This window comes from Uloborus diversus, chromosome 4 (assembly GCF_026930045.1).
Source record: "Uloborus diversus isolate 005 chromosome 4, Udiv.v.3.1, whole genome shotgun sequence".
NCBI lineage: Eukaryota > Metazoa > Arthropoda > Arachnida > Araneae > Uloboridae > Uloborus > Uloborus diversus.
This window is the reverse complement of record NC_072734.1, coordinates 127044258-127105205: the sequence shown is the minus strand read 5'-3', so window position 1 is coordinate 127105205 and position 60948 is coordinate 127044258. Positions and strand designations below refer to the sequence as shown.

Below are 60948 nucleotides of genomic sequence, written 5' to 3'. Positions count from 1 at the left end.
GAAAAATTGCCCCTAAAATCCAAGATGGCAGCATGAGTTCCCCCTACTTCCGGCCATACTTAGATAGGAAACTCAACAGAAACATATTCCTGTAATCGTAGTTATGCTTAAAAATTATGATATGACTAAAAAAAAGATGAGGGCAGAAATCTACTGCGCGACCTTTACTAAAAGGACTGTTGGCGACCTTACTGGTGTCCCTTTTGACAAATACTGATTTTAATGTTTCAAACTAAAGGTTAGGTTCAGCTAAACTTGAACTGCAATATGATTTTCTGTGGTATGACTTGAAAGCTAGTGCATATAATGTTTTCAAGCACAAATGTGCAAAAAATTTGCAGACGCATATTTTTGAATTACAAAAAATCAATTTACTAGTGTAAATGTAAAAAGCGATAAACTTCAGAACACATAGAATTAAAATGAAGTTCTATTAAATCAAGTTTAATAATATGTATCTAAATAAAAATTATGTTATTATATGTGGTTCTAATTAAAAAAGAAAGAGCAAAGCATATGATTTTTATATGAATCTATGAATTAACAAACAAGATATCACCATGGAGAAGAAATAAAAGGTGGAGAGAGTGAAGCCTGCAGTTCTTGAAGCAAGGATCCTAAGTCACGTGGTACATTTGAAAACACATGATACATTGGAAGAAATTGGATTTCTTCCGTTCATTTTATGTAAAAAAGGTCTCCCATTCGTCAAAGTTGAACCATGTGACTTGAGATCTTTGTGTCAGCATTTCCTAAGCCAATGATTGGGCATGCTTCCTCCAGTTACTAATTCCTGCTCTAAGGGTATCACACATAGTATATTAAAAGAAGAATAAAACATAATTTCAATTTTATTCATAATTTTATTTTAAAAATATAGTAAATATACAAAAATTTTGAATGTACAATGTTTAAAAATATAAAACAGGTATTAAAATACTACATGAAGTCTAAGAACTGGTCACATCTTAAGCTCTTCAACAGCCTTTCAAAAGGCTTATACTTAGATAAAGTAACTTTGTTTCCAATGATTATAAGCTTTTTCCGAGCCCTTGAAATGGCAACATTCAGTCTTCTTTCATCATTTAGAATCTGTCCATTCTAAAAGGAACAAGACCAAATATTTTATTTTAGGTTAATATACATTTTCTATGCATGTTAAACAGGGTTTTAAAATACCATGGTTTTTTTTTTTTTTTTTTTTTTGGAAAGAGCCCACCTACCTTGGTTTTGATCGAATTCCCGGGTTCTTTTAGCTCTTTTTAAAAAAAAACCTGGAGTTTTCCAAGAATTACTTGATTCACGATCTCTATTTATACATTGTACCAAATTACTGCCTTGGTTCTTTTACTTTTCATAGACAGAACTATGTATCTTAAATCATACATCAAATTTTACTTAAATATTATGTAAAAAAAGTTAAAATTAAAAAACAAAATAGAGCCTAAAAACACCAGTAGTAGGCCATTTAAGAGCTTGTCTGTGGACTTCAGTACAAGTATGAATTTCAGCTATTAGTACAAGGAACAACATTTAAAAAAAAAAAAAAGACTGAATTCCATACTTTCCTGATTATATTTCAATTAACTGTTTCAGAAAAATCTTTTTTAATTTAAAAAAAAAAATCAAGCTATTTTTGACACTAGCATTCCAGCATATGCTTCAGCAGTTGGCCATAGCAGCCTAGTTTTGTGTTATTTTATTTGTCTTTCATGGGACACATGTGAATGAATTTTAACAAAACTTAAAGCAAAACAGTTACACATCATGACACTTACAAAATAATTATTGCAGTGTTAACAAAAGAATTCTGCATCCTTGAAATTTTCATAACTTTTATCTTTACTCAATAACTCAATGAATTAAATATTTGGCTAGCGGCAGTAATAAGTAGTAGCAATATTTGAAATTAAATTTCCCTGTTGCAATATCAGCCCCTTGAATCTTTGATAAAGCATAAAAATTGAGCAGGATGAGTAATAGAAAGAATAACCACAAATTTGATACTCTTGGAATAATTTGAGCTAACCTAATTGTAGAATTAATTCTACTTAATTCTTTATTTTTAATATGTTTAATAATTTTCGAATATGGATCATAGGAAATCAAACATTAAACTTGTTAACATCAGATTTGTTAAGAATAGCGATTAAGCCAAGTTTGTCAGCTTTGGTACTAAAAAGGTCAGTATTAAAACAAATTATTGTCACATCAGCTGGCTGATATTGCAAAACTTGTTTCAGAAATCCTGATTTAAAATCAACATTAGAAAAAATAAATTTTCAAAATGTATCCTTTCGAAAGGCAAGTTTAGGCACAAAATTTAAACTTATTCTTTAAAAGAAATAAAGTTGGAAATGAAATTTGTACTTAACACACCTAAACTGTCATTTTATCTCAATACTAAAATTTACTTATTTGATGAGCATTAGAAAAGCTATTTTAATAATAGTTGACTGTGAGGTAGTTAACCAAGCAGCCAGGGGAGCCCCTAACTTAAATTTTTTGGAGAGCAAAAACTCTCACTTTACAAAATGAAACTTCAAATATTGCTGAATGATGATAACCTTGCTGAATTGTCAGACAAAATTTGCTGAATAAGGAATTTTTTTGGAGGTTACAGTGACCCCACATTGGGACGCCCCTGCACAGTATTAAAAGTAAGCCTACCCTAGCCGACTAAACAACTTCAGTTATTTTGTTTCAAGACCAGTTCATTTTTATCAATCCGAGATAGGAAATTTGCACATTAGATGGCAAAAGAATGCTGATAACAAGAGCAATACCATCACTGATTGAAAATAAAATCTTGGTAAAAAATTATTTGTTTGAAAAACACACACACACACAAGGTTTCTTTTCGGTCCTTCTAATAATTTGTTTTAAAAATGTTTAGGAAATTTCAAATTTGAACATTAAAATGTACTTTACATGTTCCTCAATAAGAAAATCAATTTAATACTTAAAAATATTCAAATTTAGTTTATGGGCCTTACTGCAAGTGGTATGATGGTACATATTTCAAATCATTATAAATACATTTGTATTATATTTCATTTGTTTATTTTGTTTTCCAAGTACATGAGGATTCATTGGTAAAAGTAAAGAGGGGTTTTGGAGTTAGAACCTGCCCAGAACACTTGATTTTAAGTCATACTGCCATTCCAAGTACAGTAATACCATAACATGTAAGGACTGTTATGATTACGCTTCTTTAGCAGCACTAGTGGGCAGGTTATATACTTCAGTTGGATTTTGGTAATTCCATTTGAAAATAATTATTTTTTTCATTTTTAATAATTTTTTGATAATGTTGTGATAGAAAAAAAACCTAAGTTAATTACAACACTATGTGGCTCTCCAAGCAATCTAACCTCTCTATATAACGTTAGCTGGAACTTTCTATGACTGTGTATGTGTGTGTATATATGTTGTAGGTGGATTTTTTTTTTTTTTTTTTTTGGTGGAGGGAAGGAGAGAGATAAAAGCTCGAATATTATCAGCTAAATTAAACTTTTTTCAGAATTTTGGGAGAAGCCAGGCCCTCCTCCCCCCATATATATAAGCCCTTGATGCAAGGAGTATTGAAATCCTGATGAATCCTGAATTTTGCAGCATTCTGACTGGTTGGGGGTAATATGGTAATATACAGTCAAACCTTGATATCTGGAACCTCCTTATCTCGAAACCGTTGATGTCTCGAAACAAAAATTTTCCCCAGCATTTTCTATAAAAACCCCTATGTATTTTCCATGGTTATCAAAATTTATTTTTCGAAACCCTTGATATGTCGAAATTTTTGCACAGAAGCAAGTTTCAATTGTAATTTTGCTTTGGCAATTTTTAAAGTAAACCAGTTCCAGGGACGATGGCTTAACGTTTTTCATCCCTTTTCTTGGAAAATTTTGTGAATAGGGGATTTTGGCAAGATAATAGGGGAGTGTTGGTATGAAGGAGGTGCTGTGTTTTCCCCAGAGTTTAGAATCTTTGCGTATTTTTCTCGAACATATTGTCCATTTTGAGGAAAGGGGCTCGATTTTTTGTCCGTCAGTTTTCAAGCGAAAACGGAAAATGCATTCTTCATTTTCATCATTCAGATTTTTTAACTCCTGCAAAAGGCTGCTGAGAACTTTTTGAATGTGAGGTTACTGGTAAAAGATAAAATTAGAATTTTTAAATTTTTAGGTGAAAAAACCAAGCTGAAATGTTTATTTCAAAGTCTCATCCTGTGCACTTTCGACAATTAGAAAATTTCAAATCTAGTGATATATTGAAGACTACTTTATTGATTGTAATTCGAAATGGTCTCATAGTACATATATAAATGCATATAGCGTACGTGTGTGTAAATGTGAGAGTTACTAGTGTAATTTAAAAAAAAAACCTAGATAACTCAAAAACTCAATATCTCGAAAAAATTTCCCATCCCGAGAGATTCCGAGATATTGAGGTTGTACTGTAGTTGATTTGAAAATAATGATCATAATTTTGCAGTGAAAAGGTAAACAAATCAATGACCTGAAACCTGCAAAGTTACAAAATCTGGCAATTGTTTAGTTCCAAAGCTGTGCAGAATTAAGACTATATAATGCAAAATAAACAAAAAAAAAATTGTTGGAAACATTTCTTCATTATTTTAAGAAACTACATCATAACTTTATATTTTTCTAAGATGGACATCTGGAAAAAAATTATGAAAATCAACTTACATTTTCAGACACTTGATCAGGTTCTTTATTTTTGACACATGAAATTAAAATTACATCTTTGTCTCTTCCTTGATACTGATCTACAGTATTCACTTCCACATCTTTCAATGATAGACTTTTGAGTTTGTTTCTGATTAAATCCACTTGCTTTCGGAAAGGTGCAATAACTCCGATATTTGATTCATGCACACCAAACTAAATAAACATTGGAAGGAGCACATTAGGCAAAATAAATACTTTTTATAAAAAAGACCAAAATCAGTTAATATTTACTACATTGCTACAAACCTTCAACAAACTCCTCAATATATCTACTACAATTTCTGCTTCAAAATCATTTTTCTGACAATTGTGCTTTTCTTCTTCTTTCACAGTTGCTGTTTCTGTATTTAGAAACTTAAACGAATTCTTCAAATCTGAATCCAACAACTTCATTAACCAAGTTTTATCAGAATCAAAAGCAGCAACATTTTGATAATCCAGTACAGCACTGGCGACGTTTTCTGAACCACACTGTAAGGCACCTCCATAGCTTAACTCATTACAGAGTCTCATTATTTCTCTGTAAAAGAAAAGAAAAACATACAAGGAGTGAGAAAACTAGTGAAAAAAAAGTTTTAAAAAAAATAAATAAATAAATAAATTAGAAAATTATTGGCTTTTGATGCTGTGATGTCATTTTGCATGGAGTTTCATTTGTGTAAATATAAACTATAATTGGCTAATATTACAAGAGGAAAAGAAAGAAACTATCTATTTAATTTAAACCTTAAGAAAATGCTACATTCTAAACATTTTTCCAGTTACCCCCCCACCCCCTTGAGACAAATTTTTTTCAGACAAACTGATGAAAAATGATCTTTTTTCTTCTTTTTGTTTGACAGAAAATGAATATAAAAAGGTATAGTGTAAGTTTTTGTAATTTCAGTTGTGTATGGGGGTGGAGGGTGACTAAGGAGCGAGGGTGAGGTAATAGTTATTTTTGAGAGAAAAATGGTATACAAACGAAGTGAATAACAAGCTTATGGCTAATCATCAAAATGCAAGAATATGGTTACACCAGAAAAATGCATAAGTAGTATCATTTGTTGTAAACAAGGTTAATTTTAATCTATTCTACCTATTTTTACTAGCACAAATCTTACAGGGGTAGACAGGCATGTTGCATTGTGTGTTATTTTATTTTTAAAGCTTAATTTGCAAGGGCATGTGCAAATTTGGCTGTAACTTTCGCTCGTGTTAGGCACTGGCAAATCCTTAAGTGATTAAACAAAGATGTTCATACCTTCACTTAAAGCAAATGTACTTAGCTTAAATTGGGTTAGACAATGAAAAAAATCTTTTCACACAATGGTGCAATGTGCTTGTAACAAAACATTATTTGAAACTAAAGAATTGTTTGAATAATAAATATATACTTTTTTTCAGAGTCAAACTTAATGCAAATAACAATATTTTTTAATATTTTTTTCATATTTATCAACACTAACCTGTTCATTCTATACTGTATGTTCAATTCCATGCAGTTAGTTGAATTCTGCAGCCTCTGAAATAAGCTCTCCTGCATTCCATTCAACCTAAGCAAAGATTTAATTGCAAAGAACAATATTCTGATCTATATATGTATCAATAATCTGAAAACGACTTCCATAACATCCCATCTCTCACACACAGTTTTATTTATTTATTTATTGCAAAATAAAAGCAAATTTTTTCACAGAGTTAAATAATACAATATTATGATTAACTAAAATTTAACTAAAATGAATGATATAAAAATACCTAAAATATTTGATAGAACTAATATATACTACTTTATAGCGAGCCAATTATAGAATATTGTCTTACAACCAAGGAAAAAATATTTCTGATATTTTTAAACAATTTTAGGTGTGCCCTTCATTCTTATAAAACCTTTTCTTGTTCTATTTTTTCAAACTCATTTCTGATTTCCTTCACTGGTTTCTAAATTCAGCATCCAACAATAGCCAGCTAACCTATCCACAACTCATTTTTCTTGGTATCGTCTCTTTAGATATCATAGATATCCTGATGAAATCTTTCACTCTGTTCTGCACTGTACGCTTCCAAGTTTTCGTTAAGTAGTCAATACGGTGGTGTAAGAAATGAACCTTTGAGCTCATCTTGCATCCTTAAGCCTCATAAGCCACAACAATGTTATAAAAATTTTTGTAGTCAGGGTCTTTATGATTTTCAAAAACTTGTAGCCTGTATTCTTAAAAGAATCTCATGCTTCTGTTTTTTAAACATTGTTTCCAATGAGAAGGCATTATATAAAAGTTTTCTTACGTTGGTGCCAATAAAAACTTCCTGTTTTGACTTGGCTTCATGCAGATTCGGGTACTTAGAACAAAGAGATCTGAAACACCACCCCACTTGTTTGTTTGTTGGCAATGATTTAAAAAACTGCTTTATGAGCCTCAATTTAATGTGAAGAAGTATTAATGATACCTTTTCCGGAGGAATCAAGGTAGGTCAAATTGATGACGTTTTTCTTGCCAGGGATTGAACTGTCTCCTACCCAATAACATGTTGAAACATTCTCAACCTCATCGGTAGTGTATTTTATTATCAGTTTTCAACTTGTTTTGACATGATCACTCAAGTTTTCTCCCAATACTAATTTACATCCTGCTGTTACCATAATCATCAATCATTAACATTTTTTAAAATTTATTATACAAAGTCTAGCTACATAATTGGAAAAATTAATGTGAGAAGTTTTTGTCTTATAGCCATGCTTTTAAATAAAAGAAAGATTACTAAATTTTAAATTAACTTAAAAAATTAAGCTAAATACAACAAAAACTTGAGTGTAGAAAAAAATGGATGTAGTAGAACTTTTTAAAGCATTTTTTTTTCACCACGTTTAAATCTAGGTAAGTAATCTGTATAAGTCCTCAGGTTTGAAAACATCGAAAATATCCGACATTTATATATATATATCGGATATTTTGATATATATCCGATATTTTCAATCAGCACAAACTAAAGTCCTATAAATAGTAAATGCATCTTCAAATTACTCTTATTTTCTTATATTATAATAATATGTAGACTTAAAAATTAAGGTTTCTTTTATTAATTTCATTTTACATTTTTATCAATTTTAATGGAGTTAATTTAGCATTTGCTGTTTTACTCATAATTCTTCGGTTAGCTACTTTTACAGTTATATGAGTCAGAAATAAATAATATGCATTAATCGGAGCACAGTCATAAGACATTTTCTTTTCATGTGAGATACATTTGATATTTAACTAGGCATTTTTAATATCAATTAAAATTGTTACGTTACTAATAATTTTACAAATATAAAATGCAAAAAAGGAACATTATATTACTTTGTTATATTAATGATGTATTAATGCATCATAAAAATATAGTACATAACCTTTTGGTTCTTTTCAATAATAAATGAACAATATTACTATGATTAATATACTTTTTGTATTGAAAATACCGTAGTTGAAAAATAAATATCGAAAATATCAAAATATCATATTTTCAAAATAAATATTGGATATATATCGGCGAACCCAGGCCTGTGTTATTTAAAAATAGTACAGTAAAACCTGTCTACAACAATACTGTTGGGACCTAAAAATTTGTTATAGACAGGTTTTCGTTATAGAGAGTTTGATTATTCATGCTGCCATTTTGCTGGGGCCAAGGAAAATGTCATTATAGACAGCTTTATTGTTATAGACAGTATTTTTATAGACAGGTTTTAGTGTATAACACTATAAAAATAAATATTAAGCTTTTGAATAATAAAATACAGTTCAGGTCTTTTCTGCAGACAATAACAATATTCTTAAGCATTATGACTAATGTTATACATGCTAAAACTGCAGTAGCACAATAACGTATCAACTAAAGAAATATATTTACCTAGCTTGTTCATTCACAACAAGGGGAGGAAGTTGTTTTTCATCACCTACAAGTATAAATTTTTTGGCAAAAAATAAAGGTCCAAGGCAAGCAACCTGACTTATTTGTGAAGCTTCATCAATAATGCAAACATCAAACTGCCGTTTGTCAAATATGGGATGTTTTATTCCAAGACAGGTTGTTGCAAAAACCATCTAAAAATAAAATATCTATTAAATAATTTTCTAATAATATAAAACCATTAAAAACATTTATTGACTAAGTATTAATCAGGAAAATATTTGCTCTAATTCAATACCTACCATCTCTGAAATAAAAATAAATAGAACAAATTTCCCAGTGAGTAAAAATGCTACTCTTGAGAATAAGACCTCTTGCACCACATGCAAGCTAATAGTGACATTAAAGACAATTTAATAGATACAGTGAAAGCTTGTCACAACAAATGTGAATACAAACAAATATCCATTTTAATGAAATAAATGTTTAATCCCGATTCACTTTCTAATACATTGATCGAATTTCATTGCAACGAAATTTTTGTCACACCAAACGAACTTTGTGGTCCCTTGAAGTTTGTTGTGACGGTACTTCACTATATATGTATTTATTTTTTAAAAATTCAGAGAATTTTCAGTTTTATGTTGGGTTTTCTGGGGGGGGGGGGGGTAAATGAGGAAAAAAGTGCACCAACCCAGCAAATGAATACCCCCCCCCCCTAACCAGTAGACTATCACTATTTTCTACTCATTTTCCTTTTTCAAATGTACAGAAAGAAGTTACTGCTGTCAAATCATTTAAAAAATATTTCTGAACTGGACTGCCAGACTCATATGTTGCTTACGCCACTTCTGAGAGAAGCGGATCGAATCTATGTAGCGGTAGATGTGTCAGGTGACTGGTGTTTTTCCTCTTTTTCCCATGGAATTACAGAATGCAATATACGATGCAATAGAAGGAAATTACTGAATGCATCATAATTACCAACAATTATAGCGCAACAGAGTAACTGCGGTTTGCTCCTTTTTATGATCAAATTATAGTGTACATAAGTCTTACTTTTCTAAGTATGGAGTCTCATAACTTAACAAGGATATTTATTCTGTTTGTAACATGAAAAAACCTTATTTTTTAAAAAAATTTCTGGGCTGTTCATTCATTGGTCAGTCTACTGTACAAACATTTGATTTCTTTTTTTTTTTAAATTTTTAGAGCAAAATAAATTAACATACACATGAATCTTTTAGCCAGCAAACAGTAACTCAGTTACCAGTTTAACAGTTTCAGTAGCATATTCACTTTTGGACAGAACATGTATTAAGCTTTAAATACAAGCCCTATTTGTCACTACCATTAAAAAGAAAAAAAAAAAAAACATTTTTGAGGCAGAAATACACTGTGCATCTCAAAGTGGGTGCCGCAGCATTCTGGGGTGCTGCAGTGACAGGGTAGGGGTGCTGCAAAGTGTCTATTGTATCAATATATATATGTACACCGGAAATCTACTACGGTGCCATGAGATAATGCTAATTCTTCCAAGAGGGTGGCCTGAATTAGAAAAGTTTGGGAAATCCTGCAGTAGACAATATGAAGCATGCTGAGCAAAAATACAAAGTTACTTCATAGAAACATTGGTTTTATGTCAATAAAACTCCTATATTTTTTTACTTAAAACTTTAAAAAATGGGAAAATCAATAATCACAAAAGCAGATTTCTGTGAATCTGGAGATTGAAATTTGCAGAATGCTACCAATCACTGAATAAAGCATGTATGATCTCTTTCTTTTGCCACCCCCCCTCCCCTCTCCCCAATACTTTAAAAACAGTAGAATTTTGTTAACTTCCTCAAATTCAATGACTCAATAAAAAAATTTCATGTCTGGAAGTATTATTTATATTGGTAAAACTTGATAACTCAACACAAGTTAAAAGAAATCCACTTAAATTGACTGCTATTAGCACAATCCATTTCTTGTACCATTAGGATTTTTCTATCTACCTCAGAGAATTTTCTATCAGAATTCTCTATCTACCTCAGAGACCATCATTTTCTATCTACCTCAGAGATTTTTCTATCTACTTCATACAACAAGCATATACATAAACTCAGAGATCATACATCAAGTATTTTCTCAGAAAACGTGGAGGGAAAATATATCAAACTAAATACCCCTATGATCATTATAACAACTGAATGTGCACTATAAAGTGAGAATAAGTTGTTGAAGAGAGAAATGTCTTCAACAAAGAATGTCTTTTTCAAGACAGGAATAGATGCAGTCTTCATGAGCAGATGCAGTACTTCGCATTTGTTATTGGATATCATGTCAGCAAAGGCTCAGTGAACCTTCCGTACTTGATCCTTAAAATCAAAACTTGCAAGGGTGAAACTCAAACAATTTTTCCAAAGAATATGGAAGTGTATAAAAAATGATCTTTTGAAACTACCTACTGCTGTATGTATGTTCTCTGCCGTGAGCAGGTAAATGGTAGTATCTACAAAAATGAGTTTTTGACATTTTTAAAGAAACATGTTTTTCATTCCTACTAGACGTTTTTTTCATGCTTTATTTTCAGCAGAAATAGAACAGCAAAACTAAAGTATAATAGATGACGAAAATGTAAAAAAAAAAGAAAAGAAAAAAGAAAATAAATTAAAAATTTACTGATGTTGCTCTTTACCTTCCCAGAGCAGGGTTTAATTTGAAATTTTAAACCTGGGTGAGTCTATATTCCCTTACACCTAGAGAAAATCTGTTTCCTAGTGAAATCAAGCTACCAAGGCTTTACTGTATCTTAAAAAATAATGATTATTATTCACTGGCCTCAAAAAGTTAAGGTACAACCAGTTTTTTGCTTCTAATTTGCAAATTAATGAATGTAGAAACAAAAAAATTTGGAGGATTTGTGCATTAAATGGTATTTATTGAATACGTCATAGAAATTTGTATAGTGTATTGTAAAAACGATTCATAGCAAAAAACGCAATCTTTGCGGAAAAGTCCATTCTTGAAGAAAACAGAACATCACAGTGTTGTGTAGTAAATATTCATAGAAACAATACAAAAATGGGTTCTAATAAGGAATGTGACCTCCCTAACTTGAATTCATTAACGGTATCGATTTTCCATGCTTTTTATTAAACTGTTGGACACCAGAATAGGAAGCGAAGACCAGATACAGAGTAAGCTTTGTTCCAGCTCATGTAACGACCTTGGAGGATGATTTAAAGCATCAACCTGTCTGCCAAGATAGTCCCAAAGATGTTCTATTGGATTCAGGTCCGGAGGATCTGGCCACTCCATTCGTCCCAAACTGTGATCCTCAAGATACTCCTCAAGAATCCAAGTTGGTGACATTGTGCGTTAAAGTCCAACAGAATGAATTCATTACAGGGTTCATAGCAAGTGGAAAAAAATATACAGGAGTTTAAAAGAAAAAATATAGGAGTTTGATAGCAAAATATATAGGATTTCAATAGTAAAATATATAGGAGTTTAAAAGGAAAAATATAGGAGTTAGGTAGAAAAATATATAGGAATTTGAAAAAAATATAGGATCTAGTAGGTATGTTTGAATCACTGTAAAAAAATATAAAAAAAATCACCATTATCAATACAATTCTATATAATGCATGAAGTCATGGCAATGTGAAGAGTCACATATGAGAGCAAATGAATTTTCGTACCTACAGCCGCTTATATGAATCATGTTTGTTTAAGACAAATTTGATTAAATTTCGCAAAATTGTGTGTGCCTGTTTTTCTCTTCTTTTTTTTTTAAGTGCAATTCTACATACAATTTAAGAGATCTTTAATAAATTTTTGGTCAAACGACATATCATTAGAAGTATACCGTGCACTCAAAATATTTATTCTCTGATAATTTAAAGAATTTTATCACAAAACAGTATGAAAAAGTAATTACAAAATTCAGATTTTAACTTACATTCTTTGAAAAATGCATCTCTTATTGATTGCTAAAACTAGGTAATAATTATTTTGGACATTCCTTTTTCTATGTCATAAATCTACTCATAGTCCTCGGTATTGGTACCTCATTGCTTCAATGCTAAAACCAACGATTTAAAGCCCCATCGACTAAATGTCTCTCTCGTCTAACAGGTTTAGTTGGACATATGAGAAAATCATTGCAAAAAGGGTGCAACACTCTGCCTCCCCTTCATTTCACTATAAACAGGGGAAAAAACTAATTTTACTAAACGAACCAAAGAAAAAAAAGACAGTGTTAATGCATCACGTTGGTGGGAAATGATCAGTCTCATATGCTTGATTCATTCAAGCCGCATGTTTGATTCAAAAATTCAGCAATTTCTTAATATTAAAACTGGATTTCGTTTCGTTTTCGAGGAATTGATTCATTAAAGTGGCTGATTCAATTACCCGGTGCTCACTGTAATGGCATTATCCATAATGTGTGTATTATTATATTAGTTAATGTGTGTATATATATTTACACACACCATGAATAAAGAGTGAATTTAACCTAATCTGTCAAATGAAAGGGGGCGTTAGAAGAGCTCAGGTGGAGCAAAGAACTAGCCAGTTTCCTGTCCAATTTGAAACCATAAAAAAATTAAAATAGATAATAAAAATAATAATTAATAAAAATAATAAATAAAATAGATAAAAAAAATGAATCATAATTTAAAAAAAAAACTGAGATGAAAACTGATTTCTGAAATTCTTGAAAAATCTACACAAAATAAGTACATATTTGATTATAAAAAGCGGACAAAATCCAATAAAATGACTTTTTTTTCGTAGAGATAGTTACATTTTTCAGCGAGCTACAATTGAAATACTCAAAGTTAAATTAATACCAAAATCTGTACATGGCATTTTCAAAAATAATCATTTGAGCTACAACTGGTCGTTTGAACTACATGTAAGATTGTATGTGACAAAATTAAAAGCTTTAAAATCTTTACAGCAGTCCACATCAAATTAACATATTATACTATTAAAATTACAAAGTAAACTTATTAGAAGAAAATAATTAATTGAAAACAAGTTAAAAGTTAAAAGGAAAACCATATATATTTTGTATATTTCATAAAAATTATCAAACATAAGTTTAGTACATATGCCAACATTTAAGATGTAAGAGTGCACAGTGCAGGGGAGAAAGAAGGAAATAATGGATCAAAGGTTTTTGTATTTTTGGGTAGCATTTAACATCCGACGAAAAAAATATAGGAGTAAGTGAGAAAATATAGGAAATATAGGAGAATATCTGACAAATTGTGAAAATATAGGACATATAGGAGATATAGGAGGACTATGAGCCCTGTCATTACCAATAGCACCAGCATATGGGTGGGCGTATGTATCAAAGGTCTCATCTTGATATGTCAGACCAATCAGAGTTTCTCCACGGAACACATGCAGGTCAGTGCAACCATCGAGCGAGATCCCTGCCCAGACCATGATTCCACCACCTCTTTAACTGTGGTCTTTCAACAGTGTTGGATTGATGGTATCTATTGCGCTGTTCCCTCCAGATCAGTAGTCATGCTTAATCACTCTCCAATGTAAATCTGAAATCGTCTGTGAACAGCACAGCATAAGCGGATCCTCCGCTGTGGTCCGTTGAGGGGAACACACACAACTGGTCGTCTTGCATAGAGACCTGCATTGCGAAGACCATTTCACACCATAGTAGCAGAGATTCTTCTTCCTGAAGCTACAAAATGGTCTGCAACAAGCTGTGGCACAGTAGTGGTTCTTCTCCTTAGGGCCGAAAAAAACTAAAAAACCGTCTTCTACAGGTGTTGTAGTTTGTGGTCAGCTTGGAACAGGTCTTCTGGACATAAAAATCTTCTGATTGGTATTGATTCCAAAGTCGCTGAACAACAATACGAGACACATTGAGAGGTCTAGCAGCACCAGCCTTAGACAATCCTATTTCCATCCATCCAACTGCCTGCCACCTTTATGAATTGGACAAACGTCTCTCAGATATTGTTCTAAATTCTATTGACAGTTGTCACTGAAACTGCCAACAACAGTTAAAAATCAATGCAACTTACACACAAAAAAAAGAAAGCTTGACATTTGCATATTCTTTTCTCACTCATAAAAATATGTTCTTTTCCATAAAATAAAAGTAGTAGCAACCTTTTTTCTTTATAAATGGTTTTAAAGATTGTTATTATCATTCATGCAAACTATGCATTTCATTGCTACTGCCCATTTTTTTTTTATGGTGAGCTTCGAAAAACATGTTGTACCTTAACTTTTTGAGGTCAGTGTATAAAACAATTGTGAATCAGTAAAAATGAAATCATTTAGACTGTTCACAGATCACTATGAAGGAAACCAAACCTTTTCTTGCATGAAAGAAGAAAACTCTGCCACAGTTGTAAAACCCTTTGTTAGGTTTTGAAAAGAAAATTTTCGAATTTCTTCATGCATACGAAAATGGGGTCCAATGCGAACAAAATCCACATCATTAAGTTTCAACAGAATATTATCAACAGCAGAATGAGTATAACTGGCGAGCAAGACAGAAATTCCCAACTCCACCAAAATTTTCACCAAAGCCACAATAGTTGATGTTTTTCCTAAACAAGCAAAAATCAAGCTTTTAATATTTCTTACAATATCAATTCAATGTTAACAGAACATGCTTCATAAAATCAATGTATAAGAAAAGATTTTTAAAAAAATTATGCTTAATGAGAAATTTTCATTTCAACAAACATAACAAAACAAGCTATATCTCTACATAGTATAAAATGAAGTCTCCAAAAAGCGTCTTTTGTTTGAGCATCGCAAAAACTCGAGAACTACCCGGCCGATTTCGCTGAAATTTTTACAGTATCTATTTTCAGCACCGAAAAGGTTTGCAGACCAGTTCGAAAAAAATTCGACGAGTAGTTCTTTTTAAATTCCAATTTAGGCCCAATTTTCACATAAATTCCCGAATATGTGGGTGGAAAAATTACTTGTACATATTAATATTATATATCGGTGGAAAGGGTAGAATTTTTCCCGTTTTACACAATCTGTTTCAATGCTCTAACTTAGTAACGTGGGAGTTATTTGCGTTTTTAGCTCGAATTTTTTAGACTTAGCTGAAATTTAGGCACTACTTTCTTTCTTAAAATATATCAATAAAAAATGAAGGAATTGTCCCACGGTTTTCTTTTTGACACCACTGGAAAAAGTGAAATTTTCTACTTCAGATCTATCTCAACCTACGGTCGAAAAAACTAAGCTTTTCCCTCCAAAGAAAAAAGTAACAAGACTTTTTTAAATCAAGTTCAAAAAATCTCATTTCCATTCAAGTTGTTAACCATTTCATTTTCATGTTTCCATGGTTACGCTTTTTGAATCCATTGTTCATTTCCATCTTTCTCATTTTATGTTCTTTAACTTATTTTATTTTGCGTTTCCATGTTAAATCCATCTTTCTCATTTTCATTTCTTAGAAGTATTTTATTTGCAACTCCAGAGCTCAAACACGCTACCTTGCGGTGATTAACAATAGTGCCGTAAAAGGTAAAACACACCATTCGTGAAATACACCGCCAGCTCAGTCATTTCCAGCCGAGGACTGCAGCACTCATCAGCCCGGCATAGGAAAGTGACTGAGCTGGAGATGGAAAACCTCTTAAGGAAGCCAAGAATGCCAAACAAACTGGTAGCTAATATAGAATTAGCGCAGACCAGACGAGTGACCGAAGCAATGGTTCGGTTCAACTCGAAGATTGCAGGCAAGACATGGTATATTCAGTAAATTACGCCCTATAGCCAGGGCTAAAGCAAATACATGAAATACACCGCCAGCTCAGTCATTTAAAGCCGAGGACTGCAGTTTTGTGCTTATTAGCACTCATCAGCCCGGCATAGGAAAGCGACTGAGCGGGAGATGGAAAACCTCTTAAGGAAGCCAAGAGTGCGAAACAAACTGGTAGTTAATATAGAGCTGGCGGTGTATTTCATGTATTTGCTTTAGCCCTGGCTATAGGGCGTAATTTACTGAATATACCTTGCCTTGCCTGCAATCTTCGAGTTGAACCGAACCATTGCTTCGGTCACTCGTCTGGTCTGCACTAATTCTATATTAGCTACCAGTTTGTTTGGCACTCTTGGCTTACCTTAAGAGGTTTTCCATCTCCAGCTCAGTCACTTTCTTATGCCGGGCTGATGAGTGCTAATAAGCACGAAACTGCAGTCCTCGGCTGGAAATGACTGAGCTGGCGGTGTATTTCATGTATTTGCTTTAGCCCTGGTTATAGGGCGTAATTTACTGAATATACCATTCGTGTTTCCTTTGGGGTAAAAAAAAAAAACATCCTTCACACACACACATGTATGAAAATTGTAAAGTTTGACTATAGAGAGATTCCTAAATTCTTACCTGCTGCAAGGGATTTCTATTATCACTTATAGATAGAAAAGATTTGTATACCTCTTTGAAAACATTTTTTTCCAACATAAAAAAGTATGTTTTTTTTTTTTTTTAACTTTAGAAAAGGGAAAAGAAATAATCTCATTTTCCAAAATTTGGGTCCTGCCGGATTTTTGAAAGCCAAATTTCAGCGCTTAACATAACAAATCAATATCTATATTCCAACAATTCCTTTTATACCCAAACTTTTGTCGCTAAACTTATTTATGTTAAGTCTCAAGAATTTTATGCATAAGTCTCCCGAATTTTCGCCTTACAATGTTAGCGGCTATTCAATAACATGATGTCTACTGGTCTGCTTATTTCAAATTCTAACATTCCTAAAGTGATATTTCAGAAGTTACCAGTAAAAAAAAATGTATAACAGGTTGAAATTTTAGTGCAAATACAAAATAAAGTTGGGTCTCACCTGTGCCTGGCATTCCTTTGATGAGGAAATAATCATTTGCCATAAGTGCTTTGAGTAATACCCGCTGCTGAACTTTATTCAGAGATTTCAGTATTGGTTTTCCAACCAGAACCACTTTTTTAGGAAGAGAAGAAGAAAAACTAGGGCTCTGCAGATCCACAATCATGTTTCGGAGCTTCTCAGAGCGAGGATCTTCAGACATGAGTTGAATCAAATTGCTGCGCATGCAGGCACTTGCACTGTGGGATGTCTGTTTGTCAATACGAAAAAGCATTTTAATGCCTTCACCAGGCAATTTTAAATTTCTGTGAAAGTAAATTGTACAGTTAGTTATAAACTAATCATAACACAGAAAGTAAAAAGCACTCGAGAATCCAGTGATCAAAAATACTTATACAGTAAAACCTCTTCGAGTGGCCACCTGTCTTAGCCGCCACCCCTCTTTATGGCCGTATTTCTGCGGCACAGGTTTTTAGCTCATAGAATTAATGCTAAAAACACTCCTAACAACAGCCATCCAACCCTTTTGAACAGCCGCCAAGTAGATGCCTCCATCCCAATTTTTCGAGAAAATTTATTCACTTTCTGTTTCTAATCTACAGCCATTCAATTCAAGGAGGCTTACAGCAAATAAGGCCTTTAGTTCAAGGTCTTATTGGCTGGAAACGAATTCCCATAGTTTTGGCATAAAAATGTCCCTAAACCCTTATTTTGTAACTTGGTCAGTGTGTTTGTGCAATCTGGGTTGCAAACAACACTGTCGAGGATCACTTTTATGAATCTCGAACAACATATTGAATTTATGAGCAATATGAGTATGGAAAATCGGCAGAAGAATTAATAGAGTATGATTTCGAGGTCTTAGTCTTTTAAATCTCTGGAAGCGGAATCTAAATATGAAAGTTCTCTTACAATTCTTGAGTTCTTAAGCGATACTTTTTTTATGTTGCTACCTTTATGCTGAGCTTATATAAGTAATTTTCTGTTTTTAGTTAGTTTTGTATTACTAGTTAATTGTTCATATAAGCATCACTATTCCTGAATTAGAAGTTTACAAAAGTTAAGTTTCATCTGTGTTCAAAGTGAAAGTTTTGACTTGGATGCCGAGCAAAATTACAGAAAATTTTCCTGACCAACACTCAACACTACGACACTGTCCAAATTTTATTCTAACTCATATAACAAGACACTGCAAAAATTAAGACTGACAGATTGTGTTATAATTTTATATTGTATGACGATTAAATCAGAGTTTAATTGCAGTAAAAGGTCGAATATGGAAAAAAATTCCAAATTTTCGATTCATGAATTTAGTGTATAATTGATGAAGTAGAAATATGTTCATTTTTAAAAATACATGTTTCAAAAAGCTACAAGAAATTCAAATCCAAGTTTTTTGATATCAAGCCAGATAAAAAGCAACAATTAATGAACAACATAATTGCAGCTATTTTTTTTTTTTTTTTTTTTAAATTGCAATTGTAAAAATGAAAGATTTCATACACAAGTATGAAAATTGTACATTTCAGATCATCTTTTAAGCATGTTCGTTACATTTTCTTCTCCTTCGTTTTGTTTATTTTTCTACAAAATGGTTATAAAACATTACTGATTGGTCTCTGATTTCCCTGAATTTTCATTTGCTAAATTTTTCTTGCTACTTATAAAAAACATGATCTCGAAAACTGTTGAATTTTGAGTCCTGCCGAAGTTTATAAAACTGAATTTGGGGTCCTACACTATCTATAAACACAAGTAAAGGACACAATATTTTACTATTCCCATACACATTACATATGACTGAACATATACACAAATATACATGTTACTGCAATACATACCTGTCAAAAGACATCTGAACATAACTTTCATACACCTGCACAATGTATCCCATCGCCAAAGCAACTTCCTCACAGTTTTCTTGATTACTGACCGAAACATAGTCCCCTTCCTGAATTCCAGTACCACTGAAATTTGTCAATAAAGGACACAAGGGAGATCTTTTAAAGGTGTATGTGAAAAGATCATCTCTATCATCTTGCGTGGTTGGAATGTCTTGATCTAAAACAAGCCAACTTAAGCAAAGCCCTTTCTTCTCCCTAAAAGTTAAAAAAGTTACATGTCAGATAATTGAATGGTTTTTTATTTCTTCAACAGGGTTGCCACAGAAGTTCAAGAATGAAATTCCCTGACATTTCCAGGTTTTCCAGGTGGTTTTGAGAAAAATTCCAGGTTATCGATCTCCATCTTCATTTTGCAACATTAATATATACATCTCAAATTTTGATAAAACTTACCTCATTTTCAAACTTTACAAACAATGATTACCAAATTTAATTTACTCAAGCTGAAATAATCAAAAATATGTACTAAGGGTGGTTCAATTTTTTTTTTTCTCTGAGCTCGAGTCCAAGACACCCCTTATTTTTTTAGACTTACTAATAGTATTGTGCTGTAAAAGTTTTAGCTTCTTACTCAAATTTTAAGAGGGTGCTCAATGACCCCTTAATTTAACATTAGCCCTAGTATTAAAAAACCTACAAATTTAGAAACATTTAATTTCTCCAGCTTTTTTTTTATGTTAGTAATTATTTTATTGCAATGAATATGCATATAACTCGTGTAGATTATAGTATGTAACATTGGTTTTTTCAGTTCAATGTATTTTTTAACCCCCTCCTCATACTTATGAAGTTTGAGGGAGGGGGTCGAGCACCCAATTTCAGTTGGAATAGGAAGTTAAAATTCCTCCAGTATTTTACTATCCACAAGTCTAAAAATATTGAGTGGTGTCCTGTTTTCTAGGAGAAATCTTTTTTTTTAAGTGTACTTTTGAACTACCCTAATGTACTAACACAAGTGAAGCAAATCACTGTAATAAACAATTAATGTAAATGTAGCATATCTAATTTTCAATAGCGAGGAGCCACTGCCTTACATCAAGGGAAAGAACTGCAAAATTAACAATTGTGACATCTGTATCACAAAAATAAAGTTAATTGCTAAAATAATCTGAACTAAAAACTTATGAAACCTAAACTTTTTCAATTATTGCCTTCTACCTCTCCAATCCATTGAACTCAAAGCGCTTTTAGACTTTGGCCTGTAAAAAAATCATGCATCTTTTAGCTTCACATATTTCCCCTGTTTGTTGCTCATAAAACAGGGGTGCTCCTCCCCAAGTTCAATGGCCCCCCCCCCCCCCCCCAATATTTCTGAACGCCTTAGCGCTTTTTTTTATTTTTAACCCTCTTTTTTTATTTTATTTTTTAACCTATTTATTTATTTTTAATTATTATTGTTTTGAAAGAAAAGTGTGCTCGCTCCCCAATAAAATACACACATACAGATGAAAACAATAAAGTAAAATAATATGAGTAAATAATTTGAATAAAAATAAAGTAAAATAAATAATTAAAAAATCCCCCCTCTCCCCCAAAAAAAATTTGATGGCGCAAATTGCGCCATAATCACTCCTGTGGGCACGCAGTCATAAAGTTAAATTTTGAGCATTGATCAGAAACTTCTCTGATGTACAGATTTTTTTTAATGGGATTACTTTTATTTTGAAAGAAAGAAGCGCATAGGAAATCTTTAAAGATCACTACCAAAATACTAAAAGATTAGCGATACTTCTGTAAAAAAGAAACTTTCTAAGTTTAAAATTGTCTAATGAACTAAATTGTTTAGAATAATACGATTTCATTAATTAATTTAAAGAAATAATATAAAATATGAAAAGATTATTGCAGCTCATTAAAAACTTCAGTCGCACTCGCAGACAAAACAATGTGCTGTGCATCATAACAACTTCAGAACTGCTGACGTAAACAAGCAGCGTTTAAACAGAGCCCGCTCAAACGAGGAAGAAAAGAAGTACCTTCTGCGCATGTCCGCCGCCGACTGCTATGGCGCACGCGCCAATGGCAGAGAGTTGATAAAAAGAACTGCAGGGGGAAGAAGAAAGAGGGGAATGACAAAACGACGAATAGGAAGGGAATGGCATGGGAAGGGAATGGCGGCGAAAAAACAAGGCTGAAAGTTTTTTTTTTTTTGACGTCATAGACCGCGGGCCGCGCTAAGAACGATCGGAAATATGCAATTTTTCATTTTCCCTGACATTTCCCTGATTTTCGGCCATTTTCATTTTCCCTGACAATTCCAGGTTTTCCCGGTTTTCCCGGTGCGTGGCAACCCTGTTCAATTTATCATTCATACTAATGAAAAAATATTACACATGAGTAGAGCTCCAGTCAAGTTAAAGACAGTTGTTTGGACATTCAAAGATCAAATGAAGAATTTTGCTTTATAAGTTCTTGGATGTGTATCTGAAATAATTTCGAGAAATTATTTGTACTCTGTATTTGATTGCCATAAGGATTTTTTTTTAAAAATATTCTCGCTGATATTTTATTTTTAAATACAGTTGACTCTCGCTAACAACACGATCCGACTTATCTGAAACAGCTATAATGTGATTTTTTCAACAGTAAAGAATTTTTGAGCTAGCTCGAATTCCTCACCCGCAGCATGAAAATTTTATGAAGGGAACTGCGGTGTGTAAGGTTTTTTTCGAGAACGGACTCTTATCCCTTTAGCATCACTGAGAGCAGAAGTACCCACACCGTACTAGTCTTTTATCTCTTATACAAATAACTACTTCTCATTTTCCATTAATTTTTTTCATTCTAAATGCAAAAGTAATGAAATATAACGACACCTAATAGCGTTGTTTCATCTAAAGTTAGTGAAGATAAAAAGAAAAAGAGAATGTTTCTGACAATTAAAGAAAGGTAATACTTCTTGAAAAGCCTAAGCTGAACCGAAAAATGCTTTGAAGGGGGGCACAACAATTAGGTATGACAGTATAAGTGAATCTTTCATACGTACAATTAAAAGTCAAGAAAAGGAAATCCATGAAAATTCACCAAGTAATAGTATCTAAGAAAAATGCAAAAATTATGAAAATGGAAGCTGCTCTTTATTTTAAATTAAAGAAACCAGGAAGAGGGGTAATGCCATAGATGGAAATTTTATAAAAGAACCAATGAAGCAACTGCATTTAAAAATATATTAGAATAACGGTTTGATTACACAGCCTAAATCATCATCATTTTCACTTTTTTAAAGTTACAAATATCATTACTGAATCAACTGTACAGTACAACTATAGGGAATTTGTTTTCCTTACCACATGCTGTATGTACGGTTACTGGTTTATTTAATGTCTTTCTTTCCCGTTGATCATTGTTTTTGTGCATCATAGCAGTATTTTATGTTGAATAAAACGGTTTAAAAAAATACAAATAAAAATTCAGTTCTTTATGTAAGAAACAGTACTGTATAGTTAAGAAAAAGTTTTTAACTGTTTAAGGTGGTGTTTACAAGTGCCTAAAATGATTGGTTATGTTTATAAAAGTTTTTACACATACCCTTTTCCACAACACGAAATTTCGATTTACGCGAGGGTTCTTAGAACGCATCCCTCGCACAAGTCGGGACTCGATTGTAATGTGGTCTTTAAAGCAATTATATGCTGGGCACCACGGCTGTCAATGAACTGGTGATTGAATAGAATTGATATTCCTCGACTCTTATACTGCCGTGGGCAGATAAAGGGCAGTATAGTTCCTCCCAGGTTGAATCGACCCTATCCTATAACATTGACACCCAGGAGGTGATATCGACAATGCATGATATTCAATTCAAATTATGTTTAAGACACCAAGAAGCTAAACTGACGATATTTTGACATTCCAGTCTGATTGTAGAGTAGAAATACATCGATTTATTCTCGACAGGATTTGCAAAATGGAAATTTGAAGAGAAATTAGTTTTTGTATGAAAGAGAAGTAAAATTATTGTATAAATATGACGATGGGTGCTATTGGATTAGAATAATAAAACAATTTTCTTGCATCAATATTACAGACAATAGAGATACAGAAATTTCATTGCAAACTAAATTCACATTGAATATAATATAAAAAAAGGTAATTGTTGGATTGCTTAATAAAGTATAGGAAAATATGATTATTGAATATTTGATAATATACTTACTGTTCAACAGGATTTTCTAACCAAAAGGCTTTACAGTCAGCAGAAGTTGAAGATTCAAGCAATAAAAGTTCTGTCCAGTGACTGAAATAATCTATATGTGAAGGACTAAGATGTTTAGTGGTTGATGGTATTAACGAATTCATGGCATAAGATGAATTCATATCAGGATTTTCACGAAAAATTCTGTCAAAAAAAATATATTATTTTTAAACTTACGGGGGAACATTTAAATGAGAAGACATAAATTATTATGTGAGCATACACATAAATTACTTGTGCAAAATTATTTTGTATGTATTTCTGTGCTTTCTTTTTGTAAAGTCTTAAAACATAAAACTAGATGCTTTAGAAATTAATATTCTTATTAATTAACTTAAAATACATAATTTTGTTAAATATTTGAAAAACAATGCAAATAAATTAAAATATTGATGAGAAAAATAATTTTACATTTCTATTAATTTTATATTAATTGTAATACAATAGTTTTCTTTCCCTTTTTACATAGTTTAAATATATACAATAATTTTCTTTCCCTCTTACAAAGTTTAAATATACTAAGCAGAACAATGCAGTAATATTTTCATCATCTGAGGGACAGGAGTTATATCGGAGATTAGAAAACTCCAGATGATCTAGGTTGTATCAAAACTGGTGAAAAATATTGGTTTCAAAGACATAGATGCTTTATACAAGGAAATTACTGTTCTTACTTTAGTATCAAAAGAATAAATATATGATTAATAATATTTTTTTTTCTTTAAAAAAGCCATTTTTTAAACATTGATGTTTTTAAGGTTGATGTATTGAAGTTGTTGCTCTTACACTTCTATTCACTTTATGATTTTCAGCAGGAAAAATGAAATAGTAAAATATAAATGTTTTCATTCATTTGCAGTTAAGACTGCTTTAAAATTGATATTAATATTAGATTCGACTTAATTTAACCATTCAAAAACTGTACTCTTAAAATTTTATTAACAATTACTATCACACTAATCTCAACTTAGGTAAGAATATTTATTATAGACATTGATTTAGGCATGTACAAAATTGATATTTCAGAAAACAGATGCTTTTAAATATCCAACAGCATTTTAATATCAAACAATGATGTTTTTCCATCAACGTTGTATCAATAGTTACTAAAAAAACTAGTCACAAAATTGTACATCCATTAATCCGTTCGAGACAGCAGTTATCGAAAGATAGCGCTCTCTCAGGACGGAAGCTAATACAAGCGGACTGTGCGTACAGGTCAGGACAGTTTCTCCTGCTGAGCCGAATATGCAATTAACGGAAAGTATGCATTACATAATAATGGATAAAATGTACACTTAACGTAGAAATGAAACCATTTTTAATTATATGATTAAAGATATCATAATTTCAATCATTAAAAAAAAAAATGAATGATTGATATTTATCAATAAATTTTAAAGGCATTGTATTTTACTATAGCTAAAAGTATACTTTAATTAAACATACAAAGCACTGATCAAAGCAAAGACCAACATTGTACACTTTGCATCCATAGACAGGGTCACGTCTTTTATTTTGCTTTAAGCAAACTACACATCTCCTTCTAAGTTTTTTGACAAGTTTTTCCGGGCACAATTCTAGAAAGCAACCCCAATCAGGGGCGGCAAATAGGGGGGCAAAAGGGGCGGTCGCACCCCCAAATTTTTTGAGCAGAACGCTAAAAAATGGGTAAATTCAATTTTTGTAAATTCCAAGTTGACGTTCATTAAAAAAAATCTCTCTCTTTCTCAGTAATAGTTGATGAAACTCGACACATTTCCAGGCACAAGCAAGTGTTCTCCTTTGAATTCATAGAGCACTTTCTGGCCTTTTCAGCATGGAAAAAACTGATGTAGAACCATGGTGAGCTTTAAAAATTTTCATTGTGTGCCCAGTGTAACAATTAGGCTAAGATCTATAAATTTCGGGCCTCCTCAACAAAATATGTAGGGCCTCTCCCCAAAGGCCAGCAGTGTATATGTGCAACGTTAATAAGCCTTAGTGCTAGTTTTTTTTCTTTTTTTCAATTTCTTGGGTCGTTGGGCCCCTTAAGGATGAGCACCACCCCTCACTGCAGGATGTATGGGAACGCAAATCCGGACCTGGATCTGGAACAATGCTATATACAATATGAGAGGCCCGTGCAAGCAAGTGGTGTGCATGATTTTCAAAAGAGAATTCCTTAGGACTTCACATTGTTACGCTCATATATTAAGTGTATGTTTATTTATTGAGTATGTATTGTTTTCTTCAAGTAGAAACATTCCAGCTACTCAACTCATAGCATTCTTTCACAGAAACTTCTAAAAAATACATGCTATTTTTGAAAAAGAAATATCGCACATCAACAAATTCATTTTCTGGGGTTCTTTAACTATGACTTGGAGTGACACAAGATGGTCTTCAATAGTTAAAACCATAAAGCATTTCTCGATAATTTCAAAGTAGTGATTTGACGCCTGGCAGAATTATTGCAAAACGATTCTTTCAATGGTGAGAATGCTGGTGCCTTCTAACATGAATGGCTTTGTTTAAATTTTATTTACTTTGTTTATATCGTGTTAAGCTTTTGAACCATGCTTTACTCTATCAAAACATCTTCAACCCGTTACCTTTCTTTTTAGACTGTTCAAGCTTCAGTTCAGTCTACAATTTAAACTTTTAATGATTTTAACTTGGATGTTTATTTCAACCAAGCGTGCAAATTTTCAAAAAAAAAAAAAAAAAAAAAAATCTTACTCTGCGCAAATTCAAAAAAAAAAAAAATCAATTTAGAATATGTGACAGATATCTACATGATGATGAAAAGTCAAACATTGATTTAATATTTTGTATGAACTAATAGATTCGCTTTTAATGGAATTAACCCAAGATTTGATGAATTTTTTCTGTATTGTTTGCTCTATATTATCTGGATTGGATGTTAAAAACAAAAAATAAAATATTTCAATGAGTCAGGAAACATTGTTTTGTAGATAGAGAATAGATTATTCAATGATGAAAAACGAAGCCCCTCGCAATTTTTAAAGTTGCCTGGGTGATTTTGCAGAGCAAGATCTGAAAAGTGTATTTTCATGCATAACTTTGTTACCTCAATGAGTTTTTTAACTATTTCAACCAGCTCAGCTAGTTGAGCAAGATCATTTATATGTCTCAGAAGGTTAGAGAATTATTTTTGAAGCACCATGGGTCAAAATTTTTTTATCTTTAGCTGAACTGGCAAAAGGGCACTACCCTGGGCATTGATGGATTAGTGCATGATTTTCTGTTCTTCTGAATTTTGAAAAGCATGCATTAAAAATTTGCCAAAAGGAAAAAATTGTAGTATCAAGGTGTTTTATATAAAGCGAATTAAAATTTTGTCATAAATTTTAATTCATTTTATACGTTATCATGTTTTTAAACATTGTTTTGTTAATATTAGATCAGTTTTATGACCGTCAGTGTGTTAGTCAGTGTGTGTTTTGTACCCTACTGACTACTGAGGTAACTCATATTTAAGAAACTTGATCCCTCAAATGAAATGCTGAAATGCTGCACCTGACCCCAATAATTTATAGTTGTTTCACTGTCATTGTCGGAAAGATCCATAGATGAACCTCATTCATAGCTTTAAATATTTCCTCCTCAGAAAGATAACATGAACTTTTAATCATAGCTACACAAATGGATCTAAAAGTAAAACTCATGCTGGAATATCTTCCATAAAATCCCATCCTAAAACAGAATCTAAACTATAAATAACCATTCAAAATGAGTACATATTTCCCTTCTCAACCACTAGACATTATGTTTACATCCACGAAAATCCAGTAAATCACAGACACTTGATGAACCCCATTCTGACGTCAGAGAAGGAAATACTAATATGCGAGAGTAATCTTTTGAATGTAACATGGATAAGTAACAACATCTGATAGTCAATATTTCGTTTCAAAAGGACGACTCAAATGAGCGTCAGTTGGTTCGTTGAGTAGCATTCGCCGTATCACAAGTAAGCATTGTTACGATCTGTTAGGCATAAATGCCTGTTAACAACAACAGTAAATAATCCTATCTCATCACCTCACAACAACAATAGTAAAAGAGAATGTTTTTCCTTACTTACAATGTATTATCAATCATTCTGCATGACTGGGGGAAAAACGCTTATCTGCACTCATTCGCATTGGTCAAATCGACTGAATGTTTGGTTTCACTTTCGTCCACTTGGCGGAACTCTGTAGTGGATGACATCACATCGAAACTTCTAGAAGGAATGGGATAGCACGTGTGTTCGCGATAGCAGTGATGAGTGTCTGTTCACGTGACTTGGAAAGAAAATAGTCGGTTCCTCCCATTTACTCTCACCACCATTGTATCGAGTGAGTATTTTGTCTCTTTTTCCAGCGTTCCGAGAACTACTCGTGACGCGGGAAAGGAAGCTCTTCAGTCGGACTGGGGTTCTTATTTCCAACGGCAAAAGAGGCTTGCAACTCCGTTTCCCACAGCATTTGCGGTTTCCCGTACTTGTTGAGTTTTTTCATCCACAGCAATGGGGATCCGCAACTTCTAATTCCAAGGCGTTTCGGGATTCGAGGAGTTATCTCATGGCCAAACAAATTGGCAGATACATTTCTTGATATGTCATAACCAACTTTTTTAAACTTTTTTTTCTTTTGTGTTTACGCATTTTATTAATTTTATTTTTGGCTCATTTTTTTCTTTTAAAAATATTCCTTTGAAAGAATACTTTAAAATGCCAAGTGCCTTTTTGATTGCCTTTTGTTTATATACATCAGCTTTCAAAACCTTTTCACGGTAAGTAACCAAATAAAATTTGACAATGGTCTAGTTTTAAGATTATCCCCCCCCCTAAATTGTTGATAATGTAGTCTCATCCTTACGGTTATGTATTGAAAATTAGTAATGCAGATTTGCGTTTGCGAAGCACGGTTGCTTTAGTTTGAAACTAGTGACTGTTAATCTTCGTTTACACCAAAGAATTCTCTTGTGGCATGAACTTTCATGAGCCACATATTTAGGTGGAATCTGTTTAATAATTTAAAAAAAAAAAAAAAAAACTGTAAGCAATTGGTATATTTTTGAAAAAATAAACGATGGACTCACTCTTGATTATCTTTGAAAAGCAAAAAAAAAGGGCTTTTAAGAACCATTTGACAGAATCTTTTTAGTTCATTATTACCCCACTAGAAACCGTAAAAACATTATACCTATTAACGCAAAAACAAATCTATTGTTTAATGGCATTATAACTCTTACGGACCAAGATTGTGGACACCTTACCCAATTTTTTAAAAACCATTAATAATCGAAATTTGTTTAAGAAAAGGCTAAAAAAATTTATACTCAATTCTATTGCAGTCAATTTAGGGTAAAGTAGCATAATTGTAATAGTATACCTGGGTCCGTTATAACATTGGACGTACTTTATTGCATTGCTTGTGTTGATGTGTTCTTTGTATGATTATGCATTTATTTTTTGTTAATTGTATCTTATGTTATAAACTGGCCCTAAATTAAGCTCTTTTCTGAGTGGTGGAAGCTAATCAGGCTACTGTTATAGCATTTACTCCCATCTACTCAATCAGGGATTTTCAAATAGACATAGTGAAATATATTTAAAAGAAAAAAAACTTTTTTTTATTTAATGCAAATTTGAAGAATAATGGATAAATAATAAAGCTGGGGAATTCAAAAACGATCGTTTTGAATTGGCTAGAATGCCCTTTCTCATTACTTCTAATGATAAAACAGTGGTCCAACAAATCAATTTGGCTAGAATAGTGTATAACTTATAACTTAACATGAAAAGTGCTGTAGGTTTTAACCTTTATTTCTTTTAATTAATTACATGAAAAATGTTTCACGTTGATTTTGTACTGAGGTTACAACAAAACAATGCGTAAACATACTGCGGAAAAAAAACTGAATGCAATTGAATTGGAAAAATAAAGCTTGATATTTTATGAAATGTAAAATTAAAAGATATTTGGTTGGCGAAAAATTTCTAAGGAGCTTGAGGTTCTATTAAAATGACCAAATGTCACCCTACTATTTTTTAAGACAAAATTATATGTACAAAAAATAAAGGGGGGGGGACTGTAAAAATATTCTCAGTTATTAGAAAATGTCTACCTGTAGAGCAACGTTGCTTAACGTCGCAAAATTGAATCCAGCAATATGCATGTCAAAACTATCAAAACATGTAATTTAAAGGCAGAAACACCAATATGTAAACCAAGAAATGAGTCATTTCTCGCGATCGAAATTGTTAAAAAGTATCTATTTGCCCTCATCATAATTAATGTTCATTTAAAAACATCCATATTCGGGGAATGAGCCTAAGAAAAATATGTTCGTACCACTTTATAACGAAACACATGTTCATAATATTTTGAAACCGAAATATTTAATTTAAATTACTAACCGATTTAAACAATGCGTCAGTGTTTAATGAAAACCATGTTCCTATAATAATATTACTATTATTAAAAGTAACTTGGCTGCAATATTTCCTAGACTCTTCCTCTTGCAAAATTACGAGAATTAGAAATCCCACAATTGCAAAATTTCCATCGCTACGCAAGTGTAAACAGCCACCGCTTCTCTGGCCACCGCCATCTTGACTAGGAAGCCCTTCTCACCTCCCGAGAAAGCCAACTCCCCACCTGCCACCCGAGTGAAAACGAGAATGGTCCTTCTCGGCAGCTAAAGTCGGCAGCAAGACGTTTAGGATAGCTTCATAGTAGGGAGAAATGGTGCGTCACGGAAAGTGACGTCACGCACAGCGAAAAACTGGTTTTCTGACTGGTTTCTCGTTAACAACTCCCTTCTAGATAGAATCATTGTAAGGCCCATGGTGTGCTATAGATTTTAGTTTAATGTGAGATGGAATTAATTGTTATTTTTTAGTACACTTTATCATTTACAGACTGTTGACTTTAGATTTATATCTTGTTGTTTAATAAACATCCTTCAAGTTTGAAATAGTATATTAGTCTTCTTTCAAAACTCACTCTGCAAATATTCAAGGAAATATCGAGGGGATATTATTATATTAGAAAGTCTCCTCAACAGGATCAAATGAGCATCTCGCGCTGAAGCATATTTGCTTCGTTCGTCCCGAACGAGTTAACAGAGAATTCTTGGTTTATAGAGAGTTGGATAATTGAGGTTTTTAATGCACATGCAGAAAGATTAGCAAATACCAATACACCCTTTTCTATTTTATTTTCGAACATTGTTGATAGCAAAAATAAAAACAAAATAATATTAAATGAAATACATTATACAAAGTACCATAAAAAGGACTCACTTTTGATAAACAGTGCAAGGTAAGATGTAGGGACATTTTTGGCACAAGCGTCTATTGTCAATGGGTTTTGGCAGCAAACAATCTTCCACATCTCTAACCTTTTGGTGAAGAGGTGAAATCCACTTTTTTGCATAAAATGAAAGTTCATTTCTCAGCTGAATCAACCCTCTTAGGGAGCTGTGAGCAGCAGAGACCAATTTCATGTTGGCTCCATCTTTCAAATACAGCAACAAACCATCAGACACTTTTTTTGTTCGCTCCTCCAACATAAGGGTGTACAGATTCACTTGCCCAATGTGTTCAGCAGAGAAAGATGGACGACCCGTTTTCAATTCAAGGGGCATGAGCTAGATAATATTTTCAGTTGTTAACAAATTCTATGCATACATTTTTTAAACACAAAAGTATTAACTTAAAAACAACTTGAACATTTGAGTAATCTTCCTACCTTTACTTTATAATTAAAACAAACTAATGATTTAATAAATACAAAATATAACATATATTATTGACACACATGTTTGACACTTTTGTTATCATAACATAATTAAATATGTACAAATACAAAAATTTAATTTTATGGTTTTTAGTAGCAGGGGCCTAACACAAGTGTCACCCAAGACGGTAAGTTCTGATGTTACCCCCCCCCCTCCATTATTTTTTTTATGTACATATGAAGTTCAAACAACTTCTAGGCCCTAGGAATATATGTACTGCCTTGGGCAGGGAAAGGGCAGAAACTGCAACTTTTTCATTTTTCATTTTCTTGCATTATTGATTTCTTGTAATTGAAGGTATCCTACAAGAGAGGTTTCTAATGCAGTCAGGGAATGAAAAACTATACACCAAAGAGGGACATTTGGGAGGTGTCCATTAATAGGAGCTTTTCTATGTACCATAAAATAATACCTGTGAGATTGATTGCCGAGGAAAAACAGCTTGCACAGTAACATCAATTTTCCCTTTCACACCATACTTTGGGCACCACACATTTTCTTCAATATTTTCAACTTTGGTAACTAGAATATTTTCTTGACTGCTCACTTTATCATATGCACAATATTTTTTCATCCAACTGTGAATGCTTGGTATATATTTAGCAACTTTTTCAGTAATATCCTTTTCAGAAACTCCATCACAACATCTGCATAAAACAAAGCAAAGATATATGATAAAACACAAATTGCTATCAACAATTTTATAGTAACTTTTATGCTAAGTATAAGCTATTGAAAATGACTAATTTACTCTAAAACCCCAAAAATCTTCCCAATGGAGAACACGGGATTTTTTTCTAGAGAGCAGTCAAGCTTTTAGAAAATAAGTTAAATAAGGCAAATTCCTCATTTGGAAGTTGATTATTTATCAACTAATGAATATTTTTAACTTATTGCAACTGTTAGTTTTATACTTAATCATTTGTGTTTTTCCCCGAAACACTCTCTCGATTTTTGTTTCAAGGAATACAATCAGGATGTTCTAGAGAAAGATAGCAGCTACCAAGAGCCAACAAAAGGCCATGTCAGCCTAGTCTGAAAATAGGGGCACAATCCTTTGGAGAGGGCCCGGATCAGATTCAGAGTAGTATAAAATTCATAAGTTTTATAAGGAGAGGAGGCTCGGTGAACAAACTGACAAGGAGCCTGCCTTGACTCTCAGCCACCCTACAGCTATGTCTTGCCCTCTTAGTAAACTGTAATGAGCTTAACCATTTCGGGAAAATAGAAAATATAAGAAAAGTGGGACCAAAAGTTAAGAAAAATAGGCATCTTTTTAGATCTTAAAGAAATGTAGGAGTGCTGTGAAGCCTGAGAGACACAAAAACCAAAAAAATCTCATCCCTGTCCTTTGTAAAATGAAGAGTCAAAAGGACTTAGTCCTTTTCACTCTAGTAAAAGCACTCACTAGTAAAAGCAGTGAAATAGATTACAATGAATATGATAGTGCAGAGGGACATTTGAAGATGATTTCAGGAAAGAAAATTGGATTAAATTGAAAAAGTGAATCTTGTGGTACCATTAAACATGTCAAAAGTTGACCAATTATTTTCCTATAGAGGAATTTATATGCACCAAATATATAGAATCTTACTAGAAGCATTTTTCATGCTTTGCATTTTAAATTAAAATTGCTCATATAAGCCGGTCCTTCCCGTACGTACTAATGAGGTACAAGTTTAAAATATCATGAAGAATGTAGTTTAGAATTTGTTCTTCAGATTTATTCAAACAGCATTTCAGCCATTTTGTCAAGTTAATTTCTTTACATTCTATTTTACTTTGTTTATAAGTTCATAGCTACCAACTTCAAGATTAAACAAATAAGATACTAAAAGAAACAAATAGCAGGACCAAATGGGACAGAATCAGAATCAGAAAAATTAAAACTTAAAATACAACTAGGAAAACACCCTTTAATTTCTATTGTTTGGCATAACTGATAGTAATTTTAGAAAATGATTTCTAAATCACAACAACGGAAACTAACTTTCCTCGAAGAGCATGTTCAATGTGGGCATGTTTAAAAAAAAAAAAGAGGCTTTACTTCTACTTAGTAAACTTTCCTTGTCAAGTGTTTAATAAATTCTATTCAAATTCAATAACAATATTGCCAGGGTAAAATTTCAACCAAAAAAGAAAAAAAAAATCAGTAGCTATAAAAACAGGACTTGCCAATCTTTTATATACTTAACCGTGTAGAAATTAGAGCTCATTGAAAAAATAACGACCGCGATAGGGCTAGAAAATATTGAAAAGCAAAATTTTATGTGTATCAACTCAGAGTAAAATGTGTAAATACCAAAAATCGTGTTTGCAAACATGAGCCATTAACCCAAATTTTTGATCAAAAGATGAAACCAACAATAAGATGGCGGAGGTAAAGCGCATTTTCTATCAGAAATGCTCATTACATTTCCCTTTTCTTTATTACAGCGAGTTATAGGGTTTATTTGCAAGAAAAATGCAACAAAACATTTTTCTTTTCTTTTTTGAAACCATGGCTTGGACTTCTGCGAAGTTCTAATTTTTTTTCTCTGAACATAGAAGGATCAAACTTTTAAGCGAGTACACCAATATTAAAGCATAAAACAAACTTTTCCAGTTCAGCATACAAAAAGCCAATTGGTGGAAAATCACGTGACCATGTTCGTGATAAAAGCAGATACATTGCTTGTCATAATTTCCAGAGTCAATCACAAATTTCTCAGAGTTTTTCCTGTTTTCCAGGGCTATTTTAAGTCTCCCTGAGAATTCCTTGTTTCCAGAGTGAGTGGGCACCCTGAAAAAAACATTGAGTACAAAACCGAAATCGTTTTCACCTTTGGAAACATTAAAGTTACTCCAAAATCTAAATGGAATTGTAAAAACTGAGAGAAATATAAAAGACTTCTGGAGAATATTCAGCAAATGGTAAAATCAAAGAAAATAACCTATACAGTAAAATCTCGTTACAACAAAAACCAACACATCAAAATATCCGTTTCAACAAAACGAATGCTTAGTCCCATTTTAATTACCATTACATTGCTTAAATTCCATAGCAACGAAATCCTGGATACAACAAATAAAATTTGCAGTACTTTGAATTTTGATGTAAAGGGATTTCACTGCATAGACATTAGCTTTAGATAGGTCTCAAACGAAAATTTTTGCCTTCAACAAAAATGACATTTAAAAAAGTGAACTATAAATGAAAGTTTACTTACAAAGATAATAAATTCTTTGGTTTACTCATTATGCTTGTCATTATGCTTTCAAGTTCTTCAATAGAATGAGCATGATTATTCACAGCCTAAAGATTTCATAATAAATGAATTACAGCAATGAAAAAATATTAAATTCTTATGCACTGAATGTTCTTTTGCGATTTTTCAAAACTATATATCTTTGAAAAGTACATATCAGCAGACTCTGAAAAATCCTGGTTAAAAGGTTGTCCAGGCAACTAAAATACATACCTTGGCAACTAGTTCCTTCAGATTGAGAAAAAAAGAACTTGATTCAAATTCTTAATCTGTTTTTTTTTTTTTTTTCTAAAAAATTTATAAATAAAGTAATATTTATACTTCAAAAATTCAGATTTTTTACTCATCAAGATTTTTTTTTCTGAACAATGTATAATTAATGCTCAATGTATGTGAAGATGTAAAAAATTCAGAATTGAAGATTTAGTTACTTAGTAACCCATTAGTTTCATAAAGTTTTCGATTTACCAACAAAAAATTGTCCCTACATTTATTCATTTAGTATATCTGTATCTTTCAAAGCACTATAAGCTGAACAAGGAAATCTTCTTTGAAGTTTTAAATTACTCTTTTATATCAATACTTGAGGTTTTAGAAGAAATGTGTCTTTTAAATAGTTCAAGGAAGGACCTTTTTTCCCAATTTAATTTGTTTAGTGCTTAAAATATTTTAATGACGACTAACATTTTACAATTTTTGCAAAAATTTGCTCATTAGTTTTTTTTTTTTTTTTTTTTTTTTTTTTAAAGATCTAAATAACATATTTTATACTTATAATATTTTTTCCCTTTTAAGTCTTTATCTTCATATAATATTTTAATTAAAGTTCATGTTCAATATCCAAAGGGATGAAAAATCTCTTAAATATTAGCATGCAATTCAAATTTCAGGTTAAGACATACCTGTTGAAACAGATCATGGACAAAATTTCCTACCATCATGTAGGAGTTTCCAGGAGACCAGCTGGGCAAAATGTTGTTTAACAAAGCTTTCCTCATGCAAAAGACAGTAGAAACCACTGCTGTACTTGACAAGAGAAAGTCGGGATTTACAACAAGGAATCCACTAGAATCTTCAATTATGGTTTCATCATTTACAAAGTCTTTCAAAACATTCACAGTATCTCCGCTTCGAAGTAAAGTGTCAGCCCTAGCAATAAAAAAATTGAAGTTAGTTAAAAATTTTACAAAGGTTTTCAAAGCATTTTTTTTAAACCCCAACCCATAAAAAGAAGGGATTTTTTAGTTTGCCGTGTCTCTGTGTATATCTGTCTGTGGCACTATAGTTCTTAAGCAGATGAACTTATTTTGAACATCATTTCTTTGTTCAAAAGGCGAAGGTGACTTGAATTAGGACTTTTATTATCAAAGCTTGTAATTAATTTGTACTTTTCACAATTTTGATAGTGAAAATTTGCACATTAAAAATGTTAGTATCAATCAAAAGCAAAGTTGCTATTTTGTTCACTTTTTTGTAAAAAGACTGGGGCAGCGATAAGTATGAATAAAATAGAGGAACTTGAACAGAATGAAAATCTACTAATTTTTATATGTTTGATACAAACAGTTATTACTATGCTGTAATAGAATTATTACATAATTTGATTAGTGTTTATTAAAAAATAAATTCTTTTAATCATTTAGTAGAAACAAAATGATTGTATTTTAATCAATCTTAATTAATCTGCAAAAAAAAAAAAAAAAAAAACCTTTGTGTAACATTTTTTAGGAAATTTTTTATTTAAAAGTTATTACATTAAACAAAGTGAAATAGCTGTTGAACATAATTCATATTACTGTATAGCTATTAATTTGATAAGAAATGATCATTTTTATCATGATAAAAAAAATTTAGAAATAAATAAATAAATGTAATAACATTAATAAATTAATTTAAAAACATTATGCACCATTAGTTAGTAGGAATGGATATCAACAGGTTAAGAAGGTAAACTTAATGGATATTATAAAACAACATCTTGCATTAAAAGAACAGCAAATAGAAAAAATAAGCTAAGTGTGCTCCATCTCTGAACCCTAATGTTGCAATTGAATAAACAATTATAAAAAGTCTTTCTGTTGATTTAAGGTGGCAGCTTTTAATCTCAGATTTGTGTGCCAAAAGTTTTTCGCGCAAAAAAGCACATTCAAAACCCACCTCTAATAAACTCATTCAAAAATTTGAAAAAAAAAAGGGAAAGAACAGAAAAATTTACAGTGTCATAATCTCAATTCAGCTTAAAGAAAAAAAGCAACTTACCAAAATCCTCGCAAAAGACATTTTTTGATGCATGTGCAGTTACATTCTAATGGTTTCAAAAGAAGCTCCAGCTCATTTTTTGAGTGATTTCTATTTATCGTTTCAACTTTGTATCTGTTTCCTTCATGAACACATTTCATAGCACTGAAATAAGTTTAAATAATACATAATAAGTCTAGTTTCAAAAGAAAGTTTTATTAACAACTAATAATGCTTTAAAAAATAAGATTGTAATGAAAAAAAAGTTTTTTTTTCATTTTTTTGTCAAGAGAAGAAAGAACGGAAAGAATGCTATATTTTTCTTTACAAATGAACTTTTCTGTCATATACTTGTCACATACATAAAGGCTTAGTTTGAAATTAAAAAAATAATTGGCTGCAACTTTAACATACACTGAAATGGAGCTAAAGACAATCTACATTGAATTGAGTATTTTTAAATATTAGGACTTGAACTTAAGCCAGCTTTGCTGCCTACCTGGTGACCAAGCCAACAGAACGTTTGGATTTATCAATGGATCTATTTTTGAAATAATGCTAAGGAAATTTTACCCTTGCACAAAAGTTTCAGAAAACTTAATTTGGAGTATGCTGGTGAGTTCATTATCTAAAGAAAAATATTACCTAATTAAAAAGCACGCAAAAGAGATTTAATGGGCTAGTAAGGGACTTTCAGATTCAAAGTATGATTCTATGCAAAGAGCTTAGCCTGATAATTAAAATCTACCTAATACCTTTGCACATAAAAAGTAAAGTAAGAAATAACATCAAATAGCACAAATTGCAGATTACTGCAGACACGTATTCCGGTGCTTCAAGGAATGCCCTTTTCAACTCAAAAGAAGTGAGCTTATGGATGAAAAGACATCCGACAAGCTCACTTCTTTTGCATTAGAAAAAGGATTCCTTGTAATGCTGAATTTGTCTCTGCAGTAACCTGCAATTTGTGTTATTTGACATTGTTATTTCTTATTTTACTAATTTAGGTGTGTTTTCCTTCCCAAATCCATCCTGCTTTTGCTTTCATAAGCTGGTACAATTCAAGGACATTTCTTTGCTTGTACAGTTGGGAGAACATCAAGTGCTTTTAGTAACCTACAATAAAATACTTTAGCTACATATTTGTGCATTAAAAAAAAAAGGATAAGGAACATTTTTGAAAATTAACAGAAATCTAAATAAAAATAATTTATTTCAATTTCTATTTAGTTCAAATTTTTGTTTTCCTAGGGGATCTTGTGCACCTACAGAGGAGCCGCAACTGATGTTCACAAGTAGAATTCTTAAACGTTAAAAAATTTACCTCATAGCACCCAAATGTGTTGAGGAAAAACTTTCCAAGCATTCTTCATTTTCATCAAACTCTATATTACTGGTCCACATTGAATCAAAATTTTCACTTTCGCACAGATTCTGATTCTCCGATGAATTCTGAATTGATGATCTTGTTTGCTGTATGTCCATTGATGGCAAAGTTAAGTTGGAAATATCTACTAATTTTTCCCCTTGAAAATGATCATGAAGACTCCAATTTAGATCGTTAATTTCCTCTACATCCTTTACTGGTGACTCTATTTCTATATTAACAGGTCCTTCTTCAACAAAAACTTCCTTATCATTAAATTCTTTTTCTTTACTACATTTATTTTCATTGATGGTTTCTAAAGGCTGAGAATCTGGAAAGACATTCACGTTGCATGATTTATTATTTGAAAAAGTTTTAGAGTCATTTGTTTTGCAAGAAAGGGAAAATGAATCGGATAAACTACCAACATCTTTATCCAAATTGAGTGAATCAGAATGAGAAACACTGGCATTTTCAGACATGTCTGAATTTGTAAATGTTTCAGACATAACATTAGATTCAGTATTAGTTCCATCACAACAATCTGGTCTTTTTTCCTCTTTTTTTTCCTGATAATTATCTCCATCATTTCTGGGATTAAACTCAAATTTTGATGAAAGATTTTTTCTTGCATCCAATTTTGAAGTGGTCTTTTCAGGAGAATTTAGCTTTTTCTGCACAAAACTAAGCAATGTTGCTTGTCTTGCTTTCTTCTTAATTTTAATTACATCTGGTGAAATGGCCTCAGCTTTTTTCCTTTTATCTTTCCCACGGACGATCTTTTTCGATGCTCTGGATCCCACAATTTGATTACAAAGGGAAAATTTAGTTGGAATACAATGAGGAGATGGAGGAATCACTTCCTCATTTTCACTGCTTGCCATCTTTTCTTCTCCATGAAAACAAGACACCTGAGACAACTCAACAAGCTTCAAAAATACTTTGAAAGTCTGAAAAAAAAAAGAGCAAAACAGTTTTTCAACCAGAAAGTCAATTAAAATAAATATTTTTTTCACTTATGCTTTTTTTCAAAACTTTTCCTAATTCATTCAAAACTTATTTTCATTACATTACTGATTATTGAAAATGAAACATATGAGGCAGTGAGAAGCAAAGGGATGTGAGTGGCAAGATTAAAAAATTGGAAATAACTAAACAGAGTTCGAGGATATATATCACAATATATATTTTGAAAATATCATGATGTTTTGATATTTTTTATGTTTATTTTTTCAACTACGGTATTTTTAATATAAAAATTATATTAATCATAGTAGTATTAGTTATTACCCAAAAGTTAAGTACTACATTTTTATGATGTATTATTACATCATTAATATAACAAAGTTATTTTATATTCCTTTTTTATATTATATTGTTAAAATTATTAGTAATGTAACACTTTTAACACTAGAATTATGGAAGGAGTCATTTTGACCCCAAGCAAACTTTTTTTGCTAACTGCTCTTCTATATTTTTACTAAATTCTTAATCCTTTCTAGATTTTTCCGAAATCATTGTGAGGTGCAATACTATATAGATTTCAAGAAAAAGTTTTTTCTTTGAGCACCAATCGGAAGGTTACACCTAGAATTACAGGAGGTGTCATTTTGAACCCTTTGAGAAAAAGGAAATGCTAATGCATTTCATCTCAGTATATTTTTGTTCTGTAAGCTATATTTGTTTTTGCCAACTAAGCAACGAACAAAAAATAATAAAAGGGTGTCTGCATAACATCACACCTGCCTGTCACCTGCTTCGTAATACTAGAAATAAACTTTCTAAATGAAAGAGAACAGTGAAAAGATATTAGGCATAGATGAATGATTGTAGGTTTTGCTAGACGGTTTGTTTTTTATTCATTTTTGATAAAATAAGTTTGTTTTATTTATGTGACTTTTTTTTTTTTTTGTTTTTTTTTTTTTTTTTTTGTTTTTTAAAGCATATTATTGTCTTGTGAAAGAGGGCTAAGGCAAGACAAAATTGTAAAAATGCTGCAAGAACTAGACGCTCTAGATCAAATGGGAGGGATAAACTCCCTGAAATTTCCTCATGCTTCTGGCCAGTATATTATATATCTTCCACAATATTTTGGACTGAACAGCTATAAATGCCTGAATTTCGTTCAGGACATGTACAAAAGGAATTATCAGCGGAAGGATTTTTTAATTACGTTTAGCAGAAGAACTCAGAGAGGAACACATACCAAGTACAAACAAACTTTTTCTAGCTGTAAGTAAATTTGTGTAAGTGCAAGATTCAGTGGAGTAAAAAAAAAAGAAAGAAATGTCAAACAAAGGAATGTAAAGTTAAAAAAAAAACTTAACTTTGTGCCACTGTAAGATATCTGTATGTCGATTTTGTGCATAGAAAATTAGAAAGATTAGCTCGTGCAAAAAATGCTACCCAGACGAATAACCTTGTTAAGTACAATTATTTGTTATTTTTACTTTCAATTTAAAAAAATACATTCATCTACTTAATTATTTGGGTTCAAAACTGTTTTCCGCAAAATTTGATAAATTATTCACTTAATTTATTGTAGATTTCTAAAATGTTCTTAATGAAACCGAAACAACGCTAGATATTTCAATCTCACTTTAAAAATATTTTTTAATCTTTCATTATATAGATTTAAAACTTCTCTATCCTCAAAAAAATAGTAATTATTATAAATTAGTTTATTTCATTGAAAAAAATATATGACATTATCCAGGAAACTACACCAATTTCTTTAGCGGAGGTCAAAATGACCCCTGCGGTATTCCTAGATATACAAAAACTGCCGTAATTCTAGTGTTAATTCATATCAAAAGTGCTGAGTTAAATAAAAAACGTTGGTCAGAAAAAAAAAAAATTCTTATGACTGTGCACCAACTAATGCATATTTTTTATTTCTGAATTATAACTAGGTAACAGAAGAAAAATAAGTGAAACAGCTAATGCTAAACTAACTCCATTAAAATTGATAAAAATGTTAATGAAATATTAGATAAAAAAACGAAAGAATCCTTAATTTTAATTCTACATATTGTAATAAGAATATATATATATAAAAAATGAAGAGTTATATGAGGATGCATTTACTATTTTGAACACTTGAGTTTGTGCTGACTAAAAATATCGGACATATATCAAAATATCGGACATATATCAAAATATCCGATATATATCAAAATATCAGATATTTTCTATATTTTTTAAAATGTCACAATATTTTCGAACCCTGTTACCAGTACAAATGGTAGGCGAACCTCCCCTCTGTAAAGAGGGGCAAGAGATAGTACTAGTAGCCCTGGTAGGTGCTGCTATACAGCATGATTTAGAAAATCGTTTCGATGAAACCCTACCTAGGACCTTATCTTTAAACATGTTTTACTCAAAACATGAAAATGTTGACATATCCCTTTGCTTCTCACCACCTCATATAGCAACAGCACATGATCAAATCATTTCATAATAATCAATTAATTGTGACTAATTGAACTGATTATCAATGAACCATGCTAATTAGTGAAAAATGACCCCCCCCCCCCCCCACCCAACCCTCCCCAATTCTCATTTCCAAACAATTATTCAACATAAGAAAGGAATCTAATAAGATAATTAATAAGATATTAAAAAAGTGATATCTGACCCTACAAAATTAATATCAGAAATAAACATAACAATACCCTAGTATATTTTTACTCATACGTCTAATTCATAGTACAGTAGAACCTAAATTAACTGAACTGATAATTAGGAAATTATACAAGCAGTTTGTCATTCATCCCATGTTGGTGATGTTGAGAATTAGGATCAGGATTCTGAGGATTCAGAGTATAAGTTACACACAGGTGTGTAACTTATAGTCAGCTCTAACAACTCCTCTGAAACATTAAGAGCAGAAAAGAGATATTATGACAAAAGAATTTTTTTTTTTTTTTTTTTTTGTTGTTGCTTAAAAACTGGAGTGATTGTGCAACTATTGACAAAAATTTGGGTCTTTTACAAAGAAAGGCAACAGACTTTTTGAAAATAATGTAAATTTAATAAAATGAAGTTTTTTCAATTTGAAAAGAAAAGTATTTTTTGGAAATTTGTTTTTTTAAATGCATTTTTCAATATTTATCTTGGCATTGTTAACAAATTAAATTGATTTTAAAACTTACTACAAGTTATTATTCTGTTTTAGTTTTTTAACTGTAAAACATTATTTTATATATGTTCATTTTCATCTTTTAAAAATATTTCATTCTAAGGTGCAAAGTTGACACTTCTTTTACTCAAGGAAAACATTTTGAACTGTTTTTTAATCATAATTTGATTCATACTATTGTGGAAGATATACCAATAAAGAATTGGGAAAACCTCATTTCTAGAGGCCTCCTAGATCACAAACTACCCTGAGCAGATTAGTGTGGCAGCTTTTAGGGCATGATCATCCTGCCACCCACAAGGACGGATACATGGGAGGAGCAGTGGTGGATGATTGCCCCCTCCTTGAGCGAGATACAAAAACTTCTTTCAGGTATATTTTCGCTTTGAAGTTCCAAAAACGGCACTTTTACATAACCTTAGCTGGTGTTAGGAGAAAGAGGAGCTCTTCCCCTAAAATTCTTTTGGAATTGAAGTCTTGAAAACATAGTCATAGCCCATCTCTTATTAACCTGAGGATAGGAACTTGAACTTTCTACAGGATTTTCCTGGAAATTGAAATTCCAAAACTTCAATTTTAGACGATCTTAGATGATATTAAAGATAGGTTCAAGGTAGGGTTTCCAATCCCGCGCAGAATTCAGACCCGCGGGATTTCAGGATTGTAAGGAGTAGGGAGGCACCGGATAGTGATTTTGCCGGATACCGGATATCCGATGCCCCCTTACCTGCTGGATTCGGATATCCGGCATTTCGATTGCATTGCATGTTCGCATATTTTTCTACAATGCCGTTTGAAAACAATAAATCAAACTTGTTCCACATATCGTTTCTTTAAAAACATGTTAAGTACATTCAAATGTACTTTTTTATAGCCTCTATATTTTAATTTAGGAATTGTGCTATCGATAAAATGAAACATTAAAATATTGTTTTATTTCGACAGATTTTTTCGAAAGAGACAAACTTTCGGCAAAAATTAATTCTGTATGTAATGTACACATGGTTTAAACTTTTAATTATTCATAGTTGAAATCTTAAAGGTCGTATAATGAGTTGTATTTGTTATTAGATTTGCATGACGCGTAGAAATTTTTTTAAACTTCATCGTAAAGTAATACATTTTCTTGTTTCCAATTTAGAAATAACAAAAAATAAAACTCTGCTTTGAAATCATACTTTTTTTTACAGATAATACACGTGTAAAATTTTTCTAACATACAAGTTAAAAAAGAAAATATTAAAACAAGGTCAGTTTGACTCAACTTAAATAATCAACTTAAAATTTTACTTTAATTCCAGTAATAAAGGTACATTTTCTCTAAAGATGCAAATTAGCATCTTAAATACAGGGGTGCCCCCCCCCTAAGGGAAAGGGCCCATCCCCTAAAAACCATAAATACCCTCCCATATTGGTTTTTTGATGGTTCTTCATCCTTTTAGTATCACTGAAAATGGAAGTTTCCACACCGTACTACTCTAAACATTGCTTTGTTTCAGTGCAACTATTCCGCATTTTTCATTAGTTTCTTTCATTCTTCGTTTTAATGCTCATGAAATATAATGGCACCAAAGCGTGCATTGTTAAATTATTAATACACTGTAACTATATTATTGTTTTATTTACATGTCTCTCTCCCATTGACCATTAATTTTGTACATCGTAACAGAGTTTTATGTTGAATAATATACAGCTTTTTTTATGCAAGAAACGGTAATATATAGTTAAGAAATGGTTCAAAATAGTGTGAGAGGTGTTTACAAATGCTTAAAATCTTTTAGTGTATTTCTAAAAATCCGAATTCAAACCTTTTTTTACTACGCTAAATTTCAACTTACGTGAGAGGAGTAGTGGAATGCATTCCTCCCGCAAGTCGGAACTTGACTGTATTTTAATTTTCAACACGGCCCCTCCTCCAACTTCAAGCGCTTTGACATGAACCATTTCAAGGTCGACTTTTCACCTCAGCGTGTTAAAGCAGAGAGAGTGAGAGAGAAATTATTGGCAACATACCGTCAGTAGATTCGCGAAGGAGAGGGGGGGGACCACGCGGGGGAATGCCAGAAGCTAGGTTTGAAGAGGAATGGTTGTTTTTGAAGCAGCAATTAAAAGAGAAAGCATCATTGAAAAGTTTATGAAACAGTGAAAGCTTTAACTGGAATTTTTGCAAAAGTAAATTCAAAATTAAACCCTCATTTCGTACCGGATAACCCCACATCAACCCTGGATATCTCTCACATTTTTACCGGATAACTGCCCGGATATCCTGCAAAAAACTGTCGGATATCCGGATCTGGAGTGGCAATCAGATACCTCATAGTTCCGGATAGTTAAAAAATCAGCCGGATACCAGATAGTTACCGGATATCTGGTGCATCCCTAGTAAGGAGCCAATACCGAGGGATCCCGAGGGATTGACTTTTTATTCTTCTAAAAATTAAATTTTTTTGTCAAATAAAAAAAGTTATGCTTATTAGGAAGGACTGCTTTTATTACTTCAATTAATAGTCTTCTTAAATTTTGTACAGCAATTGTAAAGCACTACGAAGTCAGATCCTAATTAGCAATTATCGTTTGGTAAGCAAAAATGTGCCGCTCGTATGGGATAGTAAAGGATTTTTTCTCTAAAAATAATGCACTTGATGAAAACACGTGCTGTGGCTCCACTGCAATTGATTTTACCAAAATTAAATAATTGTGGACTTATAAAGATCCGATTTAGGACGTTTAGAAAAAGATCATGCTGGCTCAAGAACTGCAATTTCGGGACAAAAACGATACCTCTTGGATGTGTGTTTTGCTGTATCCAATTTAGCTTGCACTGATAATTTTCCTTGTTGCTTTATTAACGTTGGTCATTGTATCAGTGAATTGCAGCAAGGGGTGAATGCTGCTTGATTTCACCAAGTCGTAGTCTCAGTAAAAGTGTTTGAATAATTTCGCTAATTTTAGCTCTGACTTTAAAGAGCAATTCAAAAACATGAGCAGCTTAACTTAATGCACTGTCATGCGAGTCATACTGTGTTTCATACAACTTTCGGTTGCACTTTTTAAAGTCTTGCCGAATATATAAAGTCAGATTTTTCATTGTTTTCTTCTTTAGAGTGCACTTTTTGTAGCTTAAACATTTTGAGTGCACTACTAAAGCTTACAGAAGTGCTCCAACATTGCATTCAGGCTATTTCAGCTGGTTTTGGAATATGTAACACACTTTCTGTATTTTTTGTAAAGCGTAATTTTCTGGATTTTAAATTTTAGTGATGATTTTTGAAAAGGCTTATAAGTTTTACGCATTTTCTCAATTCCTGAACGTATGAAAACTGAAACCTTGAATGAGAAAACCAATTTATTCTCGGAAAAATATACTCTATTTTTATTGTGTTCTTAAATGATAAATCCATCGTTGGTCATAAGGGGCACAGTTTTTCTTGCTCATCGTGCAGATATACGAGGAAGAAGATTCTAATTTAAGATGATGCTTGTGAAAATGGTCGTTTTATGAGCAGCAAAAGCTGGAAAATGCTTAAATGGAAAAAAAAGTTGCTGGATTGGGATTCCTGCGGGATTGAGAGCAAACTCTCCCTAAATAGTCTGCAGGATTCCACGGTACTCAGGATCGGGATTTTAAACCCTAGTTTAAGGGATATCCTGGATATTTTTTTCGAAAGAAACACATAACTATAGGACACCTTTGATTACGTAAAGGTAAGCAATGGGGTTCAGCACACTCCTTCGAAAATTTTTAGAAATCGAATTTGAAAATAGTAAAAGTAAAAAAATCGCACCCTCCTTGAGCATTTTCTGGATTTGCCCTTGTCCACACCCTCCCTCGCATCAATGTCCTGCCATCACCAGAGTACCAACCAGACCCTGAAAGCTTGCTCTGCTCTGGACCACAGTGGCGGATTGGTTGAAAAAATCGGCCCTGGCATTAGGAGGTGTAGCGGCCCCATAGCTCTGATAGATATTAAATTTTACCTAACGATTGGGATATCACCTTAATATGACGAATTATTTTTAACAACTAAATATGTTTTATTTCAGCCAAATTTAACAGATATGAGCACTTCTGCGTTTTAATGGTGAACAATTGATACAGTATTAGCTAAACCTTATTTTGGAGAGAGTGTGATTGTAATTGTCTATTTAAGTATTTTTATAATGCCCGGAACTTGATTGAATATTTCCTCAATGATATCACTGATTGGCTAGTATGTCCTTTTCTGCAGTCATAACAATTAACTTAATTGCCCTGTTATATGAAACTGATCTAGCGATGTTCATGAGTGAAAGACTAGGGCCGTCTTAGAACGTGATGGGTCCCTCCACACAAACATACATTACTGGGTCCTGTCATAAACATTCCCTTTCTGTACTGCCATATCCTGACGACCCCCAGACTCGATGCGAGGTCAAAAACCTGGTGGGTGGGGTTGGGTACGAGTTTGGCTGCCCCTTAATATTTTTTTCAAACGCATGTATCAATGCAAAGAGAGAGAGAGAGAGAGGACTTAGCTTTCTCGCTTCTGGGAGTCATTAAAGTATTAGCAATATAAACCTAATGGAAAGATTAACATTGTGTCTGAAATAAGGGGGTCCGGGGGAGATTTTTCGCTCCCCCGGAAATTTTTTGAAATTGTAGTCTTAAAAACTCAATTTCAGACAATATTTGGTGATGTTAGGGGATCGTAGGTTCAGGGTTTCTCCTGCTGCAATTTTTCAGAAGTGGAAATCCAAAAACAGAATTTTAAATTATCTTCGAGTATATGGTAAGAAGAGCGAATCCGGGGGGCGGCTCTGAAATTTTAAAAAATATATTAGTTCTGAAAACGCAGTTTTAGAAGATCTTTGGTGATTTTAAGTCGAGATAGATATCAAGGCCATAAGCCAGAAAAATTTCAAATTGAAGTCTTAAAAGCCTTTTTTGGTAAAGACTAGGACACCGGCAGTTACTCGAAAATTAAATTCCAAAAACGAAATTATTGCTGACTTTCAGTGATGTTAGAACAAGGATTTTTCAGGAGGCTCACCCCGGAAAATTTTCGAAATTGAAGCACTAAAAACGAGATTTAAAACGTTCTTCATTGATGATGTCGAGAAAGAGGAGGGGACGGGGCACTTTCCCAGACAATTTTTGATACTGTCAATTTAAAAATACAGTTTTAGACCATCTTTGGGAATATTAAAAAAACAATGAGAGAAGTTTGAGTACTTTCCTTCAGAAAATTTTCGAAACTGGATGCTCCTCAATGGTATTTTAAGATTGCATATTTTTAAATAATTTTACGGGAAAAATATTTTGTCACTTTCATTCCAATTGTTATAAACAGGGTCGCCGAGAGCAAAAGCGAATCCGGGAAAAAAATGACTACTTGTCTAAAGCAATGTTCCTTTGTTTTTAATGCTAAATTGTATGCAATGTCGGATGGTTTGGCAATGGGAAACTCACTTAGCCCCATCCTTAGTGATATTTACATGCATTACTTTGAGCTCAAGTTGTTTCAGAAACTACAGTTTCAATTCTATGTTCGCTATGTTGATGACTTTTGTTCTTATGAATCACGATCAACTAAGCATTGATGATGCTTTATCTATTTTAAATTCCATTGATCCTCATATTCAATTCTCTTGTGAAAAAGAACAGAATAATTGCCTTCCATTTCTGGATGTTCTCGTTTCTCGAACTGAGTCCGGTTTTGAAACTACAGTTTATCGCAAACCTTTTGCTGTTTCATTACCCCCACATAGATTATCGTCTCACCCTCCTAATCAAAAATATTCAGCTTTCAACACATTTGTTTATCGTGCAATGAATATTTGTTCTTCACCTGATCTTCTTAATGCGGAACTCAACTATTTAAGAGCTGTGGCTGTTGATAGAGACTATCCACCCACCTTAGTTGATTCCATTTATAAAAAACTTTGCAAAAAATCTCAAAATATTGCTCCTAATAGAACTTTTAACACTAAGAATTTAGTTGTTCTGCCTTTCTTCCCTGGTATTAGTTTTCAGGTTGCTAAGATTCTGAAGCGATTCCAATTCCAAGTGGTATTTTCTCCTATTAATAAACTTTCTTTCTCTTCTCTTAAAGATCCTATTCATCCTCTTAATTGTTGTGGGATCTATAAAATTGTTTGCAATTGCGGACTCGGATACATCGGACAGACCAGCCGTTCTTTGAAATTTCGGTTAAAAGAACATCAAAACTATGTGAGGAAACAACAGCTGAATAAATCCAGTATTGCCCAACACTGTTGGGAATCAAATCATTCTTTTGATTTTAACTCTTATCAAATTATCCAAAAATGCCCCAATTTGTTGGATCTTGATTTTTGGGAATCTTTCCACATCCTGAGGAACCGTTCTAATTTAGTCAATGATCTTACTGCAATTCCCTATTTTTCTTCTGTGTGGACTCCTTTGTTAAAATTGGTTTAGTTCTTATATTATTTTTTATGTAAACGTCGTACATTTCTTACTTTTATTTTTTTCATTTTTTGCTTTCTTATTTCGTTTTGTGATTAACTAATTCCAATATGTTTATCCTTCACTTTGTTCTTAAATGCATTTCTCCATTTGATACATTGCTTTCATACATAGTTTTTCCCGCTGGTAAATTTATTGCTAATTTATTCAGAGTGGTTTCATTTTTGGACTTTTTGCATTGTTTATGGGTTTTCTTGGAAAATTTATTACTTAACGGTTTTTTTCCTGATGGAATTATATAATAAATTTTGCCTCCAGGTGTCATTTTATCTTTTTTGTTTTGTTTAATTTCTAGTTTTTGATATTTACACTATCTCCTGTTCCACCGTGTTGCTTTTCTCGGATGACTTTTCTTCCAGAAGCTCACATTTCTTTGCATTGAAAAAGGTGTTCCTTGTAACACCGAAACACGTGTCTGCAATATTGTGCAATATTTATGCTTTCTGACGTTGGATTACTGATTTTTTGAAAGGTCAATTTGTTCATAAGTTTCCTTCTACACCTTTCACCATTAGGATATTTTACCCTCTGCAAATCAGTTCAATACCAAGCCAGGCCCCTATTCTCCAACTAAACTGACATGACCTCACGTCGGCCCTTGTTGTAAGTTACATTTTATAGCAGTTGTAAATTGTCATTTATAAATAAAAGAGTCAGAGACCAAAAGTATTTTAACTTTTTACGACCCCTAAGGTTTCCCTGTTTCTTTTTTTTTAATTTATTCATTTATTTTTTATTCCACTACAAAAAATATATTGGCAGCAGTAGAGCCCGACTAACTAAAAGTGAGGCCCTAGGCCCACATTAATTTGGGGGCCCCCTGAAGACTATGCAGTGTTTGATTTACATTTTTAAAGCACGAATGTACTTTTGGAGGCCTCTTTGTCTAATCACACAACTATGTATAAATCACTTATATGCATTTATGAATCCCCTTTGGGCCCCCTCATAATCGTGAGCAAATCAATTCGTTACTGGCAGAATGATTAAAAATTCTCCTTTAAAGAAGTTTTTTTCCCAATTAATAAGTCATAATTTTTTATTTTTTAAAAAATACATGTATTTTTCATATCTGCTATGCATAATTCTTTAAAAAATGTGGGACCCTCTTAGGAACATGGGGACCTAGGCCTAGACCTAGTCAGCCTGTGTGGTAATCAGGCCCTGGGCTGCCCCATTTCATAAATCCCCCCCCCCCCACCCGCAAGCTTTAGCCCATGCGTAAAGAGGAGCTGAGGCTGTGTTTTGCGAATTTGCGCTATTCTAAACACATGCGTGCAAAATTTACATTTTGCTGTTAGTAGACAGGCCCGAAAGACTTTGCTGTTAGTTCATCGGCCCCAAGCATGACCGGCCCACCGGGCAATTGCCCGGTTGCCCGCCGGCTGTATCCGCCACTGCTGGACCATAATAAAAATCTCCAAAACACCCTTTTCAGGGAAGCCCATATTTACTGGTCAGTGCACCACCTAGTGGTTGAACAGCCAACAGGGGGGGGGGGGGCTAAGAAAAAGATTTTGATGATAATAACGAACAAAATTAAAGAGTAGAAAAGTTTCCATTCTTGTAACATTTCCTTAAATGTATTCTACTGACTGTCAAAAAATGCAGAGATCAAATAAGGAAAGTGTAATGTTGAATTTTATAAATTTTCAACATTGGTATCAGCAAGAGTCTATTATATAGTTAAGAAATGATTTGTTTTAAACTCAATGTTTCCAGTAATAACTGTTTATTTAAATTATCATTTAAAAAATACATTCAATAGTGTATTATACATAATAAACTTAAGTGTTGCTTTCTATTCCTGCCTGAAACTGGAGAAACTTTACTTGTTCATTTCTTATTTCTGCATTTCCAATGAATACAAATCAAGAAGAGACCGAGGGGACATGATTCAGTTGTTTAAATTTATTAAAATGAAAGATGTTACGGGGCTGAAGTTTAGCACTGAAAACAGGACAAGGGGTCATTGTTTTAAGCTATTTATATCTCAGGCTAACATGGATATTAGGAAAAATTATTATTTTAGCAGGGTAGTGGAACCTTGGAACAGATTACCAGAAGAGGTGATAATGAGCAAGGGAGGAGATAGTTTTAAGAGGGCCATTGATCTTCACTGGGGATTGTAAATTGACTACGGGGTCTTTCCACGTCAGTTCAACCACACCCCAACACCCACCATCTCAGATTCCAATGAAACTTTGTATACTTCTACTTTTCATAGTCCTAAGTAACCTCCTAAAGTATTGCTTCTCTATTAAAAATAGTTTTTATTTTTTGGCCCTTCAAAGTTTTGCGATTTTGCGTTAGTTGTCATTTACAGTTCTCTGAGAATGAACAGCAGCTGTTTGCAAGAAAAATTATTTCACAATAAATAAAGATAAAAAAAATTGGAAATTTTTAATATTAAATATTAAGATTTCAAGTATTTCAGAAAAAAATATGTCAAAAAACTAAATTTCTATTCAGCAATTAAAAAAAATTAACAGACTGAAAATTTTAAAAATTTTTCAATAAAAAAATGATAGTCAAAATTTTAAAATTTTGGCATGAGGGTATAAATTAAAATAATTTATATATTTTTTTTAATGATCATTAACATGTGTGCTAACATATAAAATGAAAATCTTTGGGGGACTTTGAGGGGTTCTGCCCCCCTGCCCCTTATTTCGATTAATGAAAAAAAGTTGATCACAATATTAAATAATTGCATTAAAGAAAATTTAAATATTGAAATACATTGGTGTTTGAACTTAAATGTAAACATTTAAATACTCAAGATTTTTTTAAATTGTAAATAATTAATTAAACTAATTAATAATAAACAGTAAAAATAAGATATCGCAAAATTCGAAATTTTCCTACAACAATTTATGCATTCTAAAAATTATTGTTAAACTTAGGGCAACATAGAAATTAAAACTTTTTATCTAATTCTAATTTATAATTAGGCAGTTTATGCAAAGTATTAAAAATCCTATAAATACCAGCTCAGAGCTTTTAACTTGATTCATTAATCGAATGCAATATCAAACTGAAGCTTGGATTTGGTTTAACATAGCAATTTATTGGGTATGAGTTTAAAATGGTTACCATTGCCCAAAATGTTTATAATTAAGGCTTTGCAACAATCTCATTTGACCCTAAAAGTGTGTTTTGTTATCTTGAGTGTTTCTATGATCATAAATGGATCCTAATACCTGGCATTTGTACAAATGACAGGTAGTGACTGTGAGATTGGTAACTACTTTTTATTTAAAATACACTTTCTTTTTCTTGACCCCTCTTTCAACTGCTGCATTAGTTTTATCAAGGGCAGTATGTTCTTTTAAGCCACTTTTTATTTTCTACAAATGATTTATAAACATTATGTATAATTCCAGTTTAAATACAGTGAAACTTCAGTAACTGGACGCACTGATAATCCAGGTAACTCGACATTTATTTTTCTTAGGGTCTGCCCAATGCTAACTTCAATTGTTGAAAAGCTTTCTAGCTTGACACACATTTTGCTAGAACTGCTATACGTCAACATCTAATTGTTATTCTAGTTCAATTCATTCTTTCATATTAACCCTTTCTCAAAATTTTAGAAAAGTTCTTTCTGAGAAATCTATCTTTTATCCAGGGGAGTCAGAAACCACTCTGTGCTGTTAGTGCAATTCTGATAGGGTAGGATAAAATGTACTCCATGGGAGGCATGTAGAGAAAGAAGGCACCATTACTCGTTTTCTAAACAAGTGTGAGCAGGACTTGTTTTTTTAGCAGACCTGACTAACAAGAAGCTTTTATCTCTTTTTAACAATTATGTATTTATTCCTCACAAGATATTCAAATCTATTATTGTTTTTAAAAAGAAAGAAAACAAAAATAATAGAAAATTCATTTACTGGAATTAATTTTCATAATGTGAATGTTAAGCATTAATAAGCATAAGTGATACAAAATTTTGGAACCCCAGTAAGTTGAGGAAAAGTTGCAAGTTATGTCATTAAGCTGGGGGGGGGGGGGGGGAATCTGGACAAAAAAAAAATTCCATGCAAATAATAATTTGTTTTCCAATTGTCATTAAAGAATATAAAAATCCATTGAATACGAGAGGTGCATAAATACTAATTTATTTCTTCATTTGCTTTGAGGGGAGGGGGAAAGATAATTTACTTTATTTAGTCATATTATTACTAAACAATCAGGCCATTAATTTTTAAGGGATGTTAAATGTAATTTCAAGAAATTAAAAGGTTGAATTTGTCATTGTACAGCAGTAAAACTATAATGGAAAAGCAGTTCCACGATAGCAATTTTTCTCAAACGTAAGGGGGGGGGGGGGGAGGGTGGATCCTGAAAGTACTAGTAACTGCATGATTATGAATTGGTGTTAAGACTTTACTTTTGTTTTAACTTGTCTGGACTTAAATGTAGTAATCCGTATGCAGATATTGTTGTCTGCAACTTTTGAATTTTATGATATCTTATTTTCAGAATGTCTATATTTAATATAATAATTGTAATAATTTTTAACTATTTCAAATAAAAAAATAGCTTTAATATTAAATTTATACGTTTGAGTTCAATATTTAACACACTTTATATTTAAATTTTTTAAATAATTGCTGGGAACTCTTGTTTCAAAGACATGGAAAAACTTTTCTCTATGATGCTTTCGTTGTTTCTAGGGGGGAGGGGACAGAATCCCTAAAAGACCCATAACTTTTTTCATAGGAAAAGTTAAAGCACATACTCATGATCATTTTTTCTTTAAATCATGATTTTTAAAACTGACCCGGATGTTAAAAATTTAGAATTTCAACACTGGTTTTTTTGACCAAAAAAAATCAAAATGTTTAACTTTCTGATTTTTAAAAAATTGTTTGTATAAACTAAGATTATTATAATATTTTTTATAAAAATATTCAAAGTCTTAACATTTTTTATGAAAATTTTCAAGAAGGTAATATCATTAGTTGCTGAGAAACATTTTTTCCCCCATTAACAACAGCTCAGTTAGTGTCTTTGAAAATGACAAAAAAATGCTAAATCGGAAAATTTCAAAAGTCTATAAATTAAAATACATTGAGATTGAAACAAAAGAAACTAAGGGGTTGCTTTTAACCACAAAATAACGAAGTATACCAAGTTTCATCAAAATCTAGATGGTAGGTGTTGAAATCTCATTTTTGAGGTTGATTTGACAAATTTTGAACTATTTCAAATAAAATAGAAGCTTAAGTATTTTTTTTTTAATATTTGAGTTCCATATTCAACACATTATATTTGAATTTTTGTCATAATTGTTGACAATTCTGTTTTTAAGAATATGGAAGAGATTGTATGATGTTTTATGCTTTTTTTCCAAAATGGGGGGCGGGGGCAGAATCCCTTAAAGTCCCCTAATGTTTTTCATTGGATAAGTTAGAGTACATATTCATGATCATTTTTTTAAAAAAAATCATGATTTTTAAAGCTGACCCTTTTGTTGAAATTCAGTTTTTTGCCAACATCTTTTTTTGAAAAAAAAATTCAAAATTTTCAATTTTCTAATTTTTTAAAAAAAATTTGTGCAAACTAAGATTATTGAAATATTTTTTATCAACATGTTCAAAGTCTTTCTATTTTGTGTAAAAATTTTCAAAAAGATTATAGCATTAGTTACCAAGAAATAATTTTTTTCGTAAACAACATCTCAGTTTGAGTGTCTCGAAAATGACAAAAAATGTAAAATCGCCAAATTTCAAAAGGCTGTAAAATAAAAATGCATTGATATTGAAAGAAAAAAAATTAGGGGGTTGCTTGTAACCATAAAGGAATGAAATATACCAAGTTTGATCAAATTCCGAGACGGTGGGTGTTAAAATCCCATTTTTGTGGCTGATTTGACCTGAAACGACCCTACGACCAGTCTAGCTGAGCCCAGAGCCTGTTGCTGGTCGTCACTTTCGTATTCGTATTTGTATAATTATGTTTATTCAAGGCAGAATCTGAATTATTAGGCACAGCATAGCATTTACATTCAAAAGTGGGGACAAATAATCCTTCTGCACCCATATTCGAGGAAGACTCCGATAATTGACCCTTGGCAATATTTTCACCTGTCACCAAATATTTAGAAGTTAAAGATCATGCACAAGATGTCCTTTGGGATTTGCCAGTGTACTCAAAATAACAACGCAAAATCTCAAATATCGAAATAATCGTTTAAAATATTATTTGTTTTAAAAAAAGAAAATTCACTCTGAGCATATTGCACAGACATGTTGACTTGAATTCATAACAGCGCAGAATAAGAGTAAAAATATTTTTTTCTTCATTGTAAGACGTAGATTTTACCTTCTCATCGCTGATTCATATTTTCCGATCCGATGTAAAATGTAAACAACCACAATCTTGAATTTTCCCGTTTATCTTTGCCCGCGCACAAGGTGCGCGCATTTACAGAAGAAGGTGCCATTCTTTGCGAGCGGAAACATTGATCGAAATATCTGATTTATAGAGGGGAAGTGTCTGCTACTCCTCGATTTTTCTAGCAACCTTTGTAGTAACTTGGCGTGGTTTCAGACGTCCTCGATATTTGGCGATCACGTTCGCGTTGTTTATTCCAGCGAGAAACAACTGCGCCTCGTGCTTTTTCGGCATACTTTCCTATATGGATAGTATTTTAATGATCTAATTATTGTAATTATAGAGGAATGACTATTGAAGTAGGGGCGAAGTTTTCCTCATTTGAAAGCTTACAAGACAAATTACGGAAGAAGAGAATTTTGTGCATTTTGATGTGCAAGATTCGGCTAAACTGACGAGTGATGTTCATATTCGACACATTAAAAACATGGAAATGTCGAATTGGTGTATTACAAATTAAAATACACCAATGTTTTTGGCGGACGAGAGTGCCAAAAAAAGGAAAGAAAACAAAAATGAAAGGAAATCTATAAGTGAGTATAAGTTTTGTGTGTTGACCAGTACACCGAACTGACATATAAGAAATATAATCTAATTTTCTTACAAGTTGCTTCCTCTTTAAAAAATAATACTACGTTGCATGTATTAGCTGTTTTATAAGGTTATAAATAAATACACTGCTCAAAATGTGTCGCAATTCATTAATGACTCTAAGTTTGCCGATGATTGGTTTTATGAACCGTATTTAGTCACCAAAGAAGATATCTATTGTTTTTGAGACCTCGATTTGGTGTATTTTTCATCAACATTAATGTAGCTTTCTGTTTGATAATACATTTATTGCATTGACTGACATTTTTTATACTAAGAGCTCCTACAGCTCAACACGCAATTAAAATAGCAATAGATAATTATTTTATACTTAATGCCAAATTGCTTCATGTAATATCTTTTCAATAGTGTTTTACAGCTCTTTTACTGTGTGTTATTCTTGTTGCACTGTAATGTTTGTATTATATTCCTGGCTTCTTTTTTCTTTTCATGGCAATGCATTACTGGGCCAGTATTTGTGAGGCTACTTTAAACTAAATATGGACAGCATCTTGTCGAGTAGATGTAAATAACAGCTAAATCGTTAGTGATTTTGACCTGGAGTTTATGGCAACTATGACGTTAGGCGACTGCAATGGTTTGACGCGCATGAACGAACGAAAAGTACCCAAGGATAATTTGGTAAGGCAAATTTTAATAATTAAGTTTAATTTATGTTTCACAAAAGAACTAGATAAGTGCCCAAAAAAAAACAGTATTGAAAACTTCAATTCTTAAAGAATCAAAATATTTATTTAAAAATTGATGCACCTAGTTAATCTATTACAAAATTGTTTCGCTCGACCTTGCATGTCGATAATATGATTTGATGCGGGTAAAATGTTACAATGTATTTAATATTTCGCTATTGAGGTGTAAATGATGTTTGATGCACTTCTGAATCCATTGGGACACCTGGAATCCTATTTTCTCAAGTATTAACCTTGAAGTGGCTACTGCTGAAGCACTGATCACAACTGGTGTGTTTATCTTATATGTCTGTGAGCACTCCAGGTTAAAATGCATTGTGTGCAAAGCATTTCCCCGCTTGATATTTGGTATTCTTGATTTTTTTTCTATGCACAGAAGGCAGAAATTCATATTAATTTATTATAATTGTTCTCCTTTTGGATGCTATTGTATATTGTTCATCTGAGTAAGTAGAAACATGGTGTAATAGACAACAGAAATATAATAATTTGTTTATGAAAACAGTGAAAAGTCATGCATTGCGTACTATTCCATTGTGATGCATTGTAAAATTGTTGCATTTAAGATTTAAATTAAGTTGTTTTTTCCCCACATAGTTGAAGAAGTATTTTGGGCGTGCAGCTTCAGAAACTGAATTCCTTACTGAATGGTACATGGTAGAGAGATTTGGCTTCATTTACTGTCAGTCATTTCCTCTGCTTGTACTTTTCAGTTTAGCCTGAACCTGAAGAGTAACAACTGAATCAACAGAAGTATGGATCTGTATGATGTTTCAAGGGTTTTCATCTGTAAGAGGTAATCAAGTAGAAAATCATACAACTTTAGTTGTATGTAGTATTTTTAAAGTAGATAAATTAGTATTTTTACTTATTATCTTAGTAGTATTTTTAAAAGTTGATAAATGACACAAGCCTACATGAACTTTTTCCCATGTATTCTAACTTGTGATTGTTTATTGATTTGTGTTCAAAAAAAGTTAAGCAGAGTAAGCTATTAAAAACAGCTTGTTAACCTATTAAAACTATTAAATAAATGATTTAATTAGAAATAGATGAGAAATATAATACAGTTGACTCTATCTAACGACTTTCAGGGGACCACAAAAAAATCGTACTTAAATAGAATGCTTCTAAAACTGCAGTGGAGTATCTGGGACTATGAAAAGTCATTCAATAGAATGTCGTTAAACAGAACCAACTGCAATTTGATATTTGAAAAAGGAGAAAAAACAATGCATTGTGTATTATTCCAGTATGATTATGATGCATGGCAATATTTGTGCATTTAAGTTTTAAATTAAGTTGTTTTTTCCCCCTCAGTCCAAGAAGTATTTCGCATGTGCAGATGCAAAAACTGAAAATTCCTGACTAAATGGCACATAGTAGAGAGATTTGGCTTCATTTGCTGTCATTTCCTCTGCTTATGCTTTTTAATTTAGTCGGAGCCTGAAGAGTAATAACTGATTCAACAGAAGTATGAATGTGTGTGATATTTCATGAGTTTTAATCTGTAATAAGTAATCAAGGAGGAAATTATTCAACTTTAAAATCATCAAATAACAAGTGTACATGAATTTTTTTCTTATGTTCTAACTTTTTATTATTCATTGATTTGTGTTATGCAGTTGACTCTAATTCTAATATTTTTTTATCTCATAGATTTCATTGGGTCCCTAACTCTTGAGAAGGGCTGTGGTTGCTTCCCGTAACTCAAAGGTTACAGCCGGTTTTTTCAGGACTTTGCGTACAGTGATTGAGAGTTAACTGTACTATGTAGTATTTTGTCTACACATCTGAGGAGCAAAAGCTAACTGTGTTAGCTTTTGCTAACTGAGCTGTTTAGCGAAAGATAACAGCTCAGGCTCATTGATCTCTTGAATTTACAGTGATTGGCATAGCTAACCTAAATTAATTTTTACTGTGTATTTGTTAAGTAATTTTTATACCTTCTGACACCTCTTTACACACCCCTGATGAAAAAGTGTTACGCAATTTTACTCCATATAGAGATGTTTGGAGCTTCTTTAGATCACCTATTTCTTTCATGTCTTAATATCTCTTACCCCATCTTTGTTAATAGCACCCATAATTTTTGTAAAATAGTTTAAATGAAAATTCAGAAAGTAAATTTTTAAGCTCAATGGAAGACTAAGTAGGAGCATATTCTTGAAGATTTAAAGCTTGGATCCTCCTTTTTCTAGATATTTGCCTAGAAGCTTGTTAAGACATCTTTAAAGGCATCCTACATAGAACATTGAAGGAACAGTGTGAAGCAGGATAATGGTAGAACTAACGAGACATTGGGGCAAAATATTGAAATTATTCTGCGTAATTTGTCTGCTTGTCATCAAAAAAGGGTGGAAGTATCTGAAGACATAACATTCCTCATAACAATTCATTTAAGAGGAATTGGTTAATTTTTAAAAGGTTTTTACCATATTGTTTGGAGGCTTGCTCCATTTCCCTTGATCAAATCCAATTTGTTAAACAGATATATTTCTGTTTCATTCATGAAGAAATAAAGATTTGATCATTTGAATTGGTACCTACTATGCGTATATTTTTGGAAGCTATAAATAAAGTTCTTGTATCAAATCTCTGTGTCTGTATATTTAATGTTTTCTACCAGATTGTTATAAATTTTCTGCAACCTCTCAAATTAGCTACGATATTTTTTAACAGCTACATCTAGCCATTTCATATAAATCTTAGAAGTGTGGTGGAAGAAAAAAACATTTTAATCATTTGGTTGCTAATATTGCAAATAAGTGTTGGTTCAGTTATGTTAGGACAAATGATGAGTAAAAGAAATTGTCTCAGACATGCACTGCTCATGGATCCTTCAAGTGTGCATATTAGAGAGGATATGCCTTTCTTTTTCAAATTAATACATGATTTATAATTATTTATCTGTTTTTAGCTGATAGCCCTCACACATTTTCACTTGTTTTAGTTTTAGCCATGATTTCTTAGATTTCAAAATTTTGTTTCTTTCCTCTCTTTTTAAAGATTTTGTCATTTTCTTTTTCAAGCATTTGCAGCGTAGCACATTCTAGTCAAGAGACCCCACATTAATACAAAGACCACACACAAACTTTGATTTCACAATTTTACTTCAAAACGTATAAATTGTTGTAACTTGAAAAAAAAAAAATAGTTTAAAAAACTAAAAAAACACGCTTTCGTAGCAGAATGAACTAAAAAGTGAAAAATAATCTTTTGATGATAGTAGTTGACCAATCACTTAATTTTAATGTAATACAAAAAAGCGTGGGGTGCTGTTTATTTACATTTTTGCATGGACAACAAATGGAAGAAATTCAAGACAACTGATAAGAAGCCCCCCACGCTTTTTGTATTACATTAAAATTAAGTGATTGGTCAACTACTATCATCAAAAGATTATTTTTCACTTTTTAGTTCATTCTGCTACGAAAGCGTGTTTTTTTAGTTTTTTAAACTATTATTTTATTTTTCTGTTTTTTAGTCTTATGATGGAGAATTATCAGGCAAAATAGCAATTACTTCATATGCATTTTTATATACAGTTAAAATATTTATCCAGAATTGACGAAATTATTTATAAAACGAGTGCGAGGTAATATCTTAAAGTTAAAACAAGGGCACCCCGATGGGAAGCTACTGTGAGTCATCGATGTATGTTTGCGGAAATCATATTTATATTACTTTGAAAATTTGAAATGCATTTAAATAAAAGTTATGTTCAACAATGGTCTGATCAGCAATGAATTTCCAATTAAAGGCTCACCTAAATTTTGGCATGAAATTAGTTAAAAACAATTATATTTCGTGTTCTAATTACCTTGGAACATTGGAACAAATTTTATCTGATGCAGAAAAATTAAAGGTTTTTGTAGATATTTTTAAATAATTTTTGCGAGCATTTTTTAATGTATTTTTGTTAATTTTTCCTTTTTCACATTGTTGGATTTATGCCAAAATATTGATTAAAATTGGAGAAAACTAACAATTAAAAAAGTTAACTAATTAATTTGATTATAAAATATTGCATTGTCATCGGGTCTGAGGTCGCGTGCCAAATTTCAAAAAAATCCGATCGTAGGAAGTGGGCGAAATTTGAGCTGCAAGATTCCGTTACAAGATACATACATACATACATACAGGTGAAGCTAATAAAAGCGTGTTAAAAAAGGCCCTGGCATTCATTTGAATTTTGACGTCTTGATTTCAAATTATGTTTTTCGAAATCACAAATTGCGATAGGACCCTACTCGTTGAGTTTCTTGTTTCTATGTATAGAATGGAAGTAGAGGACAAATTCACACTCATCATATCATGACCAGTGATTTTCTAGGTTAGGTAAAAGGAGGCATATTCTTAAAAAAAACTAGTAATTAGGATGAAGTAATAAAGA

The 60948-nt window shown here is 32.1% G+C and overlaps 1 protein-coding gene across 1 annotated transcript; it reads right to left on the bottom strand.

Annotated features, from left to right (window-relative positions):
- Positions 1-847: 847 nt before the first annotated feature.
- Positions 848-55252, bottom strand: LOC129220092 (DNA replication ATP-dependent helicase/nuclease DNA2-like). The gene is made up of 16 exons (XM_054854431.1): positions 55180-55252; positions 38180-39171; positions 36877-37020; positions 35520-35766; positions 34579-34664; positions 31782-32016; positions 30873-31219; positions 23534-23716; positions 19315-19572; positions 17474-17778; positions 14973-15211; positions 8625-8818; positions 6200-6286; positions 4998-5271; positions 4710-4904; positions 848-1101 (listed from the first exon to the last, which is right to left on the bottom strand). Exons 2-16 carry the CDS (start codon positions 39103-39105, stop codon positions 940-942), a joined length of 3882 nt encoding a protein of 1293 aa, XP_054710406.1. The 5' UTR covers positions 39106-39171; positions 55180-55252; the 3' UTR covers positions 848-939.
- Between the last annotated feature and the right edge of the window lie 5696 nt (positions 55253-60948).

Bases quoted from the DNA above. Each gene is read 5' to 3' on its own strand.
- LOC129220092 (XM_054854431.1), bottom strand. From the start codon at position 39,105: ATGGCAAGCAGTGAAAATGAGGAAGTGATTCCTCCATCTCCTCATTGT. The intron at 37,021-38,179 runs GTAAATTTTTTA...AACTTATTTCAG, and splicing joins ACACATTTGGGTGCTATGAG to TGCTATGAAATGTGTTCATG. The intron at 31,220-31,781 runs GTATTATTTTAT...AATATTATCTAG, and splicing joins CTCGGCAATCAATCTCACAG to CTCATGCCCCTTGAATTGAA.